Source organism: Saccopteryx bilineata, chromosome 6 (genome assembly GCF_036850765.1).
Source record: "Saccopteryx bilineata isolate mSacBil1 chromosome 6, mSacBil1_pri_phased_curated, whole genome shotgun sequence".
Lineage (NCBI taxonomy): Eukaryota > Metazoa > Chordata > Mammalia > Chiroptera > Emballonuridae > Saccopteryx > Saccopteryx bilineata.
The window spans coordinates 115,413,699-115,485,787 of record NC_089495.1 but is presented as its reverse complement, the minus strand read 5'-3'; positions in this window follow the sequence as shown (position 1 = coordinate 115,485,787).

Sequence of the window (72,089 nt, the reverse complement as noted above, 5' to 3'; positions counted from 1 at the left end):
ACTGCTGAGGTCTACCTAAGTCTAGAAAGTTGTAGTGTCAGAATGGCTTGGTGTAGGAAATTCCACACATGAGAATATTTGAGAAATGTAGTCATAAAGTAGAGAAAAAAACAGAGTTTTCTTCTAGATAGTAGAGAACAACATCACTGCAGGTACATGGATGATCCTCCTGCTCGGTTGGTTTTTCTCAGTCTTTTGCCATTTCCTCCCTCACCTCTGAATGCTGTGTTCTCCGTGGTTTGGTCCTTTGCATGTTGTCTATCTGTGCTCACTGCATTGTTCAATTGACCCATTCTCAGGGTTTTAAAAATCTTATATTGCCACCCAGATTTGTACCTTTAATATGAACCATTTCCCTGCCCCTCCGACATGTCCCGCTTCTTACTTTGCATGTCTCACGGGGATATAACCACACTGCTTCTTGGCTGATCTTGCTTTTCTCTTTATCTGTGTTTCATTTGTTCAAAACTGAGCAGTGAGAAAGCAAGCTTATTAAAATCTCAGTTAACCTATGTCAGTCCTATGCTCAAAATCCTCCAATAGTTTCTGATTTCATGCCAAGTAAAACCCAAAACCTTTTTCATGAGTTAGAGTCCTACACCATCTACTCCCTTTTCCCCCAATGGGCTCCTGACCTAGTCTCCTGCCAGCCTCTCCCTCTCCCTCTATTTTAGGCTACTGGCCTAGCCACCACCTCACTATTCTCACCTCAAGGCCTTTGCATTTGTTCTCTCTGCAGGCAATGCTCTTCCCTCATCTACCATGTTGGCTCTCTCTCTCTTTCTCTCTCTCTCTCTCTCTGTCATATTCCAAGTCTTTACTCAAATATCATCTTCTGAGAAAATAGAGATGAACCAAATGACAAGGGGTAAAGACTGATTATTCAAAGCTTGTTATAGAAAAGAAGTTAGCCACCATCACTTACATTTTTTTCAGAGACCCAAAGGCAGGAATAGAAGGGGAAGAATTTAGAGTGGAAAAGGGGAGGCTTCAAGTGTATTCTGATTGGAGGCTGTTGGTATAAGGATGGCAGAGGTGGGCTAATCATGTAATTGGTTAGGGGTGCATATTTGGCTTTCTCTATTTTGTCTTATGTTGGAAACAGGGGAAAAAATCAAGGAAGCTGTTGGTTATTAATCAAGCCCTGGCCATTTAAGGCCAGTTATTAAAGATGTTATTGTTTGGCTTCCTGGAGTGTTTGTTACTGGAGCTAAAGATCTGATTTGTTACAAGTCTGACTTTGAAGTAGCAGGCTGTCTTCCTTGGCTGGGTCATGGGCTGGGTCATGGGCTGGTTTTCTAGGCTGGTTGCTATAGGTTGTGGGTCAGAGTTCCATTTTTATCTACGGTCTGGTCATTGCTTTTATTTTCAGGGAAGCTTTCTCTAACAAGCACATCTGAAATGCTAACTCTTCCCATACTTCTCCTTTCTTATTTTTATTTGTATTATTATCTATATACCCAATATTTTGCTTATTTATCCTACTTATTATATGTCTCATCTACTGTAATGTAAACTACTTGAGAAAGGGACTTTTGGGTATCTTTCTTATTGTTATGCCTTAGAGCCTACACTACTATCAATACGGCCTCTAGTAAAAGTCAATGACTATTGTTGAATAAAATAATAAAATATTTATTAAGAACCTATTATTGAGGAAGAATTACATTAGTTAGTAACTTTACCATGAAGAAAACTGGCAGTCAGCAGCTTAACCAAGTGATCATGGTCAAATCACCAGTTTTAGATCATATTGATATAATGTGCTCTTTGATGTGATGAGATAGGTACATCCTTCCTTGGATTTCTCCTCCAAGACTCATCACCCCAACCTAATCATGAGAAAAAACAGCAGACAAACCCAAATCATAGGACGTTCTGCAAAATTTCTGGCTAGTATTCTTCAAAAGTGTCAAAGTCATAAAAGACAAAGAAAAACAGAGAAATTTATTACAGTTTTGGAGGAGACACTTAAATGCAATGTGGTGTCCTAGATTTGATACAGGAAAAGAAAATGAACAAAGAGTTTTCTCTGGAAAAACTGATAAAATCCAAAAAAAATCTACACTTCACTTAATAGTATTGCATCAATATTAATTTCTTACTATTGGTCCTTGTACCATAGTTACAGAAGTTGTCAGTGTTAGGAGGAGTTGGATGAATGGTGTACAGAAACTATATGTACTAGTTTTGCAAACTTCTTTAAATCTAAAATTATTTTAAAGTAAAAAGTTGTTTAAAAATATTCCAAAAAATGTTATATTAGGGATTAGTAGGAAGGGAGTACTCTAGAATCATTCTAAATGCATTTTTAAGCACCTAAATTGTGCTAAGTATTGCTGAAATGCTGGTGGTGATACAGAATCAAGTAAAATTGTACCCGTATACCTAAGGGCCTGGCTTATGGTCTCAGACAGAGATGTAGACTACATGTTAAAGCTGCTATGATTGACATCTGAGCAAGGAAAGGCAGAAAAATAAAGGGAGTTCAGTTGTAAGGTAAAAATTGAGTAAAAAGGGGATCGATGTCTGGAAAGTCTTCTCAGAGAAGCTAGGTCATAAGAGATGAGTATTTATCTCAAAGGGAGGAGTACAGGAGGAAAGATGTTTGGAAGGGACTGGAGGACAGTCCAGAAGCCCAGAATTAGGCAAAATGACTTCACCCAAGGTATGCATAAAAGTTAGTGCAGACTATCTAGGATATAGCAATGTCTTTCACCAAGCTATGCTGATTTCCCAGAAGTGCTCTATGTGTTGTTTGCTGCACAACTTTTAAGTTGATTTTTCATTTTCTATTACTTTAAGGAAATAAACCAATACATTTGGGTGTCATCTTTAAAAAGAGGCATGTCTGAAAGAATTGCAGTTACCTTTAAACTTTGAAGCGTTCCATTTGTAATTTAAAGCTAGCTCATAATTTAAAACCATATGGTGTTTAGATGATATTTAACTCTATTGACTAAGATTCCTAAAAACAGTTTATAAACCTCTCCTATGTCAATTTAAAAAAATGTGGTACTCCTTCCTGAGTGGCATTTTGAATGTGTAGAGTGACCACTGATTTTACTACCTATAGCTACTGAGATACCCAGAGATTATTTAGAAATGTAACAGGATAAAGACATTTTTACCAACTGACTTTATAAGTTCTATGCATGAATTTTTGGTTGTTATGGAATGCCAACTAGTGTATTGTTGATGAAACACAGAGTAGTCAATCTATATGTTTGCAAATACAGCAAAGGTTATATAAAAAAAAAATTCTGTCCAGCCATTCATTCATCCATCTAGCTAGCCATCTAGCCTGCCATCCAGCCAGCCAGCAATATTTATTGAGTACCTACTGAACCCCTAACACTACTAGAACCACAGTGTACCAGGGAAACTTGGTTCCTCCCTTCAACAAGCATATGGCCTCAAGGAGAATGTAGACAAGTGAAATAGGCAATTATATCCAGAGTGATAAGAACTCTGAGAGGGGTTGAGGCCAGTTGAGCTGTAGCCTCTGTTGAACAGGAGAGTGGAAGGTTGGTCACAAGTTCACAAGTCGTGCTACTGTTTTCTGGACCTCGGCAAGGACAGTGGGGGGAAGGGAAACATTTATACCAAGTGTCAGAGAAGCCCTTTCCTCCCTGTTGCCTCACAGATATGAAATACTCCAACAGTGTGTGCATAGTAGTCCCCTAATGGCATCAGAACTTCTTGCTTTATTAGGTTTGGAGCCACTGGAGCACTAAAGGAACAATTCTGGTGACAAAAATGGAAAATTAAAGGAATATCTCTTTCAATTGCCTGGTGAATTTCCTTGTTTTCTTCTCTCCCTGTCTCTCCCCTGTAATATTTGAGTCATCTGGTCTCTGAACACTGAAAAGGCCTGGGGGGGGGGGAGTTCTTAACCTGTCTCATTTGCATCACTTTATTCCTCTAAAAATTATTTCCTTTGTCAATAGTATTCCAAGTGCTGGCCCTGGCCAGTTGGCTCAGAGGTAGAGCATCAGCCGGGCCTGTGGATGTCCCAGGTTCGATTCTGGTCAGAGTACACAGGAGAAAAACGCTCATCTTTTTCTCCATCCCTCCCCCTCTTCCTTCTCTCTCTCCCTCTATCTCTTCCCCTCCTGCAACCATGGCTCAGTTGGAGCAAGTTTCCCAGGCATTGAGAATGGCTCCATGGCCTCCCCTCGGTGCTAAAATAGCTCAGTTGCCAAGCAGTGGAGCAACAGCCCCAGATGGGCAAAGCATCATCTGGAGGGGACTTGCAAGGTAAATCCCAGTCAGGGCACATGCGAGAGTCTGTCTCTGCCTACCTGTTTATCACTTTAAAAAATTAATTATATATAATAATTTTTATACAATTATATATAATTTAATAATTTTATATAATATATATAATTAATTAATTGTATATATATACACACACACACACACCAAGTGCTGCAGTGATGTCTGTAACTGATCAGCAAGCAGAACTAGCCCTGCTTTACTAGCACCTTCCCATCTTCTCCAGCTCAACTATTTCAAATTGCACATCTTTCCATTTCTGGCCTTCAGTCCTGATGTTTTACCACAAATTGACACCAGCTGGAAATGAGGTTCAAATCATTTGGCATTGGCCCGCCAGTTCTAAAAGTCTTTTAAGGAATTAGTTGCAGTTCAATATCTATCAACTGTCACCCACCCTCAATAATTCCTTCTTCGCCATCGGAGCTCCAACAAATAGTGTTTTTCTCTTTGACTAGATGAGCTCAGAAATCCAATCTAGTGCAGCTCCTGATGCATTTGAAAATAGAAAACAGGAGTCAGAGACAGAACACTCAGTGACTTCAAGTTCCTGATTATTATTATTATTGTTACTATAACAATTATGTTTATAAACATCAATGACTTATTATACTTGTTGAGCAGTGCCAGACCTAGCATGCTATTTTTACAGTTTTTGAGGTATAATCAACATACAATAAACTACACGTATTTGAAGTATACAGTTTGATATTTGATATGCACATATACACGTGAAACCATCACATAGTCAAGATAATGAACATATCCATCACCCTCAAATTCCCTATTCCTCTTTGTTTCCCACAAAATGTGATAAAATATAGATTTCCATGGAAGTAAAAAATGAGACAGAAGTAATTCTAACTACATTGCCATTGAAATAAAAAGAAACATCCTGCCATGAGTAACTTAGCATCACTCTAACAAGATGAAAGAATTGAACAGGGCCACAGAGGAGCACTATGTGACCCAGCCTTAACTCAACATCTAATTTAGGTCATCAGTGAGCTATTCTAATGTGTGTTGTCCTGATGAATGTTCCCCATCCCAATGCTTCCCCCTCTGCATATTCCCATAACATACCATTCTATTCTTACTCTTAGAATAAAATCACACCATTGTATTGCACAAGACTATTTGTTTTCTTTCTCCACTATGATGTTAAGAACAATCTTTATTCATCACTGTATCACTGATGTAATACCTAACACTTAACAGAACTCAACACATTCTTGTGAAAGTGGAAAATTAATGAGTTTTGCTTTCCTTGAAAGCAAATGAGTAGATGGCTTAGTTTAACCCTTTCCCTCAAAGTATATGACTGACTAGTGGTATGATACAGTAGCATCATCTTGGAATCTAAATGTAGCCTATTTCACCAATCAGGAGGGCTCTAATCACATCTTACCAAACTATGTCATCTGGGAAATTATTTTTATGGTGATATCTTTGCTGAACTATGTCCGGTTTACTGATGAAAAAAAAATTGGAGGAAGAACAGACAAAAGGTGAGTTTCTTTTTTATATACAATTAATTGTACAGTAAAGCAATTCATTTATCTAGCCAAACATTCTAAGCATGGCCTACATGGGTTTTGGAAAATTTGTTTTTTTCTTAAAATAGTGTTTTTCAACTTCTGGTCTGCCAGAAATTTTATATGGGTCTGTAAAAGAGTTAATCACTTTGATGTTGTATGAAGATTATAGACCCAATGATCTTAGTCAAATTCACTTCTGCTAAGGCTGATTTCTGCCTTAACAGTCCCAGAAATAATTCTCCTATTTGTACTGGTCCCCAAGTGTAAGAATGTTGAAAACAACTGCTTTAGAAATCATTGTAAAAGACAAAAGCATTGTTTCTGAGGTTTATAAAATCTCAACAGTCGTTAGAAATTCATTTATCACTTTAATGCAGGCAGATAAACAAGGTTGTTGAGCAAAGACACTCCATTATGCTTCAGCAGAGTCATATTTTAATTTTGGCTTTGGCTTTGCTTGAGGATTCTGTACTAATGGAAAAATTGATCTCATTTCCAAAATTGCATTTCAGCATTCTCCTAAAATTCAAATTCCTCTTTAGCTTTTGCTTTTGTTTCTAAGAATGGTGAACTACATCTTCCCTGTGGTTACATTTAAATATCACAGCCCGTTGAGTTCTTTTTCCTGACTACCATACTGCTCACACTCTACAGCAAATAGCTATAAACTGACCTTCTGAGCACCCCAAATGCTCAGTGTAAAGACTAGAACAGACCTTATCAGAGTGTGTTGCAATTGTCATTATGTCTGAAGAACTCAACTGGAAGATCTATGAGTTTTATTCAACCTACATAGACTTTTCATAAATTTGCATAGATAAGATTAACTCACAAGAATACGAATTACTGCCTTAAAGTCAAGCAATGAATTCAATAGCCTAAAAATTTTTTTAAATAGTTTCTACATATTCCTTTTTATTCACCAGGAGAATTCAATAGAATCCTATCTAGCACTCATTTAGAATTTCTACTAACCATGACAATTGTGTATTAGACAATTTTCCTCATAAATGCATTTGTTCTGAAGTCTTACTTTAACACACTTTTGAAAGTGACTAATATAAATAGACCTGGTTTCAAGAAATTTGAAATGTAGTGGAGAAATGCACAAAAAGCAACTGCAATGCAAACCATTTATTACAAGTAGAAATTTGTGCACAGGGCACTCCTGAAGCCTGCGGGACAAAAACAGAAAGCTCACTAACTGTGAGCAAGCAGAGATAATGGCCAAGAAAACCATCTGAGGAGGCCATGCTTGAGCTGAATCTAAAGCTGAGTGTGGGTTTTCCTTTGGGATGTAAAGGGAAGGGGAACCCAGACAAAGTCTGCAGCACAGAAGTCTTAGACAGCAGAGCGTACTTTGAAAACAGGCAAGATGCATGTCAGGGTGAGGGAGGAAGGGCTCAAAAGGCTGACTGAAAATGTTTGAAAAATAACAAACTACAGCTATAGCTCCTTTATCAGCTCCCTGAAATAACTTGCAGCACCAGCAAAGAAAATGAGTTATGTACATAGTCAAGGAGAGACAGTCCCAACCTCATACTCTCTCCCCTCCCAGAGACTCAAAACTCATGTAGGTCTACACACCAAGGTGTCAAAGAAATCAGGCACATTTCATAAAAGCAAAAACTGCAAAGAAAAAACAACTTCAGGGAGCTCATGCTTCATTGCCTTTTCTGGGTCACGTTGCTCCACCAGCTACAATAATGCCCCCTTCCTCCAGCACTTGTCAGAGTGTCTTTATCCTCTTGATTCCTGCAATGGATTTTTGGTGCGTTGGCCGGGAAGCGAGGAGACATGATGCCTGCAATTAGCAGACTGTGGGCACCTCCATTGGGGAGCCCCCAAGCCACCCTGCAGACACTGCCTGATGAGCACATGCCGGGGATTTCCCCGTGTGGACTCCTCCATAGGGTAGATTGGGGGTCCCCTCCCTCAGTCCCAGCAAGGATCAGACAACAGAGGAATGGGAAAACAGGTGCATCTGAGGCACAGTAAGGCATACCAGGCAAGGCAGCTAGCTGAGGTCCTGCCCCATTGGGAAGAAGGGAGGCCTGATCACCCTCCAGAGTAGTAATGGTCACCACCCCATGGGTTAGGTGTGGTGACTGATCAGTCTCCACAGAACAGGTTAGGAGAGGTGGCTCGTCACCCTCCAGGGATTAAGAGTGGTGAGTCGTCACCCTCCCCAGGTGCTGGCAGGTCATGTGAAAGAGAGCGAGTGCGGAGTGAATGAGATGGACATTGAGGGGTTCCAACTCCTTCCCACAGGGCCGAAGCAAGTGTTGAGTCCCAAACTGTGGTTCCATAGGGTGCCTTGTAGGCAGACTTGCGTGCTGACCATTTATATCAGCCTGCCAAAAGCCAAGAGGGTCCAATAGCTCCATGAGGGGAGCAGCTGGTGACAGATGAAGCAAAGTGGCACCCCCTCCAAATTTCCCCTACTTTTCCCCATTTCCTTCATGTGGTGTGGTATAGCCATGGGAGGTATAGCGAGGTCACAGGAAAAAGCCACTGCCCTGACCACAATGACCAAGAATTTTAAGGAAGGGCTCTCAGGGGATTACAAAGTCACCGTGTCCCCAGGGAAATTGAGAGAACCTTGTGTGAACTAAAATGGCCCACATTTAGGGTTGGTTGGCTGGCAGAATGAAGCCTGGACAGGTCCATTGTGCAGGAAGTGTGGTAGGTAGTCACTGGGAATCCAGGTCACCCTGACCAGTTTCTTTATATAAATACTTGGCTTACTCTAGTTTTGCACCCTTCCCCTTGGCTTTGAGGCCTGGCATTCACTGTACTAACAGCAAAAGCAGGGAAATGTTCCACCCAACCCAAGCAGCTGCCACCACTGCTACCAGAAATCTTAGCCTCTAACAAGGAACAAGAACCTTGGCCCCACTTCCCTACATACTGGCAAGGCCCTTTCATACCTGGCCCCTTATCCAACCCAGAGTCTGCCACAGACCCAGGCCCGTCATCCCTAGGCCTATTGATCTCCAGCATAATCTCGCTCGAGCTGGAGACACCTTCCACTGCCCTGTCAGAGCCAGGTCCAGGCTTTCCTCCCCTGGCTTGGAGGTTATGCTCAAGGACAGTGCCCAGTGTGCAGATGCCTCTGAGAGAAATAAGAAACGCAATAATACATGGAAAGGAGCACTTGGTAGAAAGGCAAGTGCTAGTGTACCAGCCTTTTAACACCACAGACCTCAATTTGAAACACCATATTCCCTCTTATACAGAAAAGCCTCAGGCCTTGACAGATCTCATGCAACCCATATTTCAAACTCACAATCCTACATGGGTGGATTGCCATTAATTACTCCTTGCTCCGTTCAACATAGAGGAGAGGTGCCAATTAATCCAGGTGGCAACTAAGTGGCTAGGGGAGAATGCCCCTGAGAAACATCAGAATCCCTGGGAATATGCACAGGCCCACTTGCCAGAAGATCCTAAGTGGGACCCAAATGATGAGGAGGGCCTGTGGCAGCTCAAAAAATACAGGGAGTCCCTCCTTCAAGGTCTACCAAAGGGAAGCCAGAGAGCCACTAGCATTAACAAAGTGGCCAAGACTTTGCAAAGGAAAGATGAGAGTCCACGTGATTTTTACAAAAGGTTATGCAAGGCCTACAGAATTTTACTCCTTTTTATACAGAAAGTCCAGAGAACCAAATTATAGTTAATATGGCTTTTGTCAGCCAGAATGCAGAAGACATTAAAAAAATAAAAAGCTCCAAAAGCTTGAAGACTTTGCAGGAATGAATAAATCCCAGCTTCTGGAAGTAGCCAATAAGATTTATGTTAACAGAAAGGCTAAAAGCAGAAAAGAAGAGGATCATCAAATAAAAAAGAAGGCTGACCTCATAGCTGCTACCCTCAGCAAGGGGGGTAAAGGAAATCCCCCCATTTCAATGTGGGGTAAAAAGCAGGCGGGGGAAAGGAAAGGCAGGCAGGCAGGCACCCCTTTGCAATGTGACCAGTGTGCTCTCTGTTGGGAATTTGGTCATTGAAAGAATGAGCGCCCCAACCGGAACAAGGAGATTCTCTGTTTGACTGAGGTCAACCGGACTCAGGAGCCCCCATGAGTCTATGGTTTGTATGATGGTAAGGGGCCAGCAGATAGACTTCCTAATTGATATGGGGACTGAGTACTCAGTAGTGACTCGGCCTGTAGCACCACTCTCCTCCCATAAAGTGGACATTATAGGGGCCACTGGAACACAGGCCGAACAGGCATTCTGCCAGCCCCACAAGTGCATCTTAGGAGGTCATGAAGGAATGCACCGGTTCTTGTATACACTTAACTGCCCACTGCCCTTACTGGGACGTGACTTATTGAGCAAATTAAGGGCTACTATATCTTTTACTGACAATAGCCAGCTAGACTCACAGGTGCCACAGTCTAGGCCTGTTTTAACCCTAACTGTTCTCAGAGAGGAAGAGTAGAAGATTTTTGCCACTAAACCTGGAAAAATGTCCAGCCAAAAGGTGATGCACAGATGGCCCAGAGTCTGGGCTGAGAACTATCCTCCTGGGCTAGCAATAAACCAAGTGCCAGTATGGATAAAGTTAAAATCTGGGGCCCTACCTGTCAGCCAGAGACAGTGCCTGATTCCCTAAGAGGCCCTTGAAGGAATCCAGGCACATTTGCAGAATCTTAAGGAGCACGGCATTATCATCCCATGCCAGTTGCCTTGGGCCACTCCCCTGTTTCCTGTCAGGAAACCAGGCACCAATGACTACCAGCTGGTACAAGACCTGAGGGCAGTTAACCAGGCAGCAGTAACCCTGCATCTGATGGTACCACACCCCTACACCTTCCTAAGCCTCCTCCCTGCTCAAGCCTCCTGCTTCACTTGCTTGGATTTAAAAGATGCCTTCTTCAGTATAAGACTAGCTCTGGAGAGCCATGAGCTTTTTGCCTTCCAGTGGGAGGACTCACCTATAGGAGCAAAGGTACAGCACACCTGGACCTGCCTTACACAAGGGTTCAAGAACTCTTCTACCATCTTTGGAGAGGCCCTTGCTCATGACCTCCAGCAGTTTCCTGCACAGGACATTGGGATCATTCTACTTCAGTATATAGATAACTTGTTGCTAGGGCATGGACTCTCCAAGGATGTGCCCAAGGGTCAGATGAGCTCTTACATCATTTAGAAAATAAATGAATATAAGGTCTTCAGGGAAAAGGCCCAGACCTGTCAGAAGCAAGTAAAGTAGTACTTGGGATTCACTCTCTGGCAGGGGGAGAGGAGGCTAGGGGTGGAGCGGAAGCAAGTCATTCAAAATATCCCTGTCCCTACCACTAGGAGACAGATCAGGTGCAGCAGGATTCTGCTGTTTATGGATCCCCAACATTGCAGTACTGGAAAAAAACCCTCTATGGGGTCACAAAGGGGGGGGGGGAAGGAACCCATGGAGTGGGGGCCTGATCAAGATGGTACTTTTCAGATTTTCAAAAAGGAATTGCAGATTGCGCCAACACTAGGCCTTCCTGGGCTAGCAAAACTCTTTGTGCTGCATGTACCAGAAAAAAGCAAGATGGCAGTAAGTGCGTTAACCCAGAGATAGAGCTGCACAGGCAGTTAGAGGTTCTAGGCAGGGTAGCTGCTATTATCTCCTATTGGGTATTAGAAAGGGCTCCAATCAGTCTGTTTGCTCTTATTCATCCTTTTCCCCCAGGTGGTCAAGTATGGGTCAAGGATTGGAATCCAACTCCCCTCTGGCCCTTCATCATAATCCTGACCACACCTACAGCTGCCAAGATCAAAGACAAAACTGCCTGGATTCACCACAGCCGGCTGAAGCCTGCAGCCCCTACAGAGACACCCTCATAGAGAGCACAGATGGACCCCACCAACCATTATAAGCTGACATAAAAAAAGATGGCATGCCCTGCTCCAGCCACAAACTGGGAGCTGACTGGTCAATGCACTGCCAAAACCTGAGGAACCTCATCATAGGGCTCCTTATAATTGGACTGTGGAGAAGGAGAGAAATCAGGGCAGAGGACTGTGAATTATACATCCATGTCACCAAAAAGGGCCAGAGAGTTTTCACCACGCTGCTATTCTACAGTTCCTATGCATGTAAAAAATCTCAAAGAGGAACTTGTACATATAATCAGACCCAATGTTCAATATGTGACCCAGGAAATAACCAGCCTTATATCTATTATAACCCTACAGATCCCCCCACCTCAATAGTGTTTGAAATAAGAATAGCAATAGCACAACAGGGAAAATATATAGCTGGACCAACAATAGCCCAAACTAGGGTAAAGGAGAACCCCGGTCAGGTTACACTAACGTTTAATACGTGTACAGCTATAGGTCATTCAGCCAGTGGGTATAGGTCTTTCAGCTAGAAGAAAAGCTATATAGCAGAAGACATAGCTCATTTTTACTCACCCCTACCAAGCTCTCCCTCAGAGTCCGGATTAAAAAAATTGAGACTCTAGTATAAGACTTCTGTAGCCTCAAAGCGGGGAATGAAGAAGGAAGGGCTCAAAGGGCTGACTGAAAAAGTTTTAAAAACAACAAACCACAGCTATAGCTCCTTTATCAGCTCCCTGAAATAACTTGCAGCACCAGCAAGGAAAATGAGATATGTAAATAGTCAAGGACAGACAGTCCAAACTTCCCCTCTTATTCCCTCCCCTCCCGGAGACTCAAAAGTGATGTAGGTCTACATAGAGAGGTCAAAGAAATCAGGCACATTTCACATAAAAGCAAAAACTGCAAAGGTATATAAGACTCAGAAAAACCAAAATACTTCAGGGAGCTTATGTTTCATTGCCTTTTCTGGGTCACGTTACTCCACCAGCTAAAATAAACCCCCCTTCCTCCAGCACTTATCTGGGCGTCTTTGTCTTTCTTTGATTTCTACAACAAGGGAGTGTTTGGCAATTAGCTCTAGAGGTAACCAATGACCAATGTATAAAGTTCAAATACCCCTCCTGAGAGTTTGAATGTGACTCTATGGGAAATGGATAACCAGTGCAACATTTAAGCATAATTGTAGCACAGTCATATTTACATCTTGGAATGGTCACAGATACAATGTACATCAATGTTCTACAAAGAATGTTTCTTTTTCTTTTTTTTCCCTTTCTTTCTTTTCTTTTTTTTTTTTTCTGAAGTTGGAAACAGGGAGGTAGTCAGACAGACTCCCGCATGCACCTGACCGGGATCCACCCAGCATGCCCACCAGGGGGCGATGTTCTGCCCATCGGGGCATCACTCTGTTGTGACCAGAGCCATTCTAGCACCTGAGGCAGAGGCCACAGAGCCATCCTCAGCGCCTGGGCCACCTTTGCTCCAATGGAGCCTTGGCTGCGGGAGGGGAAGAGAGAGGCAGAGAGGAAGGAGAGGGGAGGAGTGGAGAAGCAGATGGGTGCCTCTCCTGTGTGCCCTGGCCAGGAATCGAACCTGGGACTCCTGCACGCCAGGCCAACACTCTACCACTGAGCCAACTGGCCAGGGCCTACAAAGAATGTTTCTAAGTAGCTTGGCATATTAAGAATTATGACTAAAAAATGATTTCTGGTCAAATAAGTTTGGAAAAGTATAGAGTAAGCATACTTAAACTGTTCAAGCATAGGTCTCAAAATCCTTAACTTCCTTGTCTTTGTTTTGTTTCTCTAAGAGAGAGGATAGGAAACTTCCCCAAAACTTATTTCATTATGAAAACTTTTGTGTGTTTTTTCCCACCAAATATCTCATAGGGCTATAAAGACTCTCAAGGACACACTTTGTAAAAATGCAAGTGTAGAGGTTAGATTGGGGCTTTACAGTGAAGTTAATGAGATTATTTATGAAGAACTATGGTAGGTCTGTCGGAAGGTAAGCTCTATAGCAGCAGCAGAGGCATGGAGACAGAACCAGACTGTGTTTAGCTCTTAGAAGGGCCACAGTAGCCAAGGCTTGTGACGAATCATTTTGATGCCTGTGCTATGAATCCATTGGAGTCACAGAACTCAGTCTGATAAAACTTTTTAGAAGGGGTTAGTCTAGTCTAACAGTGTACTAACCTCAAAGTCTTCTCCTCCTTTATGAACATAAGGAAATTGACTCCTCAGTAAATTAATGACTTGATCAGAATAAAGAACCTTGGTGCATATAACAGTACCTTCTCATTCATGAGGATAGGATTCCAGCTGCTGGCGGATACCTGAAACTGTGGATAATACCAAACCCTATCTATACTATATTTTCCCCTAAAAATACATATATCTGATAAAGTTTCATTTATAAATTAGGCACAGTAAAAGATGAACAACTATAACTAATAATAAAGTAGGACAATTATAACATACCTTAATAAAAGGTATGTGAATACATTTCTCCGGCTCTCTTTTGAAAATATCTGAAATGATCTATTTAATATATTTGGACCATGCTTGTGGGTAACTGAAAGCAGAGAAAGGGAAACTTCAGGTAAGAGGGGACTCCGGTATAGTCAGCTCTCCGTTCTCTTCCTGTTCTCCCTGGAGGAGAGCCACAGTGTGAATATTTATAATGACGGGCTAATCACCAAACAAGTTATGTTTGTCTTTGGATTATATTTCTTTACTTATATTTGAATAGAGATCCATGTGACATTTAAGGAGTAGATGATGATGCTCTAATAAAACTAATGAAGTTGCAGTATCAAGATTTGAGTATGAAGGAGCTAGGAGGTTTCCGGCACTTTCATCCTGCCTGGCTAAACTCCTGCCTGCTTCCTGTACGACGCTGGGAGCGCAGGACAGCACCTGCCAGGCTCACCCGCACGAGTTCCACTGGCCATGTTGCTCTTCCTAAGGTCAGTCTTTGAGATGCAAGGCTTCTTCAGGGAAGGGGTCCAAGAGGCAATTATATTCCAATTTTAGTAGAGTTGTACCAAGACAATAGAGTTATCCCTTCAAACAATCACTTTAAGAAACCTGGCTCCTAAATAATGGTTTAGTATTCCAGCTTCCATTGTAAGTATCTATTCAGAGAGTATTCAAAATCCAGTATTAAACCATTGTTAAGGCTCTGTGACTTTATCTGCAATGACACACAGACTTTCCCTTTGGCACCATTGACACAGACAAACTATTTCACTGTGTTCTTCCTCCTCCTCCAGAGAGCGGCTGCTTGGTATAGGCCTGCAATGGTGATCTCCTCATTCACTGGCCAAAGGACACTTTGGTCCTCACCACATGACATCAAAGGATTAGGAAGCCTTTGAAAAAACTCTGCTGTGCCTTCATACAGCTGTGTGAAATGCCTAGATGTTGTTGTCTCCTGACGTCTCCACTCTGCATTTGCTGGTAGCTTTCACTTTTCAGTGACAAAGAGATAGCTTCTTGTAGCACGTGGCAAGCAAGATTCACCTTCAACTGAATGTGCTATTCAGTCATAGATGGCAGTCTCTGCAGTGTTAATTGGAATACTAAATGCTTATCTTGACTACTGAAAATTACCAAAGGTCAAGGATGAACAAACTTGCTCTATTCTTATGCATTTTCCATCCAGGTAAAGAATGTTTGTGAGTTGCCTTTGCTCAAGATTAATGAGGTTGCAAAAGAACTGTTAATGAAACGCACTTGATCCACTTAGGAAGCAGCAACCTTCACACTAAGGGACTGAATTTGATTTTTAGTGGAAAGAAAGAAAAGAAGAAAGAAGGGAAATAGGAAAGATAGGAAGACACTGTCTGCAAATCCAGAAGAAGAATTGGGATGATTCTATATGAATTGGCCCAAGAAAAACAAGAACTAATAAGCAAAAACTAAGTTTCTAAACCCTAGAAAATAAAGAGCATTTATACACTAGAAAAAACATTTCATATTGTTGTTATTCCATAAATCTTAAGTCAATTCTTTTCAGTTAACATATTCTTAAAATGAATATTTTTCTTCCTTAGGAAAAAAAAATTTCCCCCAAGGGAACCATCACAACTTTCCATCAAGAAACATAAAAATGTTTAATAATTTTGAAATGTTTTACTTTGCTTTCTGAATGATCATGGCTATACCAAACCAAAGAGAGAGAGAGAGAGAGAGAGAGAGAGAGAGAGAGAGAATAAAGAAAAAAAAGAAAATTAAACAAGTAAGTGAATATTTTGAAAAGTTTTCTATAATTAAATGGGTGCATTAGGAATGACACTCAGCTTAGACATATTAAACTTATTCTGGGGTCATTGACAGAAGAATGTGTACCTTTAGGACTTTGAACATCATCAAAGACCTGGATCAAATATGACTTCCCTATGGAAATTTCCCCCAATTTCTCAATCTACATACGTAAAATTGTGTATCATCTATTTCCTGTCTATAATCTACCTAAAAATATTTAGATGGGTAGACAGATAATAACACTAATTACATTTATTGCAATACTTGAAATGCAATACCTGGAATCACTGTCTACAATGGCATTAATGAGTTATTCCTACTTCTGTCCCCTGTGCTTAAAACAGAACCTAATATATAATAGATACTGTAAGTGTTAGGTCAATTGCTTTTAAATATCCAGTGAAATAAATGATTAAATATGTTCAGTGTGTTAATAACTATGAAAGCATCCCTTAAATTCATTAGCTTGTAAAAATGAAATCTTTCAGATATTAAAAATATAAAATTCATAAATATTCTGTAATATTTTGTTTCCACATTTTAACATAATTCTAAGCACATGAAATGACTGCTTATTTTTATTCCAAAGATTTAATCTTAAAAAGTGAAACATCTTCATTCCTTGTTTGCAGTAGGCTTTAAAAAGGCATAATTCTTAGAACAATGGAAAATACTTTGATAATATCAAGGTCTTATATGAATGACAGCTGTTAAAACAAAAAAAAGCTCCTGAAAATTTTAACTCTCTTTACAAATAGAAAAAAATAAGGCTAATTTTCTAAAGGCAAAGACAAATAAAACAGAAAACACGCATAGATGCAGAGAACAAACTGATGGTTACCAGAGGGTTGAAGGTTTTAGAGATGAAAAAAAAAAAGTGAAGGGGAATATAAGGTCCAACAGTCCAGTTATAAAATAAATAAGCCATAGACATGTAGCATACAGCACAGGGAATACAGTCAATAATATTGTAATAACTTTGCACAGTGACAGATGGTTCCTAGACTTAGAGCAGGAAGCACATTGTAAGGTATATTAAATGTTCAATCCCTATGTTGTACACCTGAATCTAATATAATACTGTTATGCCAAATGTACTTTAATCATTTTTTAAATTTACTTCCCCTGTTTTAAATTTATTTTTTCTTCTTTTAATGGGGCCACCAGAAAATTTAAAAATATATACATGGCTCATGTTATATTTTTATTGGACAACATTGTTATATAGAAGCAATTTTTCTTTTCCAATTTTTTAGGGGCTGTTTCTTTAGTTGTTTTTTCTTTTTTTGTTTTAATTATATGGACTTCAGCCCCTAGTTGCATGCAGCCTAGATATTTTTTAAAGCACTTCCCTTATAAATTATAACAAACACATTTTAAAATTTCTTGATTCATTTGCAGGACAGTATATAAAACACCAATGGGGAGAAAAAAGTAGCTGAAAGCAAATGAGTAGGCATAGTGTTCTAAACTAGAATCTGTCTGTCCCAGGGGCAAAAGGAGAGTTTTGGAGATGACATGGGTTCAGCATAGTCCTGGGACTACTCAATGTGGCAACGCTGAGATATTACTGATGGCAAATGACCCAATGAGAGGGAGAGAAGAAAAAACTCTTTCCTACAGTGTAATGCTGACTAATAAATAGTAAAGGAATAATAGAACTCTAAACATATCATTACTTTACAAACATCATAGTTAAAACTGACTAAGGCAGGAATGATCAATGGATGCTAAATCTAAAAAGGAAAGTATAGACTCAAATACCTGCCCTCAATTTACTTATTAATCACAGAAAGAAAATTAATAGCTGTACAGTACAGCAATGGACAAACTTTTCATCAAATGATCAAAACTAACATCATCGATAAGAAACAAACAGATATTCTCTGTTTCTGGATGGAAGATCTCAGGATGGACACAATGTCACCAAAGTCACACACCAGTGAGAATCAATCCTAATATATCTAGCCTAATTTCTCAAAATTATCAACATCATTAAAAATAAACAAGAACTATGGAATTATTCCAGAATAAAGGAGAATAAAAAGATATAACTAGCTAAATGTAACTTTTTATTATGGACTGGATCTTATTTTTTTTAATGCCAAAGAATACTTTTGAGGACAATTGCTAAATTGGAGTACTCTATAATAGAGAAAATACATCAATATTTCATTTTCTGAACCTGGCAACAGTATACTGGTTATATTAGCCATTAGCCTTATTCTTAGGAGACACATACAGAAATATTAAGGGGAAAATAGGCATGATACATGCAACCTTTACTCTCAAATGAGTCAAAAAAGATAAAAAAAAATATTTGAGTAACAGGATGATAAAGAAAATATAACAAAATATGAAAAATTAGTGAACCTTGGTAAAGATTATAAAAATATTCTTTATACTATTCTTGCAACTTTTTTTAAGTCTGAATTTAAGAAAAAATATTTAAAAACTTATACTTTATTACAGGGGTTCCCAAACTTTTTACACAGGGCGCCAGTTCACTGTCCCTCAGACCGTTGGAGGGCCAGACTTTAAAAAAAAACAACTATGAACAAATCCCTATGCACACTGCACATATCTTATTTTAAAGTAAAAAAACAAAACGGGAACAAATACAATATTTAAAATAAAGAACAAGTAAATTTAAATCAACAAACTGACCAGTATTTCAATGGGAACTATGCTCCTCTCACTGACCACCAATGAAAGAGGTGCCCCTTCCTGAAGTGCAGCGGGGGCCGGATAAATGGCCTCGGGGCCGCATGTGGCCCGCAGGCCGTAGTTTGGGGACCCCTGCTTTATTATGTACTAATATAAAACAATCTCCAAAATTTACCATTGGGTACAGTAACCAAAGTGCAAAATAGTGTGTGCTTCTGTTTATGTAAACAAATATATATATAATACACACACACACACATTTATATACATACATACACACAGTCATGCAAAGACACAAATACATACATGCATGCACATACTTCCTTGAATACGTATAGACTATATCTCAAAATATAAAGTAGAAATTGATAACACCCTGCCTCTAGAGAGAGGAATTAAAGATAAAAAGGAAAATTTTTTACTCTACAAATATCTGATCCTTTTGAATTTATAAATTATTATTCAATCCTAAATAAATGTTAAAAAGTTTTAAATATCTGCCAAGACATATGTTGGTGAAAACACGAATGACTGACGCTCTCAGATACTCCTGATGAAAGTGTAAATTTGTGCAATAAACTTGCAGAGTAGTTTGACCTTAACTTCTACAGGTGAACCTATCCAGAGCCTGAGAAGCCTGAAGTCAGGAACGTGACTCCTAACAATTTACAATTCTGGACAGTTTGTGCACCAAGAGTCATATTTCAGAGTGACCACTGCAACCTTGTTTCTGGTGAGCTGAGTGGGCATAATTCAACTATGACTAGGCAGGAAAAGGATGAATCTGGCACACTGGAGTAGTACACAGCAGTGATCATTTCAGCTGCCTATAAAAAAATCCTAAACCTTAAAAACTATAATGTGGCGTAAATAATTAAAGGCAGACACAAAATTACACCATTTTATAAATATTCACTGAAATAAAATTTAATTGTGTACAGGGTGGGGGAAAAATAGGTTACAGTTCTGACTACTGAAAGGCAGAGTTTATTCTTGTATTATTACATATTATTCACTGTATTATTTCCCACATGAACAACTGTAAACCTACGTTTGGCCCACCCAGTACTTGTTATACTGTACATGTAGTGAAGCTATTATAATGAAAAGTTAAGAAATTTTAAACACATAGCTCCTGTTGGGCAAATGAGTTTGTAAAATTTATATTTTTTTAGTTTGTTCACCTTTATTGTTAGAAAATGGCACTGGGCAGCCATGTGTGTGCTTGCCCTAGGAGCAGGGCAGTTGATTGCTAATTGCTGATTACCTTCCTGCTTGGGAGAGGCCATTGTCTTGCTAATGTTTGCTGGAAGAGGGGTCTTTGTGGGCCCAGCCAGTTTTATGAGGAGAGAGGAGAGAATGCAGAATGCTGAAGAAGAAGCCAGTTTGTGCAGAGAAGGAGTGTAAATGGGGAACCAGAGCTGAGGGACTTTGAGAGCTCTTCTGAGACTGGTGGGGCCTTTGATTCCAGGAGGAACCAGAGAAGATTCTCCTGGTGGTGGAACCAGAGAATGTGTCACGGCTTTGGGAGCTCTGAGTGAAAGGGAAGTGTTTTCCCTGCCTGTTTGCTCACCGGCCAGTGCAAGACTTTAATAAAGGAATGGCCCACCATTTTTTGGCTCCACTGTATCTTTACCATCTGCCTGAATCCAATGTGAACCTGCATGGCCATGACGGTGGCGGCCACTGGCCTTACAGCCCCTAATATTAATTTTCTCTGACCAAGGGAGGAGAATAGTAAGGGGAAGGGAAACACAAGAAGCTTCAATAGCCTCTGTGGTTGGGAAATACTCTATTTCTTAACCTTAGTGATGCGTCTGTGGATATGAATATTCGTTTTACTGTTCATATCCACAAACACATACAGTACTTTTAACACATTTTTATTAAATAATTCATTAAAAATAAATAATTAAAAGAGACAAAACGTTAAGAATGCTTTTCAAGGAGAAAGTTAGAAAATATGCAGTATGTGGGGATACTATAAATTGGACCAAGGGGTATAGAATAGTGCAGGTGGAGTGCAACCCACCAGATCAGTTTGTGTGCATGAGGAGAGAGCATAGGAGCAGATGGTAGAGTTCGTGTCTTCCTGGTCCGCCTAGGGTCACCTTCCTTATGTCTGATAGAGAGGTGGGGCACGGGGTGGGGAGGTCTATGCTAATGGGTAAAAACGACAGCTTGAGCCCTGAAGCAACAGGCAAGCCAAGCTTCTGTGAAACGTTCCTCGACTTCAGATCAGAGTTTCTCATCTCACTGTCACGCGAAGGGCACAACTCATGGCATGTACTGATTCATTCAACGCTGCTGCGTGTCCATGCACAGAGAAGCACGAGGAACAAGAGGTGCCTGGCCTTCTCACCTCCTCCTCCTCTGTGAACCTTTCTGTATCTCCTCTGTGAGCATTTTGCGGCTTGTCCCTATCATCAGGAACCCAATCCCAGTCTCCTTTTTCTGCCACTCCACAGATAATTTCTGATATTTTACAAGCCAATAACATCAACTCTATCTATTCAAATGCCTTCTGGACATCTCCACTTACAAATTCATTGCTGCCGGCTGGGGAAATGAAATAATCCAACCAACAAATGATCCCTCAGAACCCTATCTGAGAAGAAAGAGGGAAAAAAATTAAAAATGAGTTTTATGAAATTTACAGGCATGTAAAGGTAGCAGGAAGGTGCCTACCAAGTGTGGACAGAACTTTACATAAATTCACTTATAAAAGTACAAGAGAAAACAATTAAAACTTCTTTTTAATTATATCTGCATCAGAAACAAGAGGACACAGCTCTTGTGTGTCACATCTATACCTTCTGAGGGACCTCCAACTTCACCTTGGAGGTTGCGTTTACAGTTCTAAGGGTCAGAGGGCTCATGACCTTGCCTTGTGAAATCCAAGGTCAGATCGTTATTGAGGACGAGGACCCCTGTATTTTTGAGGAAAAACCCTAGGCAGGGGAGGGTGGGAAGGTAGTCTCTTCCCTACTCTTTGCTAAACACAATGTGACCATTTGAAAGCTTGACCAACTCGCCCTTATATACCACAAATGTATTGTTTTCTAAACTAACAGAGTATCTTTTTTTCAACCTCTTCAATCAAAGAGGCCTACTCCTTCCTCCGAGCCACAGGGAACTGCGCTGCTTACCCAACAAGTCTTTGCCCAAATCAGAAATTGACACATTATCTTTGACTCTATTCCCTTTCCAGGTTCCCTTCTCATATGATCAGTCATAAGAAACTCCTGGCCACTCTTCCCTGTATCAATCAGTCATTCTCTCCATTGTCAATGCAGGCCACCTTTCCTCCAGGGCTCAGCTGGAGTCTCCTGGCTTCCATACATGAGCTCCACGGGGGGTGACAGGGACTGCAGGAACAGATAGAGAAGCCTGAACAATATGTGGTGTTTTTTTTGTCATAAAAGGGGATTTAATATAAAATTCAGTCACGAGAGCTTCTTCTCCAGTGCCTTCCTCATACCTTTCTCCCCAGTGTCTGTGCTTCTCCATTTTAGAATTGAGTCTTCTTTTCTCTCCTTACCTTTCATAGCACATTTCATCTCTTTGTTCACTTTTCTCTTCCACTTAGTGGTCAAGAGCCCCCACATACTAACAAGAGAATGAGAATATTGTAACATAACAGATGGCAGTGTGAGTGCATGTGTTTTGTTTGGCCAAGTGTCCTTGGTTGTTTCTCTAGAAGGAAATGACTCATGCTGACTTCGCAGACACCCCGGGATGGGTCCAGGCAGCTGGTGCCCAGTGTACTGTGCACTGATGACGACAAGTAAAGGAAGAAGGCTATTGAATCAGGATAAAACAGCTTTCGGAGTCCAAGATGTCAAATTGGTTAGTGTGTGAAATGCATGTTGCAAAACTCTTAACAGAAAAGATTTTTTTCTTGGAAAATAATTCACCACAGGCTTGTGGTAAACTACACCTGGGAAGGCATTGGGGGCACTGGACAGGGGTTTGGAGGTGGGTTGAGGGAGTGGTGAACAGTTATGTATACAAAATAGTACAGTGGTCAGGCCAGCAACTGGGGAATGCCTGAGATGTCGACGTGGGCAAATGGCTTGAGCCAGGCTCCCACTTACGTTGTTCATATCTAAGTATGTAAGCAGATCAGTGTGGCAGAGACTGTGTGGTTATTGTCATCATCCTTAATTGCTTTTGATAGTGGCAGGCCATTTATTTTCTGCATTTCAAGCCCTGATGGCTCCAAAGAAAGAAAAGGTATTGTCACTTTTTAATTGAATCCTTTTCATTTTATGAGAAGAAAATGTGGTATTAGAGTTGTAATCTTTGTAGTGTCATTTGTACTGTTATTTGGAAAGCTGTGTCAGTGTTTCCATTGCAAATCAGTTCTCTTATAGATTTATAGCTGTCATAAAATAGCCTAGAGATGGGAATGAGCCTCCTATATATTTTGTCATTCACCTGATGCATGAATAGTGTTGCTACTTTTGCTTTTACTGAATCTTTAACCTCAAAAAAATAATAATTTCAAACACAAGTATTTTGAGCCTGGTACCTGGCACTTTATTCCACTTAATGGAGACAGGAAAGACAAGTTCAAGTGTAGAGTGTACACCTGTCATTAGTCTATAAAAAAAAAGCAAGTAAGACTCCCCTGAAAGTGGCAGACTTGTAAAAGACTCTGAAAACCAAAAGCTCTTTCTCTCCATGCACTGGAACAAAAGCCAGGAATTTCCCAAGCACAGCAAATGTTCTATGGGCACGTGATGGTGTGGTGGCATTTCCTCTTCATCTTGTGGAGAGTAGGGCAGTCTGATGAATCTCCCCACTCTCCTAAGGTCCTGGGGAGATCTCAGAACTCCACATTGCTCTTTGTTATCTGAAAATAGATGCTTTCCTTGGTGCAGGACCTTTGATATGAGTGACTTAGGATTCAGATGCCTGACATTAAGTATAGCAGGGCTCTGGAACAAGAGGTATCTAACTGGGTTTTAGGTAAGAGCTAAACTACTTAAAATTTGGTTTTGTCTATTTTATTTAGTTTTTGGGTAGGTAGCATGTGGCAAAGAGAGAAAAATCAAATAGTACATAAGGATACGTAAAAGGGGAAATTGTCTCTCCTACCTCTCTGATTTCTTCTGTCACCATTTCCCACACCAGCTGCCACTACCAGTCTCCTGTGAGTCTTTCCACAGCAAGTTCATGCTAAATATGTGTGCATGCACATGTGATATATGAATGCACACATATGCGTATGTTATTTTATTTCAGACAATATTTACAGAATATTGTAGTATTTTAACTAATAACTATATTTACCTATTTTCTGTGATTTCTTTTCCTCTTTATGTTTTATTTTCCTCAGTCCTTCTGTGATAACAAATCCTGGATTGCTTTTTTTTTTTTTGTCAATATATGTCAGTCATCTTTCATGTGGAATATGGTTTCTTTCATGAAATAAATAAGTTCCTGGGACCACATCCCTCAAAAAATCAAAACAGTGCTGCGCTCTGTGCACATCAGTGATACTTAATGAAACTGAATAATGGCTGAAAACATGAACACATGACACTTCCATTGTGGCTCTCCAGTAGCTCTTTCCACGGTAATTGTACAGCTACTTTCTTTTTCTTTCTTTCTTTGCATGGCCATAATAATTTTGCTCAAATTTTTCTCACATGACAATTTAGCATTTTTCCTCCAGAAGCATTTTTACTGATTATTTTTTGGTAACTATTATTCAGTGTCTTTCCAAAACCAATTCTCCAATTCTTTGACATCAACTGGTTGTCCCACAACTCATGTCAATTCTTACCCTACCAACCTGGAAGTAGCACACACCCCACAAATTCAGGGCTTAGTCCCTTGAGATTGGCTCAACTTCAGACACCAGCTGCAAGTGGTATCTTGTACCACTTCTGGCCACCTACATTTCTGCCTGGCTGACTACAAGGGAAGTCCCCACAACCCTCCTCCCCAGTTATGAGAATTTGCTAGACTGACTTATATAACCCAGGAAAGCACCATACATCTGATTACATTCTTATTATAAAGTGCACAACTTGGGAATAGCCAAGTGGAAGAGATACATAAGACAAGGTGTGGAGGAGGGGCATGCAGAACATTCGTGCCCTGTTTGGGCATGCCACCCTTCCAGCCCATGGACATGTTCACCAATCTAGAAGCTCTCTGAATCTTGTTGTTCAAGGGTTTTTATCAAAGTTCCTCCTCAATATTTCTCTCTCTCTCTCTCTTTCTTTTTTTCTACTGGGAAAGAGAGAGGGGAAGGAAAGAAATAAGAAGCATCAACTTATAGTTGCTTCACCTTAGTTGTTTATTAATTACTTCTCATATGTGTTTTGATTAGGGGTTTAAGCCGAGCCGGTGACCCCTTGCTCAAGCCAGTAACATTGAGTTGAAGCCAGTGACCTTAGGCTCAGTGACCCCTTGCTCAAGCCAGCAACATTGAGTTGAAGCCAGTGACCTTAGGCTCAAGCCAGGGAACTTGGGCTCAGGCCAGTGACCAGGGGATCCTGTAGATTATCCCACACTTGAGCCAGCAACCCCATGCTCAAGCTGGCAACCTCCAGGTTTCAGACCTGAGACCTTAGTGTCCAAGATTGACACTCTATTCACTGCACCATCATCAGGCAGGAAAATACACTTAATATATTATTTTGAATTTTTACATGCACATTCATAAATTAGAATGACTTAGACCAGGGGTCGGGAACCTATGGCTCACGAGCCAGATGTGGCTTTTTTGATGCCTGCATCTGGCTCGCAGACAAATCTTTAATAAAAAATAATAATAACATTAAAAATATAAAACATTCTTGGCCCTGGCCGGTTGGCTCAGTGGTAGAGCATCGGCCTGGCGTGCGGAAGTCCAGGGTTCGATTCCCGGCCAGGGCACACAGGAGAAGCGCCTATCTGCTTCTCCACCCCTCCCCCTCTCCTTCCTCTCTGTCTCTCTCTTCCCCTCCTGCAGCCGAGGCTCCATTGGAGCAAAAAGATGGCCCGGGTGCTGGGGATGGCTCCTTGGCCTCTGCCCCAGGCACTAGAGTGGCTCTGGTCCTGACAGAGCGATGCCTCGGATGGGCAGAGCATCGCCCCCTGGTGGGCATGCCTGGTGGATCCCGGTCGGGCGCATGCGGGAGTCTGTCTGACTGCCTCCCTATTTCCAGCTTCAGAAAAATGCAAAAAAAAAATATATATATATATAAAACATTCTCGTGTATTACAATCCATTCATTTTCTACCGCTCATGTTCGTGGTTGTGGGTGGCTGGAGCCAATCACAGCTGTCCTCTGGGACAACACCAAATTTTTATTGGATAATGTGTAACGTACATGGGTCGTTGTATGGCTCTCATGGAATTACATTTAAAATATGTGACGTTCATGGCTCTTGCAGCCAAAAAGGTTCCCAACTCCTGACTTAGACCCTTGTTTTCTGTTGCTAAACTGCCCAGAATTTCTAAATAGTAGGTTAAAATATTGTTTAGATACACATATTTTTAGTAATTGATTTCTTAGTTACATGCATTTAGAAATACAAACACAAAGTGGCAGTTTACTAACTAAACCCAAGGCTACATGCTCAAAATCATACACTTCTCAGAAAGATATCACACATAAGTGAAACCACTTGCACAGTGCCTGTGTGTGCAGCGAACAATGGTAGCACTCTGGCAGAAAAGCCCATGAACCATGTAAGGCAAACAGAAGTGTGACACACTACTGCCAGATCTCCAGGTTTTTAATTAAGTATAGAGACTTAGCAAATCCTGTAGGGAAGGGGGGGCATTACGGGGAGGGGGCGGGGGGATGTACTGGGGAACACAGGGGAGGGGAGGAGGAATTCGGGGGAACACTAGAATCTATGTAAACACAATAAATTGATAAAAATTAAAAAAATAAAAAGTATAGAGACTTAGCTCAGATAAAAAGGAAAATTCTCTCTCTGGGTCTCATTTGTGAACTGTGAATTAGACAATAAATCCTACAATTAATACATGTATACACATAAGAAAAGTCTTAATCATTTTTTAGCCAATCAGAATTAAAAAAAAAATTTTTCCTGTGAATTTCCCATTGATAGACCAGCAGAGAGGTGGAAAAATGCAGGATCATTTAAAAATTAGGGCATAATTTAAAATGTAAGAAAGCAGAGGTGATTCTGAAAGACAATGAGATCAGTGAAAAGTGCGTGCTAATCAGATTTTTATGTACAGTAATAAAAATTAAAACCTTGAATTTTATTTTTAGATCTTATAACTAGCTAAATAAACCTAAATATGACAGTGAATCATTCTTTCTGGCCTCTGATGAAAACTATAATTCTCTGGGTGAAAGGCATAAAGTTAGAAAGCAAAAGCTTTCGATATTTTTGGAAAATACTAGCAAATGCACTAAATAATTCTTAGTTGATAAAAATTTCACATCTTCCATAAGAAAAAAAAAATTGGCCCCGGCTGGTTTGGCTCAGTGGTAGAGCATCGTCTTGGCATATAGAAGTCCTGGGTTTGATTCCTGGTCAGAGCACAGAGGAGAAGGAACTAACTGCTTTTCAAATCCTACACCCCTCTCTCCTTCTCTCTCTCTCTCTCTCTCTCTCTCTCTCTCTCTCTCTTCCCCTCCTGCACCTATAGCTCCATTGATTTAAGCACATAGGCCCAGGCACACTAAAGATGGCCCTGTGGGGCCTTCTTCCCAGGCACTAAAAATAGCTCAGTTGCAAGCATGGCCCCAGACAGGGGTCACTAGGTGGATCCCAGTCCAAGCACATGAGGGAGTCTGTCTTCCCTCATCTTACTTGGAAAAGAAGGAAAAAAATGTTTTTAAATTTGCTGCACATATTTTCCTAAGACTCAGTTTCTGCTTTTACTGGATATAATTAACATGCAACTCTGGCTTCCCTTAGGCATACCTGCTTGGGGGAAGGACATCAAAGAAAGTTGATAGCAAAAACAGTGCTTAAGAGAAGGTAAGGGGGACAACTCTAGGGCTTCGAGCATCCATATACCTGCACGTGTACACTGATACACATACACAGGGATACCGTCGGTCCTCTGAGCCTCCCAAGTCCTTTCTTATTCCCTAGAAGAATCCTACACAGCCCTATATTCACTTGAGAGCCATTTTGCTTTTACGCTAGAGTCTAAAGTGTTGCTTTCCATCCATGATCATTAATTCTCTTCGGCAGATTCTATGGACTATTCAGCTTCTATTCTGGACACATGTTGAATAGCACTGTACAACATGCTATAGTAAGGGCAGAACCTTAATGTCACATCAGTACTGTGTGTCCTGCCTCTGTAAATAATATGCATTACTGATGTTGCTGCTGAGATTTCTATTCCAGTGGTCTCTCCATTTCCAACCAGATGTAGCGTTTATCCTGACCCAATTGTTCCATAGTATACTATAATAGTTAGGGTATGTCAGGTTGCAGTAACAAATAGGCCCAACATGTGATGCCTCAAATGAATAGGCATTCTTGTATATGTGATAGATCAATGAGGCTCAGGTCAGTGTAGTCAGTCTGCTGCACTTGGTCATTCAGGGCACCCAAGCTAGTTGTGACCCTGTCACCTCTGATACATTCTCCCAAAGTCATATCAATAAGGAGACGTGTAGGGGGGTTTTACAGAGGCTTAGCTAAGACGAACGTCACTTCTGCTCATCTTTCCTTCACTACAAGTCAGTCGTGTGGCCACACCAAATTGTCAGGGAAAGTGGAGAGGGAGGTCTAGCTGAGAGCTAGGAAGGGGGAAAGCCAGACCTGGGTAAACAACCCACAGTCTTGACACAGGTTTGAATAAACATCATCTAGGCCAACTGCCTCTGGGGACCCCACGGAGAAGTAGACCCTCTGTCTCTAAAGTTCTTTTTTTTCCGGTTTCCATTTCAAAAACCTTGTACAGTACTCATCCCATAGGGTAAAGGACAGATATCTCTGTTTGCATACGAGCTACATATTTTGTGTGTTAGAGCATTTCCACACTTAGAAACCTGTGGCCTTTCTCTTTCCTCCCACATGTGGGACACATGCCTGCTACCATCTAAGTATGGAGAATACAGAAGACCCTGAATATGTGATCTCTGCTGTCCAGAAGTGTGTAGCTGAGTTCCCAGAGTAGATGAGACATAACCACACACACAATAAAAGTGACATAACAATATACTAACGATTTATTTTCATTATAAGAACAGGAAAAGCAACAGTACTACTAGGAAGTTCCTGATCCGTTGCCTGTGTACACAGCATGCCTGAGTGTACACAAGTATACACTCAGTGTAGGGATAAAGATGAGAAATTTTTGAAGGTTGATTACATTTTAATCAGGAAACTAACTTACTGATTCTGTAACCACTGGTTTTAGATTTAAACAAACAAAAATTCATGCCTAGAAAGCTTGGCAGTGTGAGTTTTATTTAGGTATACTTTCTAGGTTTCTCTTTCTGTGGATTGAATGATGAGTAAAACACTCATTAAATTGTATTTCATTTTCCATTTTTCCTTCCACCTTCCCACATAAAATAATGAAGTCAAAGGCGGCACTACCAAGGTTAGAGAAAGGCCTGTGATAAGTGTGGAAATGTGACCCATGAACAGCTATTTAATCAACGTGTCACCAAGTATCATCTGTAGCTTTAAAAAATATTTTCTTCCAAGTTTTGCTGTACTTCCAAGAATGCAGTACAAAACTCCACATTAAACCGCAAAATTCTTCAAATTTATTAAAAGGAAATGTAAAAAGATATAATATTTTCTTCAAATGCCTCCAGCCAGCCATCCGCCATCATCACACAGGCCAACAAATGGCTTTCTCCTGACAGTAATGGGATCTGTAAAGAGCATTTCTGTGGGGCACTGTGACCTTGCCTGCCCTGTGCTGAGCCCCGCCAGGGGCTGCTCCACCTCCACCTGGAGAAGGCTCTCAGGTGTGTCCGAGGGGCAGAGGACAGCTTACCAGCTGCTGACCTGCCCGCGGAGGGCCACTCTGCACTGCATAGATGGCGCTGTGATCACTGCAATCATTCCAAAAAGTAGGTGGTCTGTCACCACTGCTCTGAGTCCTGGCCTTCACAGTGTGGTCCCTGGTACCTGCCCCTGTGCAGCGCCTGTAGGAGGTGAGTCCCAAGGAATGGGATCAGGATCCCTCCTGCAGTCGCACTGTGTCCCGACTCCTGGCTTGCTAAGGAGACTGCGCTTTCCGGATTGACTGGACTCAGAGCCACGTGTCAGCAAATACCTACAAGGAGGCAGCTTGGTAAGGTGAGAACACGGACCCTGCAAAGAAAAGATGTGTGTTATTAACAGAGATCTGCCTCTTACCCCTCCTTCCGCCCCAGGGATGCTGACTAAATCACCAGCGTCTGTAAAGACAGAATTACAACCTATGCCACTCGGGACTGCCGTGTGCAGTGACTGAGATGTCTTTGAAATGGCTTTGAAAAGAGCCAAGTGTTGTAAATATATGTTGAGTGATATTAAAGAATCCCAAAGAAACTCCACACAGAGATCCTGAACAGGGCCCTATATCTGTAGGGAAACTTGTACATTCATCAAGCAACTTGAGCAAGATGAGTAAGCAAACAAAAAATGCAAAATCACATGATGACGGGAATACATTTCACTTACCAAAGCACGTGTGCACATTACACACACCAAGTTTTCAAAAAGGATTCTTCTGGTTGACTCTCATGACTAGGACATAGCAAAGTTAGTCCCCAGCTGTGTGCATCCAGCACATTTATTGTGTCATGCCTGTGCAGGCATGAGTTGTATGTTGTGAGGATCAATGACATTCTTACAAGTAAACAGTGTGGAAGGTATTACTATTATTTTTATCTTAGAGACAGAGAAACTGAGGCACAGAGATGCTAAGAAACATGCCCAAGTTCAGACAGGGAGTTAGTGCCTTAGAGGGAGGCTAAGACCCCAAGGAAACAGCCCCTGTGGTGCTGCACTGCTGTCTCCGGAGCTGAGGGTCAGCGACCAGAAGGACCTGGAAGGTGACTCAGTGAGCGAGGGAGCAAGGGAAGAGTCACTACCGAAACATGAGGCTGCTGATGTCAGGTCCAGTGATCAAAGACCAAGCGGTAAGTACAATGGCTTAATCAATGAGCTCTACTTCCCTTTAGTTAAACATTCTAAATAAAAGGGATTTCATTAGAAGAGCTAAACATTTATGGAGTAACACACATATTGACTTTGATAATTCAGAGCCTAAGATTGGAAACCATAGAAAGATCTAAGCTCCATTAGAAACTAACGTTTACATGTGTCACCACTCCCTAAATTTTCACATTCCTCCAGTTCTTGACCAGGACTCTCCTTGTTTCAGGAATTTGTGTCCCATAACAAAATCTGTCATGAGCCAAGATCCCTATAGCTGTTTATCATTGATTGGCTTGCTCTCTGGCTACTTGGTTCTTATTTTCTTGGTCAAAACCCTATACAAATGCATAGCTCAAGTGAGTTTTGCCTGGACTTCAGGACACTATTTCTTTTGCAGGAGAAGACTTTAGCTCCTCCCAGAAAGTGCCCAATTTCTACCCTGCACTAGCTCTCTTAGCACTCAGGGCTGTCACATCATTCTCTCTGCCAGAGAGAGAACATGACTGTCACCTATCGCTCAGTCACAGAAGATAAATATTCTTCCCCAGCCTCACTCCTGTCAGGAATAAATCTCTCTGTCACTGTTCCCTAAAGTGTCTGTCTTCAAATTGCCATTTCTGCCTGTCGCAGAAAAGATTTCCACTCTAGCACCAGGAAGAACCACACCTATGACTTGGTAGGCGGTGTTTTCCAGAAAGCAAATTCAAGCGTGGTGACCCATCAGTCGTGGTGCCTACTCACAAAAGTGCAGAAAGAAGCAAGAGGAGTGATCTGTGGGGAGGGTTCTCAACAGTTCTGGTCTTAATCTAATAGACATTCCCTAAATAAGGGGGCAAGGCTTGGTTTGAATTTTGATCCACGATTTAATGACTTTGAGACCTCTGATGTGTCACTGAACTATTTCCATTCTCAGTGTCCTCAAGTGGTTCAGTTCACAGCTAACAAAATCCACTGAGGGTCAACTTAATTCTCTAAACGAGCGTTAAGTCCCTATTCTAAGCAAAGCCTGTGCTTTCGCATGGGAATTCAGAAGTGAACACCTAGAGATGGTGGTCTAGACCAGGGGTCTCAAACTCGCGGCCCACGGGCCGCATGCGGCCCACCCACCAATTTTGTGCGGCGGCAGACTGGCCCGCAGACTAATCCACGAAGTTTGATTAGTCTGCGGGCCGCACAAAATTGGTGGGCGGGCCGCGAGTTTGAGACCCCTGGTAGACCAAGTCTTCTACTAAAAAGGGGAGGAAGACATCTGACCATAGAATCCTCTGAGAATTCAGTGAAGTGAGGTAAGTAACCATGTGGCATGTAGAAGGCACTCAATCTGCAGTAGAGTCATGGTGTCAGACTTTTAGAAATTTTCATATGTAACAATTGGATTCATTTCAATAGGTCCAATAAGATCTTACCTGAAAGCTTAGCTCACTGTCCTTTGTGAGGACCGTCTTATTTAAGGGGAGCAAGAACTGTCTCCTTAGAAAACAAGGTATGATAAATACATCTGAACTAAGCATATTGAATTATGTAAATACAGGGCACCTAAGTCTACCATCATTCTCTCCATGTCCATTTTTCAAATAATATGGAATATTTTTGAAATTTAACAAGTAGCTTGGACTTTTCAGAGAAAAGTAAGAAAGGTGAAAGCAATAATATTTCAGCAGCTACACGAAACCGTAATGACTACACAATGGCATTTTAGAAATGGCCCTGCAGAAATCACTCAGTAATGGCCTACCTAAGCTAGGCCCTCTCAGCTAGAGGCCAAGACTACTCTAGCAAAAATGAAAAAAGGAAATTGATGCAATTTTTCAGGTAATTTGAGGGAAAGTACTTTCATCTTCGTTTTCTAGGTACGATGACTGATGACTAGACGTGTCTCTGCCCTGGTGGTTGAGACCAGGCCGCTGTGGAGCAGGCCTGAGGCAGTCACCCAGAAAACGTGGCACAGGGCTGTGTATGGAATGGAGACAGCTGGGACAAAAGCCCAGTCTTGTCCAGCATGAGACTGAGGGCTGCTCTGCCCACAGCACCCATTTATTTATCCTTCCGTTGCAAGTGACCACCTCAACACTCTAGTCTTGCTAACAGAACGTGCTTAGCTATATTAATGTGGAGGTTTTCTGGTGGTTATTGTCCTCACCTTAAGGGGAACAGAGTGGTAATTTCTGAACCTACAGAACAGTGAGCATTCAAAGTTTGAGGGGTGGGCAGACAAGGGGACAGCAGTCATCATAAAAACCCTGTGAAAAAACAGCATCCTCCTGGGCTGCCAACCACAACTCCACTGAGCGAGGTTAAAGACACAGGTCTTGTTTTCACTAGTCCTCCCTAGCTGCCTCTTTACAGCTGTTTACTTAGGGCTCCACCTGAGCAATGGCACTGATTCATTAAAAACAAATAAACAACCTCCCTTTTGGTGACTGCTTTATCATTCCAGAGTCTAGCCTCCAACCATAATTTTACCAAGTTGAGATTCCACAGAAAAGGAAGCTGTTGGGTGTTGGGCCCACTACACTGGCTCTGTCTCTTCTGGGCTCTGCACACTCAGTTACTTCACAGTGGATTGTCCTTCAACTGGTAAGAAGCATTTTCCAGAGGGAAACCCTGAATTTAGAGACATAAAGTGTTTTGAGAAATATCTCTAACACTTACTGTGTGATTTTTGGTAAATTACCCAACCTCTCTGAACTTGCTTCCTCATTGGCACAATGAGTACTGATGGGTATTACTTTGTTAACGTAAGTAAAGTCCTATCATAAGGTTTGAATTAAAGCAAGTTCATAGTAAATGTACTTGCTCTCAGACCCAGTAAATGTGCCTCTCTCTCTCTTTTTTCTCTTTTTCTAGGGTTCAGTGTGTAGACCAGAGCCAATGTTCTCTGGTGCAGAAGCAGAATTGGGCATGTTGCAGCTGTAACTCAGACCTCATCCTAATTATCTGAAAGTATTAAAGTTGATTGATATTAGTGGTTGGTCTCTTGAGAAAAATGAAGTAGGCCAAAGAATACAGATCGGAGCTCCAGATACTGCATTAGACATAGTTTCCTTAGTTCCCACTCACTTCTGCTCCACTTCCAAAGGGCTCAACAGTATCAAAGAAAAAGTCAGAAAACAGCTGTTACAACACCTGTAGTCTTTCACCTTAATTCTAGAAGCCCCAGTCAGGTCACCATTAAGCCATAGGAATAACTTTGCATGCTGGGATGAATACTTTGCTTATTTGTTTTGATAGTATGTTCACTATAAAATCAATTTATGCATATGAAGAAGTAAAAACAATACAAAAAAAGTCTGGGGTAGAGAAGGAAAGCTCTCTATTATCCCATGCCCTTCACATTCTTTCCAGACTTCACACGACACACACAACACATGTGGAGCCTGACTTCTGGATGGAGGAGGTGACATACTGAAACTGAGTGAATTCCATTCCTCTGGAAGACAGTGTCACCATTCACAGTACAGGACTGTGACATTTGTTGGATGATGGCTCTAATGGAAAGTCAACTCTGATCTTTATTTTGGCTATGGATGCTTTGAAAGGCTCTGACAGTGACTCTATAACTACCATCAAACAGTTTTAATTCTGGTGAAGTTAAATTTAGTACTTTGTAGACAAGATCAAAGTATTTTTAAAGTCATGTATTAGTGGACAAGATCTTTCTTATTCCTAAATTAATTTTTCATCAGTTTTTTTAGTTACCATAAAAAAATAATAGCAATGAGTTTTCAACCCACAGGATATTTCTCAAGTCACTGAAACAATAAAACAAACAGACCCGCCTGACCAGGCGGTGGCGCAGTGGATAGAGCATTGGATTGGAATGCAGAGGACCCAGGTTCAAGACCCCGAGGTTGCCAGCTTGAGCGCGGACTCATCTGGTTTGAGCAAAAAACCCACTACCTTGAACCCAAGGTCGCTGGCTCCAGCAAGGGGTTACTCGGTCTGCTGAAGGCCTGCGGTCAAGGCACATATGAGAGAGCAATCAATGAACAACTAAGGTGTTGCAACACGCAATGAGAAACTAATGATTGATGCTTCTCATCTCTCTCCGTTCCTATCTGTCTGTCCCTGTCTATCCCTCTCTCTGACTCTCTCTCTTTGTCTCTGTAAAAAAAAAAAAACAGACCCCAAGTCCTTTATAAATCCCCCAAAATAACTAAGGTACTAACATAAACTGCTTCAATTCTATATTTGTTATAGACATAATCCATACAAAGACACTTCTGCAATAGTTTTATTTTTTATGGATTTTTCTGTCTCTCTTTCTCCACTTGGCCACTCCAGTCAACTCCATCCCTTTCATGAAATATCTCCCTAAAGCAAGTAGTTTCTTAGTTTTTTCTCAAAAATCATTACTGGTTTGGGTGATTATTGGTTTTGTGCATGATGGGTACCACTCACAAAGGGAAGTTCAAAGACCTTTCATTCTGGGCTCTCTTCAGCCTGATCCAATGTACATTTCCAGATTCTTCTTCCTCGCTCACTCCGATGCCATGTGGTTGTGGTCACAAACCGGACTACTGCTACATTCTCCCGATATCCTTGCCTCTGTGTCTGCACCATATGACTTATTCTGTCCACTGGGAATGCTCTTCACTGCTTTTTCTGTACTGTGGTTTCATGTGTATCTGTATTGGAAATAAAACACATTTTTCCAAACAACAAAAACAAAATGATGGCAGCCACTCCTGCTCTGAAGAATGGTGTGGAGAAGTGGGGGGTAGTTGGGAATATGGGCAATGTTCACATTCAAAGAAGACAGTCCTACCAGAGCATTTGAGCAGGACCAGATTAAAGGGATACTGCCATCCCAGGCTTTGGGCTGCTGAAATATTCAGTCCTTGAAGAGATATCTCTATTTTGTGAAGTACTTTATGGTATGTGTGCACCTAAAGTCACTTGTAATTTGGTTTAGGTGGGGACCATTGGCAATTGTTCTACGTAATAGCCTAGGAAACTTCTGTTGTCTTCTGAGAGGCAACCAAGGTGTACCTAAGTGAGAAGAGCTTCCTAAGTCAAGCAGGAGCTGAAGAGAAAATATTATCTGAAGACTATACTTTCAGGGATCATTTCTATAGTTTGAAAACATTATCTGTGAGACAAAATTACAGGGCTAAGGTTTACTGTGACATTACTCCTAGTACTGCAGGTGAAGTCACACCTTTGCACTTTCCCAGCATTTTAGTAAAGTTGACGACACCCCCAATACTGTGTGCGTGGAACTTCAGAGGAGAAGAGGAGGACAGAGAGTGAAGGGTGCCCAGCAGAAAAACATGGTGTGGGAGGAGGAAGCCCGTCCCAAAGGTGGAGAGCTCACCGAGATCAAGTAGTGACTCAGAGCCAGAGTGGCTGAGACAGTGAAGACCCCAGGAGTTCCTGGAGTTCATGGAAATGGTGCTCTGCCCCTCACCAATCTGTGTAATGGGTACACAACAGTTTGAGTTTTATCTTAAAGGAGACAGTAAACCCAGAAAGCTGATAATTTAGATAATACACAAGAAGGTAATGTGAGAACAGAATGTCCCTTCATGGAAACCTAAGTGCAATGCCACATTTCCAACAAAGTAAGCAACAGCTAAAATAAGACAGCAGGAGGCAGGAGAGCACCCAAGGGACCACACAGCTGGAGCAAGGCGAGGGGCTGGGGGTGGACACACAGTCCTCACCATCCCTGTCCCTGCAGCTGATGAAGCAACAGCTCACCACCGATCACGTCCCTCACCACTCTTGCCCTGGACTTCCTTCTCACTGCATGCTAGCAAACCCCCCAGAAGTGGTAGTCCTGTGGTAAAGGAGAGGGTGTGGGAGAAGGAAGGATGCTGTTACAGAGACATAAAAAGCTGCATCCAAGGTTGCCCAAATGTATTTTCCCACTGTTCTGCCATCTCAGGGACTTCTCAAAAGGTCTAGTCACCTGTGTCCAATAAGAACATTTTGAACTGTTGGGCTTTATAATAATGATATTCCATCCATGTTTCCCTTTATATAAAGGGGACGTTAAATATGTATTAGACACAGGTGACTCAAAAGTCTTACCTGTGATTAGTCTGTGAAGCGTAGCTTTGGGGTCATTTGGGGTCCTTGAAATATATAATATTTAAAATTTCCCTATGTATTTTGCCGCTAATTGGTATAGAATATATATGCAATATATAATATACGTACATTGTATATATATATAGAATATATATGACTATATATGACTATGCTTTATATGTTTATGACTTGAAGCAGTACAATGAGGGAGAATAATAGCAACCTGGACTTAAAAGGGACCATAGAGATTGCCTAGTCCAAGGCTTTTGTCTTCCAGATGAGAAAATGAAACCAAGGTCCAGATGCTAAGGATTTATTTTCATTCTATTATAATACCAGGTGTATCTAAAAGTAACAATCTCTCATATAAATCTCTCTATAAATTCGGAACTTATTCAGTAGGTGTACAATGGTGATTCATATGATGATAATGATGATGATTGTATTATTAGCTCAATCCTTTCTCTCTCCTTATACCCTTTGCCATGAGACTTTTAAGTTCCTTCTAGGAAAAGAATGGAGTATGCTTATTTGCCCCTTGGTCCTCATTTTAGTCAAGTGTCCAGCTTTGTCCAATTGATCGACTCAAAAGTTAGAGTTTACAAGCCAGATCTGATCCTGGACCTTAAGAGGTCTGTGAGTGTTTTCTTGCTGACTTGGACCATGCCTATCATAATGAGAAGAAGATTTCTTATCTAAACCACTGTTCCAAGGAGAAGCAGAACCATCCACTCCAGTCTGCAGACATATAGTAAAAGACAGAGCTGTCCAGCAACTTTGATCTGAAGCAGACCCATCCAGCCGTGGGCAGCCTGGATCGGCAACTTCCTGTTGCCCTGCAGATGCTAAACCAGTAATCAGTAACTGCTGTTCTCGGCGGTTGAATTTTGGGATGCTTTGTTGTGAGTTATAGCAGACCATACAATGATGAATGATTCATTCCCTCTGAAACCATTTTTCAAAAATTATTTTTAACAGATTAAAAAAACCTAATGGCTTATTTTCATATTTAATAATATATATTGGGCTGAATTTCACTCCAATTCAGTTAAAGTAGATTTTCTCACTGAAAGGAAATGCTCTAGAAGCCCCACATTTTTTACGACAATTTTAATGTTCATGAAACAAAATTATGTTCTTAGCCTTGCAGAATAGCCTTACTCTTTGACATATTTCCTAGCTTCATCGGGATGAGTGTAATTTGTATGGGTACAGAGAGTATGGGCTTTGGAGTTAAGAATATGGATTTAAATCTTGGGTCTGCTCACTTACTTGTTATTTGCCCATGGCCAAAATGTTCAGTTGATTTATCTGTAAAATGGAGTCAATTATGGCTACATCATGGGTTATTGTGAAGAGTCAACAATGTAGGATATGGGAAGAAACCGCCATTGTGTTTGGCCTTTGGCAGGCATGAGAGTAGAGGGGGAGTATTTGCTCGTTTTTTCCCTTTGTTTTAAATTTGTTCCTTTATAAATAACAGCCCAAATCCCCACCCCCATTGGAGAGTACTAAGGCTTACAAAGGAAAAACAGTGGAGAATTTTGTTAGAAATTGGCGTCCAATGAACCGTTTTTCTGGTGGCCATGTCCATGATGACAACAGCCAGGGCAGATTCCACACTTCCTTTCCACTCTTGGCCCTGGGTCAAACATGAGCTGCCTCTTCAGTGGTGTAATTACTCCACTTTACTCTCTGCCTACAAATAAACGTTCAAGGCAACCTTGAGGTTCTCAACCAACCTCTTGGTGGGGTATGGGGATTTTGAGTCTGTACTTCGGGCCCAGTAGGATCTCTATGAGCTTAGTGTTGACATTCAGAGTAGAGGATAAGAAGCCTATTTCAGCCTTGACTCTCACACATGATGTCCAGTCCCACCTCCTGTTGCACTCAACAGTTCCCTTCAAGTGTCTGCTCCATCTGTTGGGACACAGACCAATACCCAGAGTTGCTTCACTCCTAATTTAGTGCATTCTTCAAAAGCCAGTTCTCATATGGTCTGGGAACCCCTGTAGTAAAAGGAATCTCCTGCCTTCAAACAGCAATAAACCTGCTCTCTCTGTACAGTGCATATGGCTTTGATATAATTAGCTGCATTTTATGTGTTTACATATTATTGCCTCTTTGAATTTATTCAGTCTTTATGTTACTCTACTTTGTTTACCTTCCTCAAGCTAATATGATGTATTGCCCAGGAAGATGTTCAACAAATATTTAACTTATATATAAATGATCTGTTCTTGTGTATTCATGTCTTTTGTCCCATCCAAAAGTGGGCTGTACAGGTAAGTTTATAAGTGACCCTCAACTTTGGGGATTTAACACTTTGGCCAATAATTATTGGTTTGTTGTTTTAATAAATATATATATTAGAACTAAAATCGCTCACTTATTGCTCTTTCTGTGTTCACAGTTGTGTCTCCTCGTACAATTTCTTCCAGTCCCCCTTTCATAATCTCCTTCCCCACCTCCCACCACCAGCACACAGGATGGGGCTGACACAGCTCCCTGACCGCCCCCGCCCCCGCCCAGTCTGAGAGCTCTGGCCACACACACACACACACACACACACACACACACACACCAGTCCCATACCAGCCTCATCTTCAGGGTAGTTCTCCTTGATTGCTGATTTTGCTGTGAGCCTGTGCCTTGACTCTCCATGTTTCATATACTTTATTTCTTTACTATACCTTTCTTACATAAAAAATAATTAGGCTTTTTATTTGGGTTTTGTTTTTATTTACAAACAATAGAAAATTTACTAGCTTGTAAAATGTTACCAACAGAATTACTATAATAACGTCCTCTGTGGACTGGCGGGCTGGTGCACGTAATGCTAGATGAATACTGACCAGGTTGCATTGCATGGGTTTGAAATAAACAGCGGTTCTCTGGTGGGGTTGGGGGACCATGTAAAATGGAACTCGAACCTGCAGCACTTGCCATATCAAGGGTCTCAGGAATTTGAAGTGCCCTCTCCCTGACTCTGTCAAGTGGCTCGTATTGATAAAAGCACCCCCAAAAATAAAAATCTCTGCCAAATTTGCTATTTGATCTTGCGGACTTGCTTGTATGTAAGCAGAATTGAAGTGGTCAGGGGATCAAGCCTCTGTAAAGGGGGGACAGAGAGAGTAACTGTTTTCCCCAAAACCTGAAGCAAAGGCTGTGTCTGAAAGACATAAGGTAGAAAAAATATATGTATTGCCATAGCAAGAAATTACTTTTATACTCACATAAAACAAAAACAGATCTCTCTTCCTCTCTGAGAGCACATATTTTAAAGCGCATGAAAGATTAAAGGTGGCATGCAGAAACAGTTGTATAAATACATTTTCATGTTTCTGCATTTGGTTTATACTAATGTCAGTATAAATCTGAAAGGAAGAAATAACTTTGAACTGAAAGTATCTCAGTTCCAGAGAAGAAGAGCAGCTTAGGGGAGAAATGTGTAATTCAGGCAGAAACTTTATTCTGACTAATATAATGATGGCAGAATTGAACATTTCTAAACAAAACGTTCCTGGTGTCAGTCACCAAATAAATAAATAAATAAATAAATAAATAAATAACATTTTTTCTTGTATTTTTTCTTTCTATTTGAAAAGCCTAAAAATATTTTAGTTCTCCTTTCATCTAACTAATAAGAAATCTTCAGTTTAATTCATGTTAAAAGTAAATTATATTTTCAGAAGCTCTGAGATTTTTCTTTAAAGTTCCAAGAGATGCCACTCTGTGTGGTAACTGCTGGGGACCGCTGTGTGAGGACTGGGGACTGTGGTGTGAGGATCAGGGACCATGGTGTGAGGATCCGGCACCACAGTGTGAGGACAGGGGAGGATGAGGAGAAGACAGTTTTGAGCAGAGTTCTTCGGAGTCAAGTCCTAAAAATTGCCCCGCACCATTACCACTCACCTTCCAGGTCAGAGCTCTCTACTGGTTTACCTGAGCACCATTCACCTGTCTTAAGAGAGAGGGTAGTGAGAACTGAAAGTTAAATTATAAAAGGTAGATATTTTAACTTGATTTCTGTCACTTGTTTTATTTTTCTTGGAAGATTATTTCAAGACTTAACAATAATCATTATTTTGTTAGAGAAATCTAAAAAAGATCATTTGTAAGGTTCTTTCTCAAAGTGGGCAAACTAGTTGATAAAACATATGAATCTGCCATTTATGTAGACCAAAACAGCCAAAATTAGCAATTTCATAGGGTTTAACCTAGTCGATATTTTATTCTAATGGCCATAGAACTTTCCTCCAAAGCACTGACAGTTACACTGGGGAACAATTTTTTTTTTCATTTTCTGTTGCATGAGGTTTTAGAACTGTTTCTATATATTTCTGCATCGCTGATTCCAAATATGAAATCCATTTTTTGGCGAATGCTCTAGTTTTTATGCAATTTTAATTTCTTTTTGTTACAGTTAATGGCATGCATTGGTTTTTAAATTGGAGTTAAAGAGCAATGACTATTGGATTGAACATAACCACAAGGAAATTAATGTTTTACAAACATCATTTTTACATAATTGTAGTTATTTTTAAATGTAAAAAATTATTATCTAATAAAAACATCCTCTTATTTTGTTTTAAGATTGAATCATGGCTTCTTTGAATAGGGGTACATGTAAGAATAGTCCTGACACCTTCTGTTATATCTGTGGCTGTTACACACTTCAACATCAAAGGTGCAATATTTCATCATTTGTGATACATACATATATTGGCTATTTTCAAGATCCCCTTGGCTCCTCATATTGTGTGTCATAACTGTGAGGAAATACTTCATGACTGGACAAAAGGAAAACGCAAAGGAATGCCTTTTGGTATTCCCATGGTTTGGCATGAACCTAAGGACCACAGCAGTGATTGTTATTTCTGTCTGATCCATACAAAGGACATCAGCAAGAAAAAAATGGCATATGATCACATATCTTAATATTCCTTCAACAATACAACCTATCCCACACTCTGAGATATTCCCAGTTCCAGTTTTCAATGGTTTTATTTCTTCTAAGGATGAAGAAAGTAAACATGGTGATCAAGTGTATTTTGATAAGATGCATGAAGAAATGGTTATAGAATCTCAAGGGTCTTCTTCTGATGCCAAGCAGTCATTAACCCCTCAGCAGTTTAGTCAACTCAAATTGAATACTTAGTAAGAATGACATAAAAATTGTCCTCGACTTTCTGAAGTATGAGGAGCATAACTGGATCATTTGTGTGGATTTTAAAATGGCAAATTTCCTGCTAGGACAACAGAGAGGTTTCACAAAGTATCCTTGCTTTCTGTGTTTGTGGGACAGCCGAGCTTGGGAGAAACACTGGACACAGAAAGAGTGGTCAAAATATGAAGCTCTGGAACTAGGGATGCAAAATATTGTGAATGAACCTGTAGTTAATCGAGACAGGATCATTTTTTCCCTGCTTCACATCAAACTTGGCTTAATAAAGCAGTTTGTTCAGGCTTTGAATAGAGAAAGTGAATGCTTTCAACATATTATTTCTGCTTTTCCTGTCTTGTCTTTCGAGAAGATAAAAGCAGGTGTGTTCGATGGACCTCAAATTCGAACCCTCATATGTGACGAAAATTTGCCATGAAGATGAATGAGGAGAAGAAAGCATCATGGCAGTCTTTTGTGGCAGTTACAAAGAACTTCCTTGGCAACAAAAAAGCAGAAAACTATGAACTTCTGGTTCAAAGAATGCTGTTAGCTTTCTGCAACTTTGGATGTAACATGAGCGTTAAGATTCACTTCCTAAACAGTCACCTTGATAAGTTTCCCGAAAATCTTGGAGCTCTTAGTGATGAGCAGACTACTGCTGTAACATCAAACAAGATTGTCCTCAACAAGTACACAAACACAAGAGCTACAAACTCAAATTTTTGCCTGAATAAAATTTAAATAAGTTGTGTGCAAATTTTATGATTAAAATAAGTGTTTTAATATGTTCTATTTTGAAATTGTAGACAAATTCTGATGCAATCATATCTTTTAGTGTATTAGTATATTTACTGCATTATATAAATTATTATATTTTCACAAAGATGATGCCCAAGAAGACATTGTACTTTATTATGTTAAACTACATGTTGAAAATTTTATGAAGTGACATCAGCGAAATGGCACCGTGAGGAGGGCTCCCCAAAATTTCAACAAGTTCAACAACTAGAGACAGAAAAATGACCCCAGGAGTGTCTGTAAGACCCACACACTGAACAAGGGTACAATTGGGCAAAAATGTGGCTAAATAAATATATAATTGACCCTGAAGGAAATAAGACGGAGAACGGAACACTCCGCCTTCCTCACTGACCTGAGCAAGGGCTGCTTTTACTTGGAACTGAGAGAAAGTGAGGGCTGGAGGCATGGAAAGAGCTGGGCTGGGGCAGAGATATTCAAGCCGAGGAAAGAGTGTGACCACAGTGGCTCAGCCCACATGAGCTAATGCCGGTTGCTGACCATGGCAGAGGCAGGTGAGCAGTTGCCTTCATTACTCCCGATATCCTGGTCGGGGAGCACGGACAGTGTTCGAGTGGTTCCTCCTAGCACCTCGGGTGTGGGCGCCCGCATTCCAGGACAGAGAGGCAGGGTCAGAGACTGTCAGCAGTAGCCTTTTGCATGGGCTGAACCAGAGTCTCGATGTAATCCCTGCTCCCTGAACAACAGCGTGTGGGGAGTGCACAAAGGCTGACTTCCTTACACCCAGACCTCTCTGGGTGGGTGGGGCACCTCTGCCAGGCTAACAAAGCATGTTCCCAGGGAAGAAAAAATACAGAAGTGCTAGAGGGAGGGGCGCACAGGCAGCTTGCAGACAGTCTCTGGAGCAGATCCACGGATCCAATTGCTAAACTTAGCTTAACCCACAGTCTGCTCACTGCCCAGCTGGCTTACACCAACAGCAGCTCTGGCTGACAAGGTCTTCTTTCTCAGATCAATGATTTTTTAGGACCTCTTGCTCTGCTTGCAGTAGCTGGGGCAACTTCATGCCAGCCAATACAAGGTGAAAAACACATTCCTATGGAACAAACCTCTAGGCTGTAGGCTTTTTAACAAGGGATAAGCCTACAGAGAGCAATCCCATGGAACGCTAAGGCAAATTTAACTAAACATACCTGGGGAACCTTAGAAAGGAGCCTGAACAGAAGGCAACACGCCCTCCTACCTGCTTAAGCTGGTGGCTCTGATTGGCAGAGCTTTCATACTCAGGGCTGTGCACTAAAAGGAGGGATTTGGCAGCTTTTGAGACCTCCTGTTCTATAGGCAGTGACTAGGGCATCTTCCTGCCAGCCAATACAGGTTACAAAGTACAAAAAGCCTGGGGAGAGTGGTCCCACAGAGTGCTGAGACATACTAGACACACCTGAAAGCTCATACAAAGACAATTGGCTCACAGCCCTGCCTGATTACTCTGGTGGCTCTGACTGGCAGAGCCTTACCCACAGCCCTGCGCTGAGTGGGGATTTGCCAGTTCTTAGGGCCTCTTACTCTCTAGGCAGTGACGGGGCAACTTCATAGCTGGATCACCAGGCTGCTAATTCAGGAAGGAGAGAATTGGAGAGAGGCTCTGGGAAAATGGACTCACCCATTGTTGGAACCTGCAAATGCTAACAAGTCCTGACTACCAACGAGACTGAGGCCTAGTATATGACATCACCATAGTGACACATCAACTGCAAATCTCTACCTAAGTGAGCCACAGGGGCAGAACCTGGGATACAGTGCCACTGACCAGGAAGAGAAAAAGAAAGAAAAAGGAAGAAGATAACCACTCAAAATCAAGAATAATCCATAGTCTTTATAACTTTTTTCACTTTTTTTGGTTTCTTTCATTTTCTTATCTTTATTTTTTTTCTTCCACCTTGGTCCTTTTTATCCTCTGCTCATCTTATTCTTTTCTCTTCATCTTGAAATACCCATAGGTGCTACATTTCCCAATTTTAACTCTCTCCCTTTTTTCTTCTTCTTCTTTTTATTTTTATTTTTTCTCCCTCTCTCTTAGTTTTTTCTTTTCTCTTTCACTTTTCCTCTCATTTGATCCTCACTCACAAACAAATTATTTTCTTTTGGATTCAATTTTTTTGTGTGTGGCATTTTGTGTTTTTACTTTGCTTTTTAACTCATTAGCATTCCCCCCAATCCTGGCTCTCCATTCTATGTAGTTTTTGTTCCATTTAATACAATAGTATATTTTTTCTTTTTGTCCTCTTATCTCTCTCACTATATCTCTTATTCAACTGTCATTTACAAGCAAATTATTTTATTCTTGATCCAAATTTTTTTCTTTTTTGCACTTTGTGGGTCCTGACCTCATTTTTTGCCCTTTTTCACTTCTCCCCAACTCATGTTGTCTGTTCTAGGTAATTTTTATTCCATTTAGCACAATACAATTTTCAGTTTATCATGATATTTCCTCAAAAAAATAATAATAATAATTTTTTATTTATATTTATACTTTTTATTCTTTAAAGGTCTACCGGAAAGTTCTGTCCATTTTTGGAATAAAACAAAATGCAAATTTTTCTTACCATCAATAAACTTTATTAAATAATATAATTGCCATTATTATTAATGATTTCTTGCCAGCATGAAGGCAATTTGTATATCCCATTTTTGAAAAATGTTTTATCTTTTTTTTTTTTCTAAAGTTTTGTTTTGTTTTTTTATCTTTTTTATTTTTTATTTATTTATTCATTTTTTTATTCTTTATTTATTTATTCATTTTAGAGAGGAGAGAGAGACAGAGAGGAGAGAGAGATAGGGGGGAGGAGCTGGAAGCATCAACTCCCATATGTGCCTTGACCAGGCAAGCCCAGGGTTTCGAACCGGCGACCTCAGCATTTCCAGGTCGACGCTTTATCCACTGCGCCACCACAGGTCAGGCAAAAAAAAATGTTTTATCTTTTGATGAGAAAAATTGAACCAGTATTTGTTTGATATCTTCTTCATTTTTGAATTTTTTGCTCTTCTAAAAATTTTGTAAGGACAAAAACAAGTGATAGTCAGAGGGTGCTAAGTCTGGGGAATATGGTGGATGTGACAAACATGCTTCTGTAGCATTTCTCCCTAGTTGAAATTCGTAAAAATTATAGTGACATAAATGAACTGTATCAGTAGCCATGGGTACACTATCACTTCACACATAAGATTAACATGAATCAACTTTGTTTTAGTTAATTTGCTACATCAGTATGTATACATTAAGTGATAAAAGTAGACAAGCACACATGTGCCACTGTGTTTACGTGTTGAAACTTGTGATAGAAATGGACAGAACTTTCCGATAGACCTTATATTAATTCCATTAGTGTTATTAACAAAACCACCTCAGATGCCATTAAGAAACAGGAAATTGAATATCATGGATACAAAAGAAAGAGATGTAGCATAGATAGATGACAAAAAATCTGTAGAAAAAAATTTTAATAGATTGGAAAGCTGGGAGTTAAATGACAAAATTTAAAATAGAAATCCTAAAAGTACTCAGAGATATACAAGGAGACACAGAAAGGCAATTTAGGGAGCTCAAAAAACAACTCAATGAACAGAAAAAATATATTACCAATGAAATTGAAACTATGAAAACAAATCAAATATAGATGAAAAACTCAATTCATGAACTGAAAACAAGGTAACAAGCTTAGCTAATAGAATAGGCCAGATAGAAGAGAGAAATAGTGACATAAAAGACAGGCAACTTGAGGCACAACAGAGAGAAGAGGAGAAAGACTCATGAACTTAAAAAACTGAGAAAGCTTTACAAAAATTGTCTGACTCCATCAAAAAGAGTAACATAAGAATAATAGGTATATCAGAAGGAGAAGAGAGAGAAAATGGAATGGAGAACATATTTAAACAAATAATAGATGAGAACTTCCCAAGCCTGTGGAAAGAACTAAAGTTTTTAATTCAAGAAGCAAACAGAACACTGAGTTATCTTAACCCCAACAAACTTACTGCAAGGCATATCATAATTAAATTAGCACAAACCAACGACAAAGAAAAAATTCTCAAGGCAGCCAGGGAAAAGAACACAACATAAAAAGGAAGGCCTATTAGATTATAATCATATTTCTCAGCAGAAACTCTACAAGATAGAAGAGTAGACCCAAATACTTAAATTTCTGAAAGAGAGGAACCTCCACCCAAGAATACTATACCCATCAAAGCTATTCTTCAAATACAAAGGAGAAATAAAAACATTCAAAGAAAAAATGAGGGAATTTATCATAAGAAAACCCCCACTTCAAAAAATACTAAAGGGGGTTTTCCAACCAGATACAAAGAACAAAACAAAACAAAACCATAAGTAAAATATGCACTAAAAAAAATAAAATCAAAATTAAAATGTGACAACAAAAACAAAAAAGGGGAGAGGACAAAAATTAAAAGTAGTAAAGGGCCCTGGCCAGTTGGCTCAGTGGTAGAGCATCGGCCTGGCATGCGGAAGTCCCGGGTTTGATTCCTGGCCAGGGCACACAGGAGAGGTGCCCATCTGCTTCTCCACCCCTCCCCCTCTCCTTCCTCTCTGTCTCTCTCTTCCCCTCCTGCAGCTGAGGCTCCATTGGAGCAAAAGATGGCCCGGATGCTGGGGATAGCTCCATGGCCTCTGTCCCAATGCTAGAGTGGCTCTCGTTGCAACAGAGTGACGCCCATAGATGGGCAGAGCATTGCCCCCTGGTGGGCATGCTGGGTGGATCCTGGTCGGGCATATGCAGGAGTCAGTCTGACTGTCTCCCCAACTCCAGCTTCAGAAAAATACAAAAAAAAAGTAGTAAAGGATGATGGAGTGCAAAAGCACTCATAAGATAGTGTACTACAATGAACATGGTATATACTTTTTCCATTACTTAATGGTAATCACCCCTGATAAAACCACCACAGGAGCACATGACTTAAAAAAGAAGTAACAGCGGAAAGAAGTATGGATTACAACCAAACAAAAACAAATGATAGAAAAACAAAAGAGAAGAATCAAACAAGATACAAAACTAACAGAAAGCAATATATAAAATGGCAATAGGAAACTCTCAAGTGTCAATAATTACACTAAATGTAAATGGATTGAACTGACCAATAAAAAGACACAGAGTAGTAAAATGGATTAAAAAAGAAAATCCAACTGTATGCTGCCTATAAGAAACACATCTAAGCAACAAGGATAAAAACAAATTTAAACTGAATGCTGGAAAACAATATTCCAAGCAAATAACATCCCCCAAAAAAGCAGGTGTAACAATATTCATATCTAACAATGCTGACTATAAGACAGCAAAAGTAATCAGAGACAAAATGATCATTTCATAATAATTAAGGGGACACTGAATCAAGAAGACATAACACTTCTTAATATATATGCACCAAAGCAAGGAGCAGAAAAATATACGACATCTACTGACTGACCTAAAAACAAAAACTGACAAAAATACAGTCATACTTGGAGACCTCAATATATTGCTGATGGCTCTAGATCGTTCATCCAAACAGAAAATCAATAGATAAATTGGCCTTAAATGAAACACTAGAATAATTGGATATGATAGACATCTACAGGACATTTCATCCCAAAGTGCCAGAGTATACATTTTTCTCTAGTGTACATGGAACATTCTCAAGAATTGACCATATGTTGGGACACAAAAATAACAGCAGCAAATTCAGAAAAATTGAAATTGTACCAAGTATATTTTCTGATCATAAAGCCCTGAAACTAGAATTCAACTGCAAAAAAGATGTAAAAAACCCCCACAAAAATGTGGAAACTAAACAATATACTTTTAAAAACTAAATGGGTCAAGAAGAAATAAGCGCAGAAATCAAAAGATACACACACACAGACAACTTAAAATAACAATACAACATATCAGAATCTCTAAGATGCAGCTAAAGCAGTAATAAGAGGAAAGTTCATATCACTACAGGCCTATATGAACAAACAAGAGAGAGCCCAAGTAAACCACTTAACTTCACATCTTAAGGAACTAGAAAAAAAAAGAACAAAGACAACCCAAAACCAGCCAAAGAAAGAAAATAATGAAAATCAGAGAAGAAATAAATGAAATACAGAACAGAAAAACTATAAAAAAATTAATAAAACAAGGAGTTGGTTCTTTGAAAAGATCAACAAAATTGACAAACCCTTGGCAAGACTCACCAAGGAAAAAAGAGAAAGGACTCATATAAACAGAATCCAAAATGAAAGAGGAGACATCACCACAGATATCATAGATATACAAAGAATTATTGTAGAATACTATGAAAAACTGTATGCCACCAAATTCAACAATCTAGAAGAAATGGATAAATTCCTACAACAATACAACCTTTCTAGACTGAGTCATGAAGAAACAGAAAGACTAAACAGAACAATAAAGAGGGAGGAAATAGAAAAAACTATTAAAAACCTCCCCAAATATAATAGTTCAGGGCTAGACGGCTATAGTAGTGAATTCTATCAAACATTCAAAGAAATCTTGGTTCCTACTCTACTCAAAGTCTTCCAAAAAATTGAGGAAGAAACAATACTTCCAAACACATTTTATGAGGCCAACATAACCCTCATACCGAAATCTGGCAAGGACAGCACAAAAAAGAAAACTACTGACCAATATCTCTAAGAATACAGATGCTAAAATACTAACAAAATACTAGCAGATCGAATACAACAACATATTAAAAAAATAATACATCATGATCAAGTGGGACTCATCCCAGAATCTCAAGGATGGTTCAACATTCATAAAACGGTTAACGTAATACATCATATCAACAAAACAAGGAACAAAAACCACATGATCTCATCAATAGATGCAGAAAAAGCATTTGATAAAATACAACACAATTTTATGTTTAAAACACTCAACAAAATGGGTACAGAAGGACAATATCTCAACATGATAAAAACCATTTATGATAAACCATCAGCTAACATCGTATTAAATGGCATAAAACTGAGGACTTTCCCCCTTAAATCAGGAAGAAGACAAGGCTGTCCACTCTCTCCACTCTTATTTAACATGGTGCTAGAATTTCTAGCCAGACCAATCAGACAAGATATAGAAATAAAAGGCATTCATATTGGAAAAGAAGAAGTAAAGGTTTCACATTTTGCAGATAAAATGATCCTATACATTGAAAACCCCAAAGATTCCACAAAAAGATTACTAGAAACTATAAAGCAATACAGTAAGGTCACAGAAAACAAAATTAATATACAAAAATCCATTGCCGGCCTGACCTGTGGTGGCGCAGTGGATAAAGCGTCGACCTGGAAATGCTGAGGTCGCCGGTTCGAAACCCTGGGCTTGCCTGGTCAAGGCACATATGGGAGTTGATGCTTCCAGCTCCTCCCCTCCTTCTCTCTCTCTGTCTCTCCTCTCTCTCTCTCTCTCTCTCTCTCTGTCTCCCCCTCTCCTCTCTAAAATGAATAAAAAAAAAAAAAATCCATTGCCTTCCTATATGCCAACAACAAAACTTCAGAAAAAAAACTCAAAAAAATAATCCCCTTCATGGTTGCAACAAAAAAAAATAAAATACCTAAGAATAAACATAACAAAGAATGTAAAGGACCTATATAATGAAAACTACAAAGCATTGTTAAGGGAAATAAAAAAAGACACAATGAAATGAAAAAATCTTCTTTGTTCCTGGATAGAAAGAATAAGTATAATCAAAAAGACCATATTACCTAAAGCAATATACAAATTCAATGCAATTCCCATCAAAATTTCAAAGACATTTTTTAAAGAAATGGAACAAAAAATCATCAGATTTATATGGAACTATAAAAATCCCCAAATAGCCAAAGCAATCCTAAGGAAAAAGAACAAAGCTGGGGGCATTACAATACCTGACTTCAAATTATATTATAAAGCCACAACAATCAAAACAGCATGGTATTGACAAAAAAAAAAATAGACACTCGGACCAATGGAATAGAATAGAGATCCTAGAAATAAAACCATATATATATGGTCAAATCATCTTTGATAAAGGAGCCAACAACACACAATGGAGAAAAGAAATCCTCTTTAACAAATGGTGCTGGGAAAACTGGAAAGCCACATGCAAAACAAGAGTGTGGTGGTTGAAAGTGGAGGATGTGGCGGGAGGGGAGGGCCACAAAGAAAACCAGATAGAAGGTGACAAAAGATAATTTGATTTTGGGTAATGGGTATGCAACATAATTAAATGTCAAAATAACCTGGAGATGTTTTCTCTGAACATATGTACCCTGATTTATTAATGTCACCCCATTAAAATTAATTTTTAAAAAAATTACAATAAGATTAAAATCTTGAATTGCAAAAAACTGTAGCTTACAGAGAAAAACTAATGTCAGATTTGAGATCAGCACACTCAAATTAGGTAAGAACAAGTGTTTTTATGGATGCAACAAGAATTTAAATTTATCATAATTTTTTTTTTTTTTGCTTTCATTGATAAGAGGTGAAAGTCCTTCACATTTAGTGATAGGTTGTATTTCTCAGCCTCCAACTAAATATGCCCAAATCCAAGTCATCCTTACCACCCACAATCTAGCAAGCCCACTTCTCTGTTTCAATTGGCTCTCCCACATATCTCACCAGAAACTTAAGGGGAACTATAAAGAGCTCGTTCCGTCTGCTGGAAGTACTTACAGTCAGTGAGCTTCAACAGTTGTTATCTTCCTTCTATAATCTTAATGAGACTTACCTTCTGATCACAGATATAGCTCAGCATCACACCTGTGCTTGTGCAACACTCATGTAAATTACATTCCCACTGACATCTCATTCAAATTCAAGTTCCACTGCTACCAGTGTAGCTTTTGAAATATAATAAATCTAAAATATCTCTCCCCTTTTAAAGACCTCATAGTTCCCCTTTGCCTAGAGACAAACTCCCAGTTCCTAATTTATAGCCAATTTATATAGCCATGGGCTTTTGTGCTTATTTTTATTTGTTTATTCTGGCTGCTGTTCTTGGAATAGCCTCCCCCACCCCATGCCACCCCACCCTCTCCTGTCTCACATGAAAAACCCTAACTATCATTCAGTAACAAACTCTGAGGCAAGGGAAAACCACCTTCATCTACTCTCTGTAATGTCCTAAACACCAGGACAAAAAATCTTCTGCCGTAACCCTCCCCAATGATAATGCTTACCACACCATAGGTAGTACAATTATTCATGTATGTATCTCTACCCTGGCTCACAGAGTGTCAGTTTTTTGAGTATACATAGTTTTACTCTACTTTTCTTGTCCAAAGATCCAGCCTAGTCTTCCACAATTTCTTATTGGTGATAGAAGAAGAGAAAGTATTAAATAAATGACTGCATATACTTTTCAAACACTCTAATGACTTGGAAATAAGGATTTAGTCTATTTATGAGTTCAGTCATGACCTAGAAAAATAGATTCTTTCATTTCTGATTTTTTCAAAGACATTAGTTCTTTTTAATATTAAGTTTTATATTTGTTCTTTGTTCTGAAACATTCGTTTTGTTTCTGTTTTTGTTCTCCTTTCTGTTTTTCTATTTTCAGCTATGAGCAAATATCTCATGAAGCCAAGCATACACCCACTGTTCCTGAAGATCTCATACATCTACATCTATTTTCACATTACCACCCTAATCTTATCACCAATCCAGCTTTCCTGAGGGAGCGTAGAAGATGCTATTGATTGAGTGTTCCACGTCCTATTGGCCAACATCTGGGTTCACTTGTGCTGGGTTGGACAGCATCTCACCCCTGACAACTGCCCTAAATCAAATGTCTACATTGTTCTATTTCTCTGCCTGTGGCTTTTCTCAGATTTATAGGTGTTTGCTCAGCCCAGGACCAAAAAGTTCCCAAAGTGCTACTATACAGTTAGTTTCCCAAGGGACAACTTTCAAACAATAATAGAAATAGGTGAATAAATACCCCAGCTTCTCAGTCCCTCAGAAATACAGTACCAGGATGTATTCTATCCAGTTCTTGAGAGCTCCCCAGTGGAATTGAGCCTCAGTTGCCTACAGCGGTAACCCACTAAGTAACACAATGTTCATGGCTTTTCTCCATTTCTCCTTTCCTTTTCAATCTTCCATGCACTTCTTGTGCTTCATTTGAGTACTTCCAAAATAAATGGCCCATACTCAAGTTGCTTTGGGCAAAACTAAAATTAAGATGGGTAATATTTTGGGAATGTAGTGTCCAGATAGTTCAGCACATCAACAAAACAAGGAAGTGCAATCATAAAGTCACAAAAGTTTTAGAGCAAATAAAGATCATACTTAATCTTTCTTCCTCTCTTTAACCTCTGTAGCCCTTGGCTATCCTGGTTTATTTCTGTATAATTCTTTGTTTCCAGGTCACTTGACATAAGTGAAATAGTGTTGAATTTCCCCAAACTAACCATATAAGCAGGCAAAAAGAAAATCCAGACCAAACACAAGACAACATAAGAGCATAAAACTTGATAAAGTTGCTTCATTAGTTTGCTAGAGCTGCTATAACAGAGGACCACAAACTGAGGGCTTAACAGTAGAAATTTATTATCTCAGAATTCTACAGTCCATATTCTGAGATCAAAGTGTCAGCCAGTTGCTTCCCTTCTGAGGGCTGCAAGGAAGAATCTGTCCAGGCCTCTTTGGCTTGTTGATAGCCCTCCACATTGTTTTCCCTCTTTGTGTACCTATTTCTGTGTCCCCAAACCTCCTTATATAAGGATTCCAGTCTTATTGGATCAGGGCCCACTTACATGACCTCGTTCCAACTTGATTACTCTGTAATGACCTGATAGCCAAATGAAGTCCCATTCTGAGGTCCTGGAAGTTCAGACACTAACATATCTATTTTGAGGCAACACAGTTCAATCAAACCTATTTAGAGGGAGGAAGATGGCAGCAGAGTAGGCGAACACACAGATACCCAGCTCTCACCACCAAACTGGAATACAAATCAATTCAGGAAAAATCAGTGTGAAAAACCAACTCTGGACTACAAGAACAGCTCTCAAAAACCAAGGAGCAAAGAAGAAGCCACAACAAATCTGGTAGGGAATGCCTGAATCTCCCCTGCCCACAGGATCGGAGGGGGGGGAGGGGGAGGCTAAGAGCCCAGAGGGGAACTCACTCCAGGGAAAAGAGCAGAAAATACTGCTCATAGCCACTTGCCTGGTGACCAGGGAGCGAGGTGTGTTGAAAAGACCAGTTTATCTCCCAAGTGGAAAGGACAGGAAGAGGGACAGACTGTGAGGGCTAAGGAATGCAGGAGATGACCTAAAAAAGCTGACTTATCTGTGCTGAAGGCAGTCATAGCTGGGGGAGGGACTGACCCTTCCACAAAACAGTACTGAATTGCTTCCGGATCAGAGATCTCCAGACATCTCTCCAGCTCCAATCAGCACAACAAGACACAGCTCAGAACAAGAAGTGGGGAGAAGGGGCAGTAACTCAGGTCTCCATGGAGATCTGAGATACACCTCCCCCTACTGAAGCTGAGAAAAAACTCTGCCCCCAGAGAGATTAGTAAGCGGAAGAGGCCTTCAGAGTCTCAGGTTACACCCATCCAATTCCTGGATACAGTTTCAGGGAAGCCCCTTGCTGAGGTCAGTAAACAAGACTATCACCTGTTAAGAAAACAAACAAATCAAGACTTCAAAGGTGCCCAAATCCAAAAGTGAATTACAAATAATAGCTGATACCAACCCAAGAAGACCTAATAAATAACACACCTGAAAACTGGAGGCAGACAACACCAAGCCTAGACTCAATCAACACTAAAAAACAAAACACCGACAATGAGAAGACAAGAAAGTGCAATCCAAATGAAACCACAAGAGAATCCTTCAGGAGATGAACTGAGTGATATGAAAATAATCAAACTTACAAACGCAGAGTTCAAAATAGTGATTGTAAGGATGCTTAGGGATCTTAGAACAACAATAGATGGTCATTATTAACACCTAAATAAAGAAATAGCAAGTATAAAAAAGAATCAGTCGGAGATGAAAATACAATATCAGAAATAAAGACCACAATGGAAGGAATTAAAAACAGGATAGATAGAGTTGAGGATCGAATCAGCGAGTTAGAGGACAACTGAAATGAAGGCATGAAAGCAGAGAAGAAAAAAGAAAAGAGACTCAAAAAGACTGAGGAAATTCTGAGAGAGCTCTGTGACAACATGAAGAGAAATAACATCCACATCATAGGGGTTCCTGACGAAGAAGAAAAAGAACAAGGGATAGAGAATTTGTTCAATGATATCATAGCTGAAAACTTCCCTAAATTAATGCAGGAGAAACTCTCACAAGTTCAAGAAGCACAGAGCACTCCATTGAAGAGAAACCCAAAGAAACCTACACCAAGACACATCATAATTAAAATACCAAGCGATAAAGAGAAAATATTAAAGCTGCAAGAGAAAAAAAAACTATCACCTACAAAGGAGCTCAAATAAGGATGACATCTGACTTCTCAAAAGAAACACTTGAGGCCAGAAGGGAATGGCAAGAAATATTTAAAGTAATGCAGAACAAGAACCTACAACCAAGACTACTTTATCCAGCAAGGCTATCGTTTAAAATCGAAGGAGAAAAAAAAGCTTCCCAGACAAAAAACACCTCAAGGAATTCATTACAACCAAATCAATGCTGCAGGAAATGTTAAGGGGCCTGTTGTAAACAGATCAAAGTGGGAAAAGAATATAGCAAAAAAGAAATACGCTTTAAAGAATAAAATGGCAATAAACAACTGCATATCAAAAATAACTATAAATGTAAATGGATTAAATGATACAATCAAAAGACATAGGGTAGCTGCATGGAAAAGAAAACAGGACCCGTACATATGCTGTGTACAAAAGACACACCTTAGAACAAAAGATACACATAGATTGAAGGTAAAAAGATGGAAGAAAAACATTTCATGCAAATGGAAATAAAAAAAAAGCTGAGATAGCAATACTTATATCAGACAAAATGGACTTTAAAACAAAGGATATAGTAAGAGATAAAGAAGGTCACTACATAATGATAAAGGGAGCAATCCAATAGGAAGATATAACTATTATAAATATCTATGCACCTAATATAGGAACATCCAAATATATAAAGCAGACTTTGATGGATTTAAAGGGCAAGATCAACAGCAATACTGTAATAGTAGGGGATTTCAATACCCCACTAACATCAATAGATAGATCCTAAAGAAAGAAAATTAACAAAAAAACAACAGACTTAAAGAACATACTAGATCAACTCAATTTAATAGATATCTTCAGAACCTTTCACCCTAAAACAGCAGAATATACATTCTTTTCAAGTGCTCATGGTACATTCTTTAGGACAGACCACATGTTAGGGCACAAAAGTGATCTCAACAAATTTAAGAAGATTGAAATCACACCAAGCACTTTCTCCAATCACAACGGCATGAAACTAGAAATAAACCACAACAGAAAAGCTCAAAAATTCTCAAACACATGGAAACTAAATAGCAGGTTGTTAAATAATGAATGGATTCAGAATGAGATCAAAGAAGAAATAAAAAAATTTCTAGAAACGAATGACAATAAGCATACAACAACTCAAAATATATGGGACACAGCAAAAGCAGTACTGACAGGGAAGTTCATAGCACTACAAGCACCCTTTAAGAACCTAGAAAAAGCTCAAATAAACAACTTAACCCTGCATCTAAAATATCAATAACTAGAAAAAGAACAGCATGTAAAGGCCAAATGTAGTAGAAGGAAGAAAATAATAAAGGTCAGAGCAGAAATAAATGACATAGAGTCTAAAGAAACAATACAGAGAATCAGTGAAAGTAGGAGCTGGTTCTTTGAAAAGGTAAACAAGATCATGAAACTTTAACCAGACTCACCAAGAAAAAAAGAGAGAGGACTCAAAGTAAATAAAATTAGAAATGAGAGTGGAGAAATACCAACTGACACAACAGAAATACAAAATATTGTAAGAAAATACTATGAAGAACTGTACGCCAAAAAAACTAGACAACCTAGATGAAATGGACAAATTCCTTGAAACATACAATCTTCCAAAAATCAATCTGGAAGAATCAAAAAACCTAAACAGACCAATTACACCAAATGAGATCGAAACAGTTATCAAAAAACTCCCAACAAAGAAGAGTCCGGGGCCCGATGGCTTCACAACGGAATTCTACCAAATATTCAAAGAAGAACTAACTCCTATACTTCTCAAACTATTTCAAAAAATTCAAGAGGAAGGAAGACTTCCAAGCTCCTTTTATGAGGCAAGCATAATTCTGATTCCAAAACCAGGCAAAGACAACACAAAGAAAGAAAATTATAGGCCAATATCCCTGATGAATATAGATGCTAAAATCCTCAACAAAATATTAGCAAACTGGATCCAACAACATATGGAAAAAATCATACACCATGATTAAGTGGGATTTATTCTGGGGAGGCAAAGCTGGTACAATATTCATAAATCAATGTGATTCATCACATAAACAAAAAGAAGGAGAAAAACCATATGATAATTTCAATAGATGCAGAAAAAGCATTTGATAAAATGTAGCACCCATTCATGATCAAAACTCTCAGCAAAGTGGGAATACAGGGAACATACCTCAACGTGATAAAAAGCCATCTATGACAAACCCACAGCCAACATCATACTCAATGGACAAAAATTAAAAGCAATCCCCTTAAGATCAGGAACAAGGCAGGGGTGTCCCCTTTTACCACTCTTATTTAACATAGTCCTGGAAGTCCTAGCCACAGCAATCAGACAAGAAGAAGAAATAAAAGGCATTCAAGTTGGAAAAGAAGAAGTAAAACTATCATTATTTGCAGATGATATGATATTGTGTATAGAAAACCCTAAAGTCTCAGTCAAAAAGCTACTGGACCTGATAAATGAATTCAGCAAAGTGGCAGGATATAAAATCAATACTCAGAAATCAGAGGCATTTTTATATGCCAACAATGAACAGTCAGAAAGAGAAATTAAGGAAAAAATCCCCTTCACTATTACAACCAAAAACATAAAGTACCTAGGAATAAACTTAACCAAGGAGACTAAAGACTTGTACTCGGAAAATTACAAAACATTGATAAAAGAAATCAAGGAAGATACAAACAAGTAGAAGCATATACCATGCTCATGGTTAGGAAGAATAAACATCATTAAAATGTCTATATTACCCAAAGCAATCTATAAATTCAATGCAATACCAATTAAAATACCAATGACATACTTCAAAGATAGAGATCACATATTCCAAAAATTTATATGGAACCAGAAAAGAACACGAATAGCCTCAGCAATCTTAAAAAAGAAGAATAAAGGGGGACGTATCACACTTCCTGATATCAAGTTATACTACAAGGCCGTTGTACTCAAAACAGCCTGGTACTGGCATAAGAACAGGCATATAGATCAATGGAAAAGAACAGAGAACCCAGAAATAAACCCACAGTTCTATGGACAACTGATATTTGACAAAGGAGGTAAGGAAATACAATGGAGTAAAGATAGCCTCTTTAACAAATGGTGTTGGGAAAATTGGACAACTACCTGCAAAAAAATGAAAGTAGATCATCAGCTTACACCACTCACAAAAATAAACTCAAAATGGATAAAAGACTTAAATGTAGGCTGTGAAACCATAAGCATCTTAGAAGAAACATAGGCAGTAAGCTATCCAACATCTCTCGAAGCAATATATTTGCTGATTTATCTCCACAGAGAAGTGAAATAAAAGGATAAACAAATGGGACTATATCAAACTAAAAAGCTTTTGCACAGCTAAAGACAACAAGAACAGAATAAAAAGACAAACTACACAATGAGAGAACATATTTGACAATACGTCTGATAAGGGGTTAATAACCAAAATTTATAAAGAACTTGTAAATCTCAACACCAGGAAGACAAACAATCCAATCCAAAAACGGGCAAAAGAGATGAATAGACACTTCTCCAAAGAGGACATACAGATGGCCAATAGGCATATGAAAAAATGCACAACATCACTAATCATTAGAGAAATGCAAATTAAAACCACAATGAGATATCACCTCACACCAGTCAGAATGGTGCTCATCAACAAAACAATACAGAATAAGTCCTGGCGAGGATGTGGAGAAAAGGGAACCCTCCTGCACTGCTGGTGGGAATGCAGACTGGTGAAGCCACTGTGGAAAACAGTATGGAGATTTCTCAAAAAACTGAAAATCGAACTGCCTTTTGACCCAGCTATCCCACTTTTAGGAATATACCCCAAGGACACCATAGAACCGCTCCAAAAGGAGAAATGCACCCCCATGTTTGTGGCAGCATTGTTCACAATAGCAAAGATCTGGAAACAGCCCAAGTGTCCGTCAGAGGATGAGTGGATTAAAAAGCTTTGGTACATATATACTATGGAATACTACTCAGCCATAAGAAATGATGACATCGGATCCTTTACAATAACATGGATGGACCTTGATAACATTATACGGAGTGAAATAAGTAAATCAGAAAAAAAACTAAGAACTATATGAATCCATACATAGAAGGGACATAAAAATGAGACTCAGAGACATGAACAAGAATGTGATGGCAACAGGGGTGAGGGGTGGGGGGAGGGGGGAGGGGGCGAAGGAGAGAGGCGTTGGGGGAGGGGAGGGGCACAAGAAAACCAGATAGAAGGTGACAGAAGACAATTTAACTTTGGGGGAAGGGTACACAGCACAATCTAATGTCAAAATAATCTAGAGATGTTTTCTTTCAACATATGTACCCTGATTTATCAATGTCACTGCATTAAATTTAATAAATAAATTAAAAATAAAATAAAATAAAAAGGAAATGTACAAGCAAAAAAAAAAAAAAACTGTTTAAAACACAACTTCCTTCTGAACCTAAAGTGGGATGTTGACTCTTCTTTCCTTATACAAACGTGGAACACTTAAGGCCATATTCACATCTTCATTTTAGCCCCATGTATCTCCTTTAGCTGGGGTGAAGGTTGGCAGTTTCTTAGTGTGTGAATGATATAAATTTTAGTCTTTTTGCATTACCTTAAACATTATTTAAAAATGTTCAACTTCTTGTGCCTTGAACATTATTTTTTTGTTTTGGCATAATACAAGTGTAGTTCTAATTACTGCACACTTAAATACAATATCCTCCCTTGATAAATATTTTTATATACAACTGTATATAGTTGCACAAGGATTGAATAGGCATCTTTAGATATATAGCTTGTTTTTGCACATGTGTAAATGGTTTTTTCTGAGCTATTCAGAATTAAACTATTGGGTTTGAAGTGTATGTCATTAAGAAAGCAATTGCTCGGTCCTGGCCAGTTTGCTCAGTGGTAGAGCGTCGGCCTGGCGTGCAGAAGTCCCGGGTTCGATTCCCGGCCAGGGCACACAGGAGAAGCGCCCATCTGCTTCTCCAACCCTCCCCCTCTCCGTCCTCTCTGTCTCTCTCTTCCCCTCCTGCAGCTGAGGCTCCATTGGAGCAAAGATGGCCCGGGCGCTGGGGATGGCTCCTTGGCCTCTGCCCCAGGCGCTAGAATGGCTCTGGTCGCAGCAGAGCGACGCCCCGGAGGGGCAGAGCATCGCCCCCTGGTGGACAGAGCATCGCCCCTCCTGGTGGGCGGGCCGGGTGGATCCCGGATGGGCGCATGCGGTAGTCTGTCTGACTGTCTCTCCCCGTTTCCAGCTTCAGAAAAATACAAAAAAAAAAAAAAAAAAAAGCAATTGCTCATTCTCTTTCCAAAAAAAGCTTGCTCTTGTTTTCCACATCTCAACTAGCACAAATATTATCAATTTATTTTTTTAACTTTAGCAAATCCAGTGAAAATTAATATTTTACCCATATTTTAATATGCATTTCTGCAATTAAAGGGGGCAGGAAGAGGAGCTTATTTCAGTTACTTATTCTTTATTTCTATATTCTTTCTAAGAATATTTCTATATTCTATTCTTTATTTCTATAAACAGGTTGCCTGTTTATAAACTTTGCTCATTTTATAGTAAGTTTTTGGACAGTTTCTTATTTATTTGGAAGAGTTCAGTAAACACTTAAATATAAGACAGAGTTCACCAGAAAAATCCTAACGACAAACAGGTCTCTAGTGTCATCCATATATTATGCTGTAGTCTAATCCATGAGTGTTGATTATGTCACTCAGAGGAGTGTGAAAGTCGCCCTGGCCGGTTTGCTCAGTGGTAGAGCGTCGGCCTGGCGTGCGGAAGTCCTGGGTTCGATTCCTAGCCAGGGCACAGAGGAGAAGCACCCATCTGCTTCTCCACCCCTCCCCCTGTCCTTCCTCTCTGTCTCTCTCTTCCCCTCCCGCAGCCGAGGCTCCATTGGAGCAAGGAAGGCCCGGGCGCTGGGGATGGCTCTATGGCCTCTGCCTCAGGCGCTTGAGTGGCTCTGGTCGCAACAGACTGACGCCCCAGATGGGCAGAGCGTCGCCCCCTGGTAGGTGTGCCGGGTGGATCCCGGTCGGGCGCAAGCGGGAGTCTGTCTGACTGCCTCCCAGTTTCCAGCTACAGAAAAATAAAAAATAAAAAAGAGTGTGAAAGTCAAAAAGTAGAAAATCAGAATGGGCTCCAGGGAGCTTTTACTGTTCAGGCATGAGGCAGAAAAAGGGGAGCCCCCTAGGGGACTGCAAAGGAGCAAACAGAGATATAAAAGACATCTAAGAAAAAATTTTGTTGTGGAGATAAAGAGGAAATGAGTACTTTCCAGATGTTGTACAGGTCAAAATCTGACTTTCAAACAAATCTGTGGACCTAGAGGATTGTGGAGCTCAACTGTGGTACTCAAGATCACTGTTCAGAGTAAAGGAAGTGAAAAGAAACAATAGAAGAAAAATACCAAACGGAAGAACAGAAACAATATGTTAAATATACTATGAAATTAACACAGTTGTTTATACTTGATGATTTGGTAAATTGAATAAAAGCTTTAAATGTTTTCATCTTAGAAACTATGAGCGTTCTCAGGGGCTTTATTGATCCTTGCCTCTTGACTTTTTGGCAAGTCAAGTATTATCATGTCTCTTTATAGATGTGCTAACTAAGGCTCACAGAATGATTTGTCTGATACTTTGTTAGGTATGAAAAATACCCCCATATAAACATCACCACTGTGCTTTGTCCTACCTTCTTACCCTTCCTATATGCTCACAAAAAATAGAGGATCAAGGAATGTGTCTATACCCCAGTACTTTCAGCCTTTTCTATAGTGCATTTTCACCAATGAAATAAAAGTTGGTTTTGCATCTCATCTGCATAATCAAACAATTTTCTTTGACTTGTCTTTTGCTTTTCTGATGTCCTTGTTCAATAAAAAATATTAAATGTTTCTCTTTTTTATTGCTTCATATTCATTTTGAAATATCCCCTAACTTTTGTGAGCAGTATATAAAAAAAGAAAAACATTGTTTACTAATAACTTATTTGGTAGTCTAAGCTATCTTGCTTATTAAATTGCACACTTCTTTCTTTTTTGGATGTAAATATTAATTCTGGACTTCAGGAAATTCTGAATAAAAATAGTCATATGTGACGAGGATCATAAATGGATTGCCAGATACATCAGTTCTAAGCTGCATTAGGGGCTAAATGTTGTTGTGGAAAGTAGCTTTTAAAAAATAAATAAATAAATAAAACTGGGGGGAAAAAGAAACTAGCCTTTGAGGCTTAAAAAGAAAAGATCAATAGAAACCTCTCTTAACGTTAAATAAGTAGGATCCAATATATAAAATATAGTAAAGTGATATTCAGTTAATATAATGTATTTTAAAACATTTAATTTACAGAATGTCTTTTTGCATTGTATTTTTAAAGTATTTTATGAAGTTGTTTCAATAAACACATTCAAAATCAGAATATGTCAGCAAATTGAAGATGAGTCTGCAACTAATACCTGCCATGGCTTTTGCTTATTTAGTTTGGAGAAAGTTCACATTCACACAGACAAGTACCTGTGTTGCAAATGGTCCTTGTTCTTTTAAAACCACTTACCTTGCATTATCACAATTCCCAATAGTTACACAGAGGTGGCCAAAGACAGTTTATCCTGAGGACTGCACAGGAAAATGAATTACCTTGGAAAAAACAAAAATAAACTATCAGTGCCAATGTTAAAATTTTCTATACAATGCTTTTATAAATGCATGTTCATTTTATTTCTGATTAAAATGTGTGTGTATGTGTGTGTGTATTAGTATTTATATATAAATGTGTATTATTTTATATATATAAATTATATATATATAAATGTATTTATATATGTGTGTATGTGTGTATGTGTATATATATATATATTAGTCAAACAGACAGACAGGAAGGGAGAGAGATGAGAAACATCAACTCATAGTTGTGGCATTTTAGTTGTTGATTGCTTTCTCATATGTGTCTTGACCGGGGGCCTCCAGCCAAGCCAGTGATCCCATGCTCAAGCCAGTGGCCTTGGACTCAAACTAGTGACCTTGGGCTTCAAGCCAGCAACATTAGGGCTGAAGCCAATGACCATCGGATCATGTCTATGATCCCACACTTAAGTTCAATGAGCCTGCACTCAAGGTGGTGACCTCAGGGTTTCAAACTCAGGTCCTCAGTATCCCAGGCCAACGCTCTATTCACTGTGCCACAGCCTAGTCAGGCTGATTAAAAACTATTAAAAAAATAAAATTGTTAGTAAATTTCTGTCAGATGCCTGAAATACATTATCTTTTGTGGAAAATACTTAGACATTACAGGGTCTAATAAAACTTTGTATAGAGTAGTATTTTTGAAAGTAGAAATATTTATAAGCCCCTTTCATTCTTTAATAAAGTTTTATTTAAAGTTTTAATTATAGAATAGTTTTTAGATTTACATTTAAATTGAGAAGAGTATACAGAGTCCCCATATACTTCACACCCAATTTCCCCCATTACAGTATTAACATCTTACATTAGTAAGGTACACACACCAAAATTAATAAACTAATAGCAATTCATTATTATTAGCTAAAGCCCATACTTAATCCAGATATCTTCGGTTTTTCTTAATGCCCTTTCTGTATTTCCAGATCGTACCCAAAATATTACCTTATATTTAGCTGTTATGTCTCCTTGGACTCTCCTCTTGCTTGAGGCAGTTTCTCAGATTTTCCTTGCTTTCAATGACCATGACAGTTGTGAGGCACTCAGTCAGGTATTTTGTACAGTATTTATCTATTGGGATATATCTAATATTTCCCTCATGATTAGACTTATGCAGTTATGGTTTTTTGAAAGAAGACCACACAGGTAAAGTGCCATTGTCCTCACATCATACAATCCACACATCTCATCACTGAGTGTTAATCTCAACCACCTGCCTGAGAAAATTCTTGTCAGATTTCTCCACCATAAAGCTACTGTTTTTCCTCCTTTTCACACTATCTTCTTTGGAAAGAAGTCGCTGTGCACAGCCCTCACTTCAGGAGTGGGATGTTACGTTCTACCTCCTTTAGGGCAGAGCATTTGCCTAAATTATTTGGAATTATTTTGTACAAGATATTTCTCTTCTTCCTCATTTAGTTTATTTAATTGTTTATTTATGTAAGTATGGATTCGTGATATTTATTTATGTTATAGTCCACTACTACTTAATTGTGTGGTTCAAATTGCTTCAGAGTTGACCACTGAGAGCTCTTTCTGTTGATTTCTCTGTGCTTTCACATACATTTAACATTTTTATTTTATTAATTATATTTGACTTTTTTTAGCATTTCCTTACATTTCTGAAATATAAGATGGTCAAAGCTCATTTTGTATATTTCCTACCTCGTATCTAGAATCAGTCATTTCCCCAAAGATATCCTGATATCAGAAACCAAAATTTGGGTCCTAAGTGGTTCACTGCTCCCGGGATATTATTGTTTCTAGGCTTTCTCTACTGACAAAACAAGGAATATATTTGTGTAATATATATATATATATACACATACATACACACATATTTACAAATATATCAATGTATCTATATTAAGCTAAATATGAGTTCATACTGATGTCTTCAACCCTAATACATTACGAAGTGGATCATTTTAGCCTCCTCCCCTTGCTGCTCTCTAACCTTCTGTTACAACAGTAAGAAACCTGATTTCTTCCATATACCATCCATTTAGTTAATTTTTCACATCTAGTATACATGTACAGAGGTTTCAGAACTGTTAATCCACATACTGATGGGCAGCAACTTTATCAACCCAAATAAGTGTTTATGTGCTTATGTATAGTTCTTCTTGCCCTTAGTCTTTATAAACTCCACTCGGTTTCAAAGTTACTTAGGTCAGCATCTTGTTTCCCCATGACCTTGTGACATACATTTGCAATACAGTTAGACCGTTTTGTCATATTCTATGCTCCATTCTGGGATTTTCAGACCTTCTAAAAGACTTTTTAAGTTTTACATACATTAAAGTTTGCCTTCTTGCTGTAAAATTCTATGGGTTTTAACAAATCCGCAGTGTCAAGTATCCACCAGTACAGTATGTTACAGAATAGTTTCACCACCGTAAAAAGAAATGCTTTATGCTTCATGTAGTTGACCCTCCACCTTTCGCTGTGGAATGCCTGGCAACCACTAATTTGTTTACCATCTCAGTAGTTTTGCCTATTCTAGATGGTCATACCATTGGAGTCATACATTTAGATTTTTGGACTAGCATTCTTCACTGAATAATATTTATTAAAATTTATCCTTACTGCCTGACAAGGTGGTGGCACAACAAATAGAGCATTGGACTGGGACGCGGAGGACCCAAGTTTGAAACTCTGAGGTGGCTGGCTTAAGCATGAGATCATAGACATGAACCCATGTTTGCTGACTTGAGCCCAAAGGTCACTGGCTTGAGCCAAAGGTCACTGGCTTGAGCAAGGGTTCACTTGCTCTGCTGGAGGCCCCTAGTCAAGACACATATGAGAAAGCAATCAATGAACAACTAAGTTGCCATAACAAAGAATTGATGCTTCTCATCTCTCCTTTCCTGTCTGTCTGTCCTTCTCTCTATCTCTGTCACAAAGAAAAGAGAAAAAAATAGATTTATTTTTGCCATTCCGTTGTTTAGAAGCTCATTTATTTGTATTGCTATGTAGTTTCTGTTGTGTACATGGACTATAGTTTGTTTTTCCACTCCTGTTTGAAGGACATCTTGGTTACTTCCAGTGTGTAGTGATTATGCATAAAGCTGCTATAAACATTCATAGACAGTTTTTGAATTTTTCAAATCAATTGAGTAAATACCTAAGAGCATGATTGCTAGATCACATGATAAGACTCTTTGGCTTTGTAAGAAGCCGCCAATTGTGTTCCAAAGTGGCTGTATCATTTTGCATTTTCCTCAGTGATGAATGAGGGTTCTTGTTGCTTTAGATCACTTCCAATAATTGGTACTGCCAGTTTTTTGTTTGTTTTTTGTTTTTTAATTTTTATTTATTGATTTTCAGGGAGAGGGGAGAGAGAGAAAGAGAGAGGGAACGAGGAGTGGGAAGCATCAACTGTAGTACTTGCCCCTCGCGTGTGCCTTGACTGGGTGAGCCCAGGGTTTCGAACCAGCGACCACAGCATTCCAGGTGTATGCCCCATCCCACTCCACCACCACAGGTCAGGCCAGTTTTATTTTTATTTTAGCCATTCTAATAGGTGTGCAGTAATCATCTCATTATTGTTTTAATTTGCAATACTCTAAAGACAAATGAATTTCAGCATTTTTTCTGTGTTTAGTTGGCATCTTCTTCTTTAGTGCAATGGCCAGCTCTTCCACCCATTTTTTAACCCATCTGTGCTATTTTCACTTTAGGATCCATTCTCGTAATTCAATCATTTGGTATAGTCTTCCATCGAACAACAGTGCATAAACTTCATTCTGGTAATGTGGGAAATTGTTCTCAAGTCTTTTTGAGGTGATCATTACACTTTTAACTCTGTGAGCTTAGTAAACACAGTCAGTGAAGGACCATTTGTTTGGAACAAAAATAATGATTTGGGGACCGTTCATTCATCCTGGAGAAGGGGTAGAGGTCAGAGAAGGGTAGGTGAGCCATAATCTGGGCCTCAAACACCCAGAAAAGATGTCAATATTCATGAGACTCGAGCCCCCAGAGACGCTCGGAGGCTCTATCCACACACAGTCTAAGTTGGGCTGGAGAAGTGCAGAAGGGAAACATTGTTTTTTCTTCTACAACCATTTGCCTTAAGTAGCATAAATGAAAAAAGAAAAGCAAGCATATTGTGTGCTCATTTATTTTCTAGGCACTTGAAAATGCTTTCCCTTGAATCAAGAGTTTAAAGCAGGCTTTATTGCCAAGGTAATTTCCACAACCAGGGTGCAAAGGCACCAGACCTGAGCAAAGATGGGTTTGTCTCTCCAGAGTTTTTGACCTCTGCCCTCATAACAACCAGTGCGAGGTGCCTCACTGTTGCTGATAATCTTGCATCTCCATCCTCAGAGCACACAGTGTGGGGCAGAACTAAACACAGGTTGTAAGTCCCAGGATTACCATGCTGCAGAGACACCCAGAGGTGTCTTTATGAGTCTTCCACTGGAATCAAGCTTTAAGAAGGTCTGCAAATGGTTTTTACCCTACCACGTGGTATGCAGAGCTTTCGTTTCTCCTTGTAGGATATCCCACTGAGCATCTAACTGCCTTCCAGGCCTTGCTTCTTGCTTGGCAAGATATACTACCCTCCCTGAGTCCTCCTCAGCTTTGGTAAGAAAAGTGGAGAATATTGGGCAATAGGCAGTGGCTTCAACTAAGGCAGAATCATCCCTATGACACCCTGAGCTGTCTTTATCTGCTGTCCTTTATTCATGCTCTGCTCCTGCTGGAAATGTTCTCTCTGGGGGACTAACACAATGCTGCTCATTTCAGAAGATCTGACCAAATCGCTCTTCCTTTAAGATGTCTTGGTTGGTTCCCAGTACCATAGAGTTCTCCAATTTTCTAAGCTCTCATATCACTTGCAGTTTAATCGTTACACTACCTATGACATATGTATGCATGCACACACACACACACATTCAGTAATGTTTCTTGCATGTTATCTTTGTTCTTTTATGAGACAGCAAGGAGCTCATGGCCCCTTCAGAGAAGAAATAGCATACGCTATTTTCTGTATAATCCCTCAAAGTTGAGATGGATTAACTCATAATAGGTGCTAAATGAATAATGTTAAGTGAATTGATTTATAGTATTCAGTCTAGAAATATTGTTTTGCCTTTCTGCAATGTAAGTCTCATAGAGTCTCTTCAATATTTTTCTGTTTTATTCATTATTTCAGTGTAAATGTATTGAGTACTTAATATCAAGTACTTAATACTGTAGTACACCATTATAGATGTTGAAAATAAATGACATAGAGCATATGTCATTTAACATATATGATATATAACATGTCATTTAACATACATGACATATAACATATGTCCTTGCCTTCCAGGAGTTCACAATTAAGACTTATTGGACCAAAATTTGGCACTAGGTAAAACTAAATTGCCAGAGTACAAATTTTATCATGAATCTTGTAGGTCAGTCTTTGTTTGGCAAATCAGTATGAACAATTATTTTTCAAACATCTAGTAAACCCAGGAAGGCATAGACAATTTTTATTCCCATCTTCAAAAAGATGAAAGCACTGGTTTTCCTGAAACACCAAAGTTGCCTGTTCGATCCCCAGTCAGATCACATAACGGGAAACAACCAAAGAGCACACAACTGAGTGGAAAAACAAATGAATGCTTCCCTTGCTCTTTCTCTCTTCCTCCCCCTCTTTTGCCTCTCTAAAATCAATCAATAAAATGCTTTTCTTTTTTTTTATAATAATTTTATTTTTTTTAATGGGGTGACATCAATAAATCAGGATACATATATTTAAAGATAACAAGTCCAGGTTATCTTGTCGTTCAATTATGTTGCATACCCATTACGCAAAGTCAGATTGTCCTCTGTCACCTTCTATCTTATTTTCTTTGTGCCCCTCCCCCTCCCCCTTTCCCTCTCCCATTCCCCCCTCCCCCCCTAACCACCACACTCTTATCAGTGTCTCTTAGTTTCACTTTTATGTCCCTATCTATCCCTCTCTCTGACTCTCTCTCTGACCCTGTAATAAATAAATAAATAAATAAATAATAAAAAAAGTTATCTCCAGACTTAAAACATTTTTAAAAAAAAACTTAAAATGTTTATATAATATGGTTATCATGATTATCATCTAATGTTTATAATATATGAATCTAAGGCCTAAAATGTTTATCCCACTCTTTACAGAAAATGTTGGCTGACTCTGGGTATAGAATAATTGAAAATAAATGTTTCAATGTGAAGAGGTTTTAAAAGTAATGTTGAATTAAAATAAGTTATAGAATGATATACACCATTTATTCCACTCTTAATAAATTGTTTTAAAAGGCAGAACAGAAGTGTAATTTGGGTATAGTTACTTTGGGGATAATAATTTTATAAAAATTCAAAGATAAAAGTTTTCAGACATGACTCAAAATACTGAGAAATGAAGAAAAAGGACTGAGAAGATCACAGAGAAAAGTTCAGTTGCACATGAAGGGTTTTTCCATATATACATGAAATATAACACATTTATAAACCTTTGTTAATTCTACATAATTGGAACATTGGTATTCTCAGTTCTATTCTATTCTATTTTATTTCATTATAATTAATAAAAGGAAAAGGTCATCATATTAGGTCCCATGGGTTGGTTCTACCTGATATATGTGAATACACAGCTCATATTACCCAGGCCCTCCTCAATTTAAGCGCACATGAGGCTATTTCCAACTACCAAGACCAACATCTCTTTGCCTAAGGGCTTTCTCTGGATTTCTCTGAGGCCACTCAACCCATGCCTGTGGCAGGCTCAAGTGTGACCCGCCGCTCCCTGACAGCAGAATGGGACCACCACATAGGCACATAGTAGGACCCACACTCAGGTGCCACGGCTCATGTGTGTGTCTCACACTGCTCCCAGGGTTTACAGCAAGATTGCATCAGTTTTGCACAGTGATAATTTATTGCCTATCATGCGTATTACTGCCTCTTTTCCCTCCCCTCTACTGATATTTCCTGGAGTTATCTTCCAAATAAAATATTGCACCCCAAATTCTTGTCTAATTCAAACTAAGATTGCCATTTACACTCAACAAAGTAAGCTCACGAGTACTTTTTTACAGTCTTTATATCTTTGTGAAAGCCACACAGTTAATTTTTTATTTTATAGGGGAGGAAACTGAGTCCCTGGCAAGCTACTCTCCCACCACCAACAACCAGTGTTTCTTAGCTAGTAGTAGCAGACAGAATTTAGACTTAGATATGTATCTGACTCTAAATTTGAACTTTTCTATTGTGCTGTATTACTTGAGTCCCCAGTTCTACTGGGTAATGGAAGTTGCATTATTATGAGAGCTCCAGTCTGTAATATACAGTACACTTTGATTTTATTGTAATTTTCTGGAAATGACACTAATGTTTTGTGACGGGGTTTTGTCTCCTGCACTTCAAAGAGGACCCTGGGATTCTCCTGAGTGCCAGTTGGTGAAAATGTTTATCTAGACTACTCTTTGGAAGTTACCAACAAGGGTGGAGAGCCTGCCAGTCTCTGCAGGAAAAAAACAGGTAAAATGGACATTCTTACAGCAGAATGTTTCTCACAGTTTCCAAGGTTCACTTTCAGAAGGGTGGCATGTTAAGCTTCATGAATTCATTGCTTTAGCTTTGTGATGCAGTCACTTTTTAAGAATTCTCACTCCTTATTGATTCCCCATGGCTTTCCAAAAAGGAAGGACACTTTTAATACATCACATGAAGAATCTGTGATATGACAGCAAGAGTTGAAGGTAATCAAAGTCCACATTTCAAATTCCATTGTTGCAAAATGTTTACTTGTCAAATCTTATTTGTTGACAGTATTCAAATGTGTGTAATTTCTTGCAAGGCAGAATTTTAGAGTGTGAGAACATGGCAAGAATGAAGAGAATTTGTCTAGTGGGTGAACTTCAAGCCTGAGTGTTCAAGCTTGACTTGATAGAGTCAACACAACACTGGCATTAGTATTCAGATGAAATGTCAGGTCCTATGAACAAGCTGCCATACAGCTCAATTTGTCAAGATAAAACTTCAGATCCCTGTTCTGTGTCTCTGCTCTCTAACAACCAGAACTTCCAAGACAATGTGAGGGGCAATTTCAAGGATATTGATGACAATCTTCCTTGCTGAAAGGGCTGCACCAAATATACAGTGGCAAAATGCGTAGTCGAGCACTGTATAATTTATAAAGCGTTCTCTCTTAATTTTGCTTGTTTGGTCCTCAAAATAATTCCATGAATTTGAGAATAGTTTTGACTGCACTGTATATTAATCCTTTTACTAATTTTTAAGTACTTTATGCATAGAAAGCACTTCAAAGAACTTTTCATTGTGACTGAAGACTAAGCAATCTAAGCTTTGAAAAAAAATGTGGCTGTCCCACATTCTGTGAACTTACTCTGTGGTCATTTAATTACCATCTGCTGCGTATCCTTGGCCACATTTGAAAAGCTTACATACCTGAGGAGCTGAGGCTGGCATGGATCCTGCAATGGTTAGGATGCATAACCAACTCAGGAATTACTGTTCAGTTGTTATTCCTTTGTCTTAGCATTTAAATCTTCTGTATCTGTCATCATTACTCTAGTACAGAATTTCTCAAAGTGTGCCCTAAAGAACTGGAATTTTTTCAGAATGTCAACAAACATAACTTGTCAATTTTTTTAAAATGGGGTAGCCAGGTGTGGTTTGTGGTCCTACAAGTTTGAAAACTCCTTGTTTAAGCAAGTTTAATAATATCTGGTTTAAACTAAGTTCATTTCTAAACATTAGAACAGTAGAGCATTTAATATGCCAATACATGTTACATACCCTTTAGAGAGGGTTATAAATAGCAGTGTTTTTGAAACTAATTTGCTTTTTACACTCTTTTTTCATAGGCCATCTCATAAGACCGGTGCGTCGAAGCATATGGTATTGGAAATTACCAATGTGATTAAAGAAAATGAAATTTCATTTGCTTCTTTAGGATTGATTTCATCACCATGCCAATAAAATTGGTAACTTTAGTTTATTCTTTTTTGGGGGAGGAGGGAGTGGTTCCATATAGCTTTTTTTTAATTTAATGTATTGTGTTTACACAGATTCTAGTGTTGCCTCGATTGCATCCCCCCTCCCCGTATTCCCCTCAACATATTCCTTTCTACCCTCCCAGCTGCTCCCTCCCCCCTTCCCTTCAGGTTAAATTCTGTTCCTCAGTTCACATTGTTCATTGGATTCCTCAAATGAGTGAGGTCATATGATATTTTTCTTTCTCTGCC